At 48.4% G+C, this 60,948-nt stretch overlaps 2 protein-coding genes and 2 long non-coding RNA genes across 9 annotated transcripts; all 4 read left to right on the top strand.

The window, feature by feature from the left end:
• Nucleotides 1-893: 893 nt before the first annotated feature.
• Nucleotides 894-3,928, top strand: EGR1 (early growth response 1). The gene is made up of 2 exons (XM_058034709.1): nt 894-1,237; nt 1,542-3,928. Exons 1-2 carry the CDS (start codon nt 1,003-1,005, stop codon nt 2,834-2,836), a joined length of 1,530 nt encoding a protein of 509 aa, XP_057890692.1. The 5' UTR covers nt 894-1,002; the 3' UTR covers nt 2,837-3,928.
• A 1,189-nt stretch (nt 3,929-5,117) lies between these two features.
• Nucleotides 5,118-7,568, top strand: LOC131089795 (uncharacterized). Its single transcript, XR_009115270.1, has 3 exons — nt 5,118-5,471; nt 5,652-5,812; nt 7,327-7,568. It is a non-coding gene; the product is annotated as an uncharacterized LOC131089795 (long non-coding RNA).
• A 3-nt stretch (nt 7,569-7,571) lies between these two features.
• On the top strand, nt 7,572-15,239 carry LOC131089794 (nascent polypeptide-associated complex subunit alpha, muscle-specific form-like). 4 transcript variants are annotated; one of them, XM_058034759.1, is made up of 6 exons: nt 7,572-9,219; nt 9,326-9,447; nt 11,791-11,851; nt 12,556-12,748; nt 14,233-14,392; nt 14,553-15,239. In XM_058034759.1, the coding sequence occupies exons 1-4, from the start codon at nt 8,327-8,329 to the stop codon at nt 12,563-12,565; spliced, it is 1,086 nt and encodes a 361-aa protein (XP_057890742.1). In that variant the 5' UTR covers nt 7,572-8,326; the 3' UTR covers nt 12,566-12,748; nt 14,233-14,392; nt 14,553-15,239. The 4 variants fall into 4 exon arrangements, 3 of the variants coding, with proteins under 3 accessions (XP_057890742.1, XP_057890740.1, XP_057890741.1); XM_058034757.1 differs by having other exon boundaries at nt 14,230-14,392; XM_058034758.1 differs by having other exon boundaries at nt 14,230-14,431.
• A 13,381-nt stretch (nt 15,240-28,620) lies between these two features.
• Nucleotides 28,621-33,198, top strand: LOC131089831 (uncharacterized). 3 transcript variants are annotated; one of them, XR_009115275.1, is made up of 6 exons: nt 28,621-28,691; nt 29,220-29,284; nt 29,896-29,959; nt 30,757-31,063; nt 31,183-31,966; nt 33,116-33,198. It is a non-coding gene; the product is annotated as an uncharacterized LOC131089831 (long non-coding RNA). The 3 variants fall into 3 exon arrangements; XR_009115274.1 differs by having other exon boundaries at nt 30,988-31,966; XR_009115273.1 differs by having other exon boundaries at nt 30,757-31,966.
• The last annotated feature ends 27,750 nt before the right edge of the window (nt 33,199-60,948 follow it).

Genomic DNA, 60,948 nt, shown 5'->3' with positions numbered 1-60,948 from the left:
GGCGGAGCAGGGCGATCCCGGCAGGCCGCTGGAATCCCGGAGATTCCTCTTTTCCGGGAGCGGGCAGCTCCTGCCTTGGGCGCGCTGCCACCACCCAGAAAACTCCACATCGAGGCTGCCGCGGGAGCCGCCGTGAGCGGCGCTTGGCTCCACTGCGGAGACGGAGGGGAGGCGAGTAGTGCGAGCTGAGCACGCGGGGTGGGGACCAGGGGGAACTCTGCCCGCGAAAACACGGCGGCGACGCCGGGGTCTGTCGGGTGCTCCCCGAAGCTCCTGTGCCACCCGCCCGGGCAGCATGCTCCCTCTTTCGCGGCCCGGGGCTTCCGCGCTCTTCTGTTGCCAGGGGGCGGGCGCGCACCCGTCTGCAGACGGGCTGTGCGCCCCCCCCAACCCGGGGCCGGAATCGCCATATAAGGAACGGGAAGCCTCCGCCGGAATCGAGACTTATAAGGTTGTTTCCTAATATGGAAAGTACGGTGGGGGCTTCCGGCGGGCTGGCCGGGGCCGGCGGGGGCCGGGGAACCCGTCTCCCGGGACCGGCGATGCTGCGGCAGCGCTGCGGCGGCGCTGCCCATGGCGGGGGTCAGACCTGCACCGGGCGCGGGGCCCTCAGCCCGGGGCGGGCGGGGCCCCCCGGCCCGGCTTTCCCCGGTGCCCGGCTCTGACGCCAGGAGGGGTCCTCCGGCCCGCATCCATATAAGGGCTTCCTGCTTTCCATATATGGCCATGTACGTCAGAGCTGGGGCGGGCTGCGGCCGGTGAGACCCGATATATAGAGGCGGTGCCGGGGCGGGCGGGGAGCCGAGCGCTTCCAGCGGGCAGAGCCGGGGGGAGCCCCGGGCGGGCGGGCGGGCAGGCAGCCGAGAGCTTTCAGCGGGCAGCGCCGGGGCAACAGCGGCGCAGAGCGCAGAGCAGGCGACGGCCGCCTCGCCGCAGCCGGCCCGTCCGCCGGCCCCGCGGCGGCAGCGCCATCACCCGTCAGAGTCGGAGCCCGGCGCCCTCATGGCCGCGGCCAAGGCAGAGATGCAGCTCTTACCCCCGCTGCAGATCTCCGACCCCTTTGGCGCCTTCCCGCACTCGCCCCCTGCCATGGACACTCACTATCCCAAGCTGGAGGAGATGATGCTGCTCAGCGGCGGGGGTCCGCAGTTCCTTGCCCAGCCCGGGGCACCCGAGAGTGCGGGCTTCGGCGCCGCCGGGGAGCCCGGAGAGCAGCACTTCGAGCACCTCGCGGCAGGTAAGCGCGCTGACCTCGCCCAGGCGGGCGGGGAGTCCCGGTCTGCAGCGGGGGCAGCGACGCCGGCGGGAATTCCGCGCCGCAGCGTCGCCTCTGTCCCGGCGGCCGCGCGGGGGGATTCTCCTGCGTGCGTCATCGGCTCCGGACTAGCTGCGGCTGGAGACCTGCCAGCGACGCTGCAATATGTTACGCTCAATTAGTAATTAACCAGAATCTGGGGCTGCGCTGTTAGAGGGAGGGCTCGCGAAGCACCGGCAGCAGCTGCAGTAACTGCTGGAATTAATCGCTATTCCTTTCTTTGCAGACACTTTCCCCGAAATCTCCCTGAACAACGAGAAAACCTTGCCAGAAACCAGCTATCCCAACCAAACGACGAGACTGCCACCGATAACCTACACGGGGCGCTTCTCCTTAGAGCCGGCCCCCAATAGCAGCAACCCCCTATGGCCAGAGCCCCTCTTCAGTCTCGTCAGTGGGCTGGTGGGCATGGCTAATGCACCTCCCACATCTACGCCTACTTCATCATCACCATCCTCCTCCTCGCAGAGCTCCCCATTGAGCTGCTCTGTCCAAGCCAGTGAGAACAATCCAATTTATTCGGCTGCACCAACATTCCCCAATTCCAGCTCCGACATTTTTCCTGAATCCCAGACCCAATCTTTCCCCAACCCCTCTGGAGCCCCCATCCAGTATCCACCTCCAGCTTACCCGACTGCTAAAACCAACTTTCAGGTGCCAATGATCCCGGATTACTTGTTCCCTCAGCAACAGGGTGAGCTCAGTCTTGTTCCAGCTGATCAGAAGCCCTTCCCAGCTCTTGAGACCAGAGCACAGCAGCCTTCCCTCACGCCACTGTCCACCATCAAGGCATTTGCTACGCAGACTGGCTCCCAAGAGCTGAAGCTCAATGCTAATTATCAGTCTCAGCTGATCAAGCCCAGCAGGATGAGGAAATACCCCAACCGTCCCAGCAAGACGCCTCCTCATGAGCGTCCCTATGCCTGCCCAGTGGAGTCCTGTGACCGGAGGTTTTCACGATCTGATGAGCTAACACGGCACATACGCATCCACACGGGACAGAAACCTTTCCAGTGCCGCATTTGCATGCGGAACTTCAGCAGGAGTGACCACTTGACTACGCACATCCGCACGCACACAGGAGAGAAGCCATTTGCTTGTGACATTTGTGGCAGAAAGTTTGCCAGAAGTGATGAGAGGAAGAGGCACACTAAAATCCACCTTAGGCAGAAGGACAAGAAAGTGGAAAAGGCAGCTCCAGCCTCAACTGCTTCCCCAGTTCCTGCCTATTCATCCGCTGTGACTACATCCTACCCTTCCTCCATCGCCACCACTTATCCCTCCCCGGTGCGCACAGCGTATTCTTCTCCTGCTCCCTCTTCCTATCCCTCCCCTGCACACACCACATTCCCATCTCCTTCTATAGCAACCACTTACCCCTCTGGCACTGCCACTTTTCAGACCCAAGTGGCCACTTCCTTCTCATCTCCAGGAGTCACCAACAATTTCAGCTCACAGGTAACCTCAGCACTTTCAGACATGAACTCAGCCTTTTCTCCAAGGACAATTGAGATCTGCTGAGGCTACCTTCTGGAACAGGATAATTCACCTTTTCCATTGGTATTATCAGACATGGAGTCTCCGATTACTCCCACAACACCATACGTTGCAAGGCTATTTAGTTTAAACTTCAGCTGCCTGAATCAACTGCTGCTTAAGTTTTTCACCTCTGTTGAATGACTTAATTTGCATGGATTGTGGATATAAGTTCAATATAACTTTCCCCATAAACAATAGCCTTTTATTAGGAAGAAAGGACTTTTGATTAAGTATCTAGCTAATGTAAATTGTACATGTGCCATGGTTTTGCTTTCCTTTAGGTACTATTGATGTGGAAAAAATCTTTGCATATTCATATTGTATAATTTGGAGTTTGCAGGGCCACATTTTGTAGATGTTAATTCTATTTCAGTGACAATGCTATAATGCGTTTCAAACTTCTTTGGGAACAGCACTTACTGTATTTGAGCATGTTGGAGTGATGTTATGTAATTATCATCTGATGAGACACTCACATGTGGCAGAAGTTTTTTTTAAAAGTTACAAGTCTTGGTGCCTTTTTGTGAAGCCTTGCTGACGTCATGCGTTTGTGTGAGTGGATGCTTTGCATCTTGCCTTAAAGTGGAAGGGATGTTACTCAAAGAATGTAAGGAAGAGCAGGGAATGGGTGGGGAGAGGAACAAGAGCAAGGGCCAGGGGATGGAATGTAAGAAAAAAAAAAAGACCCCAAAAAAGAAAACAAAACAACCAAAACCAAACAATCAGAAAAACAACAACAACAGAAAAACAACAAGCAAAAAACCAAACCAACCCCAGACCCTCTCCCCCTCCACCTCTCAAAGTCTATTTTTGTTACAAAAATGTAAATTTATATATATATATATATATATTCAGGAGTTGGAATGTTGTAGTTACCTACTGAGTAGGCAGCAATTTTTGTATGTTATGAACATGCAGTTCATTATTTTGTGGTTTATTTTTACTTTGTAATTGTGTTTGTTAAAATGAAAGTGACTGTTTGGCTTCTAAACACATTGAATGCGCTTTTCTGCCATTGGGATATTTGGTGTACAATACCCTTCAGAAAAAAAATAAATAAAACATCAAATTGTGCAGACTTACACTTTCCTTGAAATTACTGCTTAGGAAGACTGCACCACAGCAATCCCAACTCTTTTAGTTGCTTCAAAGCCAACACATAACCACTTGTCTCCAGGAGAAAAAAAACCAAAACCAAACTGTTTAAAGAGAGGAGATAAAATCAATCTTATGTCCAGTTGCTTTCAAAAAACATGGATGGCGGACTCATGTCCTTGCATTAGGTGCATCACCACCTCTTTTGAAGTAACCACAATTACTGTCTCCTGGTCTAGCCTTCTGGAATGTTGATTGTGCTAAAAACTGACCAAGTAGGCTGTCAAGCAATGCTTGATGAGCCTGAGGGTGCCCCAGGTTCTCCAGAGCATTTTGAAATGAGTAATTTTCATGCCTAAAGAGGAAAAAAGAAGATAGGTTATCTTGGTGCATTGTGTGAAAAGTGGTCCAAGTAAGGGAGTAGTGCTTGGCTGTACAGGGATGAAGGCCGGTGCACCCTTGCTAGCGTAACATAAAGGAAATAAATGCATGGGACTTCTGCATCCACTACTTTCGTGGCCTTTGTCCCATAAAATGAGAACAGATTTCAGGGAAGAAAAATGCCTTATGAGAAAGCATTGCCTATACATTTTCTGCAAGATCTTTCGTTTGCTGTTGGCCTGAACACAGTATTTCTGTTTCTTAAAAAGTTTGCTTCTAGTCCAATTAGTAGGATGAGTCGGTTTCAAGGAGTTTGTTCCCAAGGAAACAGCAGGTGTTGTCACTGGCGGGGAAAACCGTCCCCTTGCAGGAAGTGCAGCGGCGAGGAAGGAAGCGAAAACCTCTCGCTTTTGCGCTTACGCGCAGAAGACACATTTGCTCGGAACTAAACCTCAGCTGTTTGTGATTTAAAAGCCAATTCAGGTCTGATAACTAGCGACAGGAACGGCCGCTCGGCTTGGCTCGAAGGAGACCACCGCCCCCCCCCCGCCTCCAGCGGTCGCGGTGCCGCGCCAGCGCCGGGAGCGCGCTGGGGGCGGCCCCGGCTGAACAGAAGCACCGTCCCCGCTGTCCCCGTCCGGAACAGGACCGACCATATTTGGCATTTCCTCCGTGCCTTTTATGGCACTTCCGCGGCCCAAAAAAGGAGTTTCCTGCTCAGGGGTTCCGGGGCTGCGCCGCGCAGCCGCCGTGATGCCGCAGCGCCCTCCCCCTCCCCTTTCCCCCCAGCTCTCCCCCTCCGCCCCCTCCCCTCGGGAGGCCCTCTCCGGCGGAGGCCGGGCCCGCGCCGGCGGTGGGTCACGCGCCTGCGAGCCGCGGAGCTCTGCTCTGCAGTGGGCCGAGGGGCGGGCTGCGGCTTTCCGTGGGGCTTCCCAAGGCCGCTGGCGCACAGGCCGGCCATCAGCGCTTCCTCGCTGCTGGTTACTGCTCGTTTTCGTTTAGTGGGGACTGAGTCGCTCTTTATACACGCCTCCGAAATAGGTAGGATACCTTTGGCCTGGGGAGTGCTGCAGAGGCCAGAGACCTTGTCCACCCAGGCTTTTGCTCTGCAGACCTTTTCCGTAAGCGACTGTTTACGTGGGTAAGTGTGGATAGTCCTCGACTTGGTGTCTGGTTTGCACTAGAGGAAAAACTATTGTTCGGTTTTCTTTGTTTTTCCCTTAGAAATAAGGAGCTAAAAATTAGTTCGAGCGTACTCGGAGCCCAGGATCTGGTGTGGTACGCTATGTGGCCTGTTGCACTGTGTCCTTTTGTTTTCTAGAAATGCCACTGGAGATTTTCTGTAAAGCTGGTAAAATGAACTGTTACAGATATTTCTGCTGTGATTGCGAACTGCACTTACTGAGTAGGTCATGGGCACTGACTGGAGAGATGAAACAACACGGAGAAAAGAGCTGTAGGCAGAGACTTTGTAGTCAAGAGGTATGTGGTCATGGGCTTTTTTTTCCTTTAGGGTTTTCACTCGTACATGTCTGGACTTTGTGCATCTGAGCAAGACCTCAAGTAGCCCCAAGAAAAATGACTCTAAACTGATAGCTGGCAGACTGAAGGTGATCTGAGCTGTGGCAGGTGCCCTTAGAAGGGCTGTCCCCCAAGTAGGTGCTCACCACTGTCGGGTTGGACTAAAGCTGAGTGTAGCGGCTGAAGGCTGACTCATGAAGAGTGTGTTTGACCCGTTCTGAACCAAACTAGTAACTAGGCTTGACCCCTTCTAAAGGAAATTGCACTGTTAACTAGGGCTAGCATATTTAGTGCCTTTTTGGTATAAGTGACTGTATATTTCAAATGTTTTCTGTTTGTTGCCCACTAGACTTTAGAATCCTGAAGAGTTTTGAGTGTAGATAATAAATTTATGAAGAGGGCTTGGTGGTGTGATTGCTGAGCTAAACACTCATGTTTTTACCTGTGTGCATTATCATAATTTAGCCCTAATAAGTACTAGTTAAACCTAGAAAAGAGATTGCATGTTTTAAAGTGCACAAAGACTTTTGGATGAAATGTGAGATGTAGCTAAAGACCAGGAACTTTAAAAATAGTTAAGCTTCTGTGCTATAATCAAAGATCAACCTTGACTGATAGCCTAATGATGTATGGTCTTGAATGAAACTCTGTCTTCTAAATAGCTGAGGCTGTTGCTTATACATAATCTCTAGCACTTTCCAGGCTTCAATTTGTGATAATTTTTTGTCACTGTCATAACAAAAACAGTGGATATACAGAAGTATTTTCTGTGTGTATTTCACTTCCATAAATACAAAAAACATTATCAAAGTATGCTTTCTGTTCCTTTTTTTTTTTTTTTCTAACAAGCCTAAAGGCTTATTCTTTTCTGTTGTGAGCTTTTCATGCCCCATTTTCACATCTCCAAACACAAATGATGTTTGACAATAATACTACTGGTAAATGTTGATAGTTGAAAGTTCTGCTATTCGTGTCCTCTGTTAGGTTGACCTGGGTAATATGACGTGACTTCTCTTATGCCAGCTACTGTGATAGTGGGCTTCTCCTGTAGCAGTACAACTGTTGATCAGTAAGAGATCTGCGAATGTCAGAGTTGGAGAGATGGGGAGAACGAGTTTCGATTTGATCGTTAAAAGGCCCAGAATGCTTTCATCCTTTTGGTAAAATGCAGTTAAAACTTTAAAACAGACTGAGTGTTGCTTTTTTTGTCTGTGGCTGTTTTTCAAACTGACCAGGGTAGTTGGGGATGGCTTTAGAAGCTCATGGAAACATGTTTTATAATGACTATCTAAAATTTGTTTATCCTAATTACTGCACTTGTTTGACTGCACCAGTATGTATAGCTCTCAGGTTGTCTACCAGAATGTGGTAAGTGGGCAAGGTGATCAGTGACCAGTGGATGGAAGCAGTTGGTATAGCTCAGCTCTCGATTTCTGGTGCGACTCTTAGCCTCCGTTCTTGTTTGTGTGCTTTAGGTGGTCCACTGGTATTACACTGAGACCCCCTCAGCAACTGGCCAACAGACCCGGTTCATCACTCCTGTGAGAATTGCTATTGAGGAGTAAATTTGTGTTTGAGTGATTATGTAATTTTTTAATGTATTATTATGTTGAGTCTTAGTCATGTTAATTGTTTTAAATGATAGTTTTGATACTTTGAGGTAAGCTTTTTGTGGTTTTTTGTTTGAGTTTTTTGGTAACTAAATATTATACAAGATTTTAGTAATTTTAATTTTTGTGGTTTAACTGTAATTTGGGTAAGAGTGTATAAATTGTTTTTTAAGTTTATAGTATGTATTGGATTATTTGATTTACAATTTAAATTTTGTGCAGGGTAAGGTTAGTTGTTAAGAGGTATACTAACAACGTATGTAGAAAATGGATTTTTAGGATTGGTGACTGATAAACACTATTTGGATGTGTGGTTTTAGTTAGTGTTGCTTATTAGTTTTGTTTTGGTTGTAGAACTATTTATGATGGGGTTTTTTTGTGTGTTTTAAATAAGGTTTGACACAGTGAGTAGGAATCTCATATGATTTTTTTTTTATGGAAACAGAAGTATAACTTTTTCTGTAGGTTATGAAATTTACGGGACTACTTTATTGACTATTTACTAAGTCTTGTACTTGAGTAGGGTTTTGAAACTCTGATTTTGACATCAAAGAAGAAAATGAGTAACCGAAGGAGGTAGAGAAGTTTTCTCCTTATGGGATAAAAAGGGTTTAACATAGAAACTGCTTTGTCTAATCTTCCGTGGGGGGGTGTCCGTGGGACGGCCGGGCCGCGCGCGGGACTCGGCAGCGGGAGCGCAGCGAGCTGTGCGCGTTGGGCGGGAGGCGGCGCCGCCCTCAGCGAGCAGAGCTGAGCCGAGCAGAGCGAGCGGCTCCGAGTTCAGCCGAAACGAACCGAGCTGAGCCGAACCCAGCGAGCGGCTCCGAGTTCGGCCGAACCGAGCCGAGCTGAGCCAAAGAGGCGAATGCAGCCGATAATAGCCGAGCTTCGCCGAGCGCAGCATCACGCGCAGGGCAGGGCGGGTTCGGGGTGGAGCCGGGGCTCTGTGAGGCCCGCTTGTCCCTCTCTCTCCCTCTCTTTCCTCCTCCTCGTATTCCTCTTCTTTGTCCCCGAGACCCTACTCTCGTCTCCCTCCCAATCCCGACTCCCTGTCCCCGCCGCTTTTTCTTGGCTGTCCCTACCCCGCTACTCCCTTCTGTTCCCCCTCTCTCCCTCCTCTGTCCACCCTCCCTCTACCCCTCTCCCGGGCTTTCCCTTTCCCTCCCGCATTCCTGCACAGCCCGACCTCCCTCGCCGCCCTTTCTCATGCCCTGCTCTCGCTCCTGTCTTCCCGTGCCCCGTTTTCCTCTTTGCCCCGCAGCCGCGGGGCTCGGGGTGCCGGAGAATAAAGGCCCGAGGTCCGGAGCCCGGCGCCGCTCGGTCCTTGCAGGAGTCCCCGCACGGGGCCGGAGGCTCTCGGCGGATCCCCCCGTGCCGGTCAGACGCCTCGCCCGACAGCGCCGGAGCTGCGGCTTTCCCGGCACGGCGCCGAGAGCGGCCCCCGCTCAGTGCCGCGCCGTGCCCGCCGTCGGTGCCGCTCCCTCTCGCTGCCCCTGGCCCGGGACAGCGAGGCTGGGGAGGAACCTCAACGCTTCTGGGGGCCGCCCCCCCTTTCTTGTTGCAGCAGAATCCCTTTCTGCGGGCATGGACGTGTGGAAAGGGCTTGGAGGAAGCGCTGCGCTGCTGTCCGGGGCAGTCGGACTCGTTCTGTGCCTTCTTTAGGGGTCAGGAAAAGGGGGTGAAGACTCGGGGCTCTGATGCCTTTTGGGGCATCCCAAGGTCCCCAGGAGAGGGAGCCCCACTACGGTGCAGGAGCGGGTGGGTGAAGGGCGGGGGGGGTCACGCTGGGTGCCTCAGCTCCCTTTTGCATGGAGCTGCTGAGTGGAGGGGTTTATGGGGCGCTCCCGGCTCTGTCTCATGGAAGGACTGCGAGAGCTTCTCACAGGGTCGGGGGGAACACCTGGATCCGCGCTTGGGTACGTGGAGCATCGCTTAAAGGAGGTGCCGAGGGGCGAATCTTTGTGCCGGGGAGCAGCAGCCGAACAGGTGAGCCCGTGTGGGTTTGGAGCGGGGACTTTTGTCCTTCCCCTTCTCAATTTCACCTTGTCAATCACTCCCCGGTGCCCCCAGGGTAAAACAAAACATAACAAAACAAAAAAAAAAAAAAAAAAAAAAAAAAGGAGCTTATGAGGACAAAATAAATTAAAATAAATTAAACATAGAGAAGTAACTCCTCTTTCATTATTGTCTGTGTTTGAACTGGGGGTGATCCCCCTTCACTTGCGGTTTCAAGGGTGTTGATTGAAGGTAAACCTGCCTTTTCCAGGCTGTTAGGGGTATCACAGGGGTGACAGGGAATCCCTGCATTCTATTTTAAATGGAAAGGGAAAAATGTTGTATATAAATATATACTATGTATATAAATATATATACATTTATATACGATGTATATAAATATACCAAAACACAATAATAGAAATCAATAAAATACATGATACTAGTTATACTGTATATGTCTTATTATATGTCATATATATTCTGTATCTAAATGTAGAACATATAATAGTAAATATAATATAATGTAGTAATATATAATAGTAAATATAATATAGTATACGACCACTTAGGAATGTAAATATAAAAATATAAATATAAAAATGTTTTCATATAGTTTAAAATAAGGGGGTTTTTTTGGTTTTTATATGGTAATAAGGAGAGGTTTTATTATGAAAATTATAAATATAAATAAAGGTAGATATCTAAGTATAGAAATATATCATAAATACATAAAGATATATATAAAAGTAAAAAATTACATTAATAGAAGTATTAGCAGTATATATGATATATAATAAAAATTATTACATTCTGATGTCTGTTATATACATTTATGAATATAATGCACTGATATAAACTATAAATGCACACGTGAATATAATTATGAAAAATAGAAATATAAATAAATATAGTTGAAAAGAAAGAGCGTTTTATGGTTTGTGTTTGGTTAGAGGAAGGGCTTTTTTTAAAGAATATGAATATACTGAATAATGTTATATAGTTCTAAATATAGAAATATAAAATCAATATATTAAGATATATATTAAATATATAAAATATGAGTAAATAGTAATAGGAAGGGATGTAGTATAGAATATAAATAACACTATACATCAATATTAATTTTAGATGTGAATGTGAATATAAATATGAAAATCTAAAAATTTTAAATTTTTAAAATTTTTAAAATTTATATTTAAAATATTTAAAATAAAGTGGTTTTTTGGTTTTTATTTGGGTAGAAGCAGGAGTTTTATTTTAAATAATATAAGCACTATATAAATATAAATCTCAATATAGAAATATATAATCAATATATAAAGATATGTAAAAAAGAAGAAATGCAAATGAACTAATAGGAATATATGTAATATAGAATCTAAATTGCATTAAACGTCAATATACATTATAAATATAAATGTGGATATAATTTGAGAAACATAGAAAATATATTTAAATATTATTTTTTTAAAAAGGGTTGGTTTTCTTTTGTTTGTTTTTAATGGGTTAGAGGCAGGGTTGTTTTTATTTTTTTCTAGCGGGTTGTTTTTTGGCATTTATTTTAGAGGAATTTTTGGCGGGGATCGTCCCTGTTCTTTTTTGCCGCCTTCCTTGCCCGCAGCCCCGAGGCGCTCTGCGCCCCCGGCTGGGGCGGGCGGCAGTGCTGCCGCCTTGTGGGCAGAGCACGGTACTGCAGTCCTCCACCTACAGGCAGCCGAGAGGCTGCCACCTTGGGAGTGGCGTGTCGCGGGTGTCGCGGACTCGCTTGACCTTCTCAAGGTGGCGGCAAAAATCGCAGACCCCGGTAAACCTGCTGCCTTGTGGACAGAGAGTAGTACTGTAGCCCCCCCGAGCCAACGCCCTGCTTATCGCCGCTAGGTGCCGGGGGAAGAACGCGGCTGCCGATCGAGGGAAGGGCGAGGGGCAGGCGCGGTCTGTAAGTGGCGGGGAGGGATGAAGGAGATTCAGGAGTGCAAAGGGACATGATGGCTGAGAAAAATGGCAGGAGCGGGGGCGGCCCGGCGGGGCCGGTTTCGGCGGGCGGCGGAGGCGCGGTCGCAGCGCTGCGCGGGCCGGGGCAGCGGGCGGGGGCGGGCGAGCGGCGTGGGAACAGGGCTGCAGCCCCCGAGCCCGCGCACTCCCCGCTCCAGGCGCTGCGAGCGACCGCGGGCCGGACAATCCCGGCGGGGCGGCCCCGGGGCGGCGGGCAGGCGGCGGAGCGGGGCCGTGGCGCTCCCCGCCCTCGCTGCCGCCAGCTTTGGAAGGTCGGGCCGGGCGCCCGCCCCGTCCCGCTGCCTCCCGGTCTCTGTAAACTCCTCTCTGACTTCGCAGGTCCGTGCTGGTTGCCGTGTCCTCGGTGGGCAGAGAGCTCTGACCTTGGCCGGATGGGCTGGTGAGTATTGGATCAATGGGATGTGCTTTTATATATTTAGTGACCTTTACAAATTTATTCCCCAGGTTTTTTGAGTTCATAGAATCATGGAATAACTCAGGTGGGAAGAGGCTCTAAAGATCACCTCATTCCAAGCCTGCTGCCGTGGGCAGGGACATTTTTCCCAAGACCAGGTTGCTCAGAGCCTCATCCCAGAGCAGCCACAGCATCTCTGAGCAACCTGTGCCAGCCAGGTGCCAGAGGAGGAAGAAAGCCCTTCCCACATGGAGCAGAGGCTGCTGCAGCTTCGTGTAGCCTTGTGTCACCGAGTGTGTGAGACAGAAAGGGCCTTCCCATGGAGGAATAACAGCACTGAAAGATCTTTTCGGGAAAAGAAGAGCAATGGAACGCCAAAGTACCCTTCAGTTCTTCCAGCAGATTTGGGAACAACTTGAAGCAGCAGCAGAGCTGGCCTGGTGCCTGGCAGCTCTGCAGGCAGTGGGGATGGAGAAGCTGCAGTTATCTGTCTTCTTGGCCGAGTCTTTAAAAATGAGGCACTTTTCTGTAGTTCCTTTTCAAGCATTACGTGAAAGTTCCCCCTAGAAGTCCAAAGGCAGCTGTTTTCTTAGCAAAAGGAAGTCAGGAAGAGGCAAAGCAGGCAAGGACATCAGATAAGTCTGGGTAAAAAACTTGCCTAACCTATTTTCCCCTCCTCCTCCAAACAGCCAATTCTGAAGCACTGAGCAGAGAGCTGCCTGGGAGGCAGAGCAGAGCCGATCTCTGAGAGCTGACACGGGAGCTCTGGTGAGGACAGCTGCTCCCCTGCCTCGGTGTGGGACCTGCTGAGCTCCCGTTCCTGTGGTGGGAGTGTTTCTCCTCTCATCCAGCCAAGCCAGAGACCTCCTAGAGAATGGGCAGGTAAGGTTTAAGTACTGAGATCTCCCAAGTAAGAAGTGACATGGCAACAGGAAATGGCCTCAAGTTGCAGCAGGGAAGGCTTAGATTGGATTTGAGGAAAAATTTCTTCACTGAAAGGGTGGTCAGGCATAGGAGCAGGCTGCCCAGGGCACTCCCCATTGCTGGAGACATTTAAAGCATGGCAAGATGTGGTATTTAGGGACCTGATTTGGGTGGGGGCTTGGCAGTGCTGGGGCAGCAGCTGGGATAGATGACCTTAGAAGGCTTTTCCAGCCTAAAGGGTCCTATGGTTCTGGAAAGCCTTGACCCCTCTGGCTCTGACATAGCACCTGGATGCTGACAGAAGGAGGCTGGTCATAGACCCTGGAGGTCCCTGTCCCACAGGGAGGGAGAGGACGAGGCAGTGTGGCCTGCAGGGAGGGTGTCATCCCCAGAGAGCAGCCAGTGACTCCATCCCTGCTCAGGGCTCTGGGTGCACCCTCGGGGTGGACGCCTGCCCTCAGGTTTCCCTCTGGGCACCCGGGAAGGGAACCAGGTCCATCCGTGTGGCAGCTGCAGGGCCTGCAGGCTCTGGGGCTCTGCAGCCGTGTGCCTTATCACAGGGTGGCAGGGACGTGACACTGCCCAGCCACGCCGCTGGCCTCGGATCCTTGCTGCTTTCCTCCTTATCCCATATGGATGTACCAGCAATCTTCTGTCTTTTCATTAAAACTGTCCTTGGGATAGTTCAAAGAGAGGGTAATTAGTTATTTCAAAGCCTAAATATTTTACCTATTGGCATTCAAGAGAAAAGACAAAAACCTGCTTTGCATCCTTCTGCCTGGAAGTCATTGTCTCACAGATAAGTGAGGAAGGGGCTGGCCGGGGTCAGCCTCTGCAGAGCCTCAGCTCTGGCTGCTCCTGCTTCCAGGGTAAACCCAAAAGCTGTCATGATCAAAAATGCAGGTAGCCCTTCTGTCTGGAGTCACAGGGGCCATTTCTTCTAAATTACTCAAGATGGGAAATCATTCTTCAGAACTTCAGAAGAAAGTTGGGAGCTTGGGAACTTCAGAAGAAAAAAAACCCAAAAACATACATACATTTATAAGAGTGTGTATATACATACATTTCCTTCAATAAGGAAGAAAATCTTAGAAATATCATGTCATGTCTGGCTTCCTAGAGAAGATCCTTGACTCTGGGCTTCTGAAAGCAAATGGCTGTGCATTTATAGGAGCATTATATGCCTCCCACAGTAATCTTCTACCCTTCCCCATGGAAAGGAGAGTTTGGTGATTTTGCTGTTCTGCTCTCCCAAGGGTGTTGCAGGCTGTGTGGCAGGGAGCAAGGCCTTTGATGCTGCTCATCAGACATTTTCCCACAGAATTCTCCCTGCAATGATAAAATTAGACTTGTGTAGTGAGCAGTCAAGTAGAGCAGGTAACATTAGAAAAGAATTGTTTCTGAGCGGCTGTTCACTAGCATGTGCTTCCCCTTTCCAGCAGAGTGCAGCCACCCAAGAAAGGATTTTTTGTGGCTCAGCCAGATGTTCTCCTGCCTCCCGCCAAGACCCTGAGATGGAGCTGAGTTTGCATTCCAATTTATTGGAACAGAGGCTCATCAGAAGTTTCCTCAGCTATCTGAGGCACAGAGCCCTGGAGCCAAGTAAGCCTGAGCTGCTGCATGCTTGCTGTGAGCCTTGGGGTGAGCGTGCATCATTGCAGGTTTGGGATTGACTGATATGTGCTAAGGAAACCAGAGGGAGGGAGGGAGGGAAATCCTCTGTTAACATGTGCCAATTCTTCTGTCAAACTCATGACGGCAGGACAGCGTGAAGACTGAAAGTGTAAGAAGATGTGGAGGGAAACAGAGAATCTGACGGGAGCATCGAACGCACAAGTGCACAAATTTTGCTTGGATTTAAACTCAGAAGTTGTAAGGAATTTGGGAATGAGAAGGGACATTTCAGAAGGAGAAGAAGGAGAAGAAGTTGTTGTTACAGTCCTGGCATAATCTTTTGTTCTAGCTAATAAAGGAAGTTAGTTTAAATTTAAAAAAAAGAAAAAAAATGTGGGGTTTTTTTCTTCACTATTATATTCATTGGTGGTATATGGTGTGTTGTTTTATTTCTTGGTATTATTAACTCTGTGTAAATTGTTTTTTGAGTGAAGCTAACTTTCTGGATGGGTTGGTTTGTATTTGAGGTAGGATTAATTACAATAGGTTTCTTTAATAGAGTTCTGATAGGTATTACTTGGATTTTGGTTTTGTTTGCTGTATGTATAAACATACACATTTGGTAGGGCCAGCTTGGCTGCTGGAGTTTAGCAAATGACCTAAATTGTTTTTTTGTTACATCCTATGATCAGTTTTAGGCAGTGACTTTATACTGCTTTTAGGATTTTCTTATGCAATGGTGAGAAAATAGGCAGGTCTGATACTTGTTTGACTTTTTTTGTACTTAATGTTTCATGAAATTCTGTAAGCCAAGCGATCTACTGGTTAAACTATACCATCAACTCTTCCTCATTCCTTTGGGCCTATATTCCCCATTTCCCATGTCTCTCTGTCTACTTGTTATCATACCCAGCTAGGCCTCCTGTGAACTGGTCTTGCCAGAAGGGCTTGCTGAGTTTTCCACTGTGTGGAAAAGAGATCCCATTTGGAGCCTGAAGCCTCGTGTTTCCTGTAGGATTTCCACTCCTAGAATTGCACACTTTGAAGGATTTCTTATAGCAGAAGTTTTCTGGGAGCTAGGACTCTGGCTGGATTAGGGTCTCTGGACTCTCAGGTGAAGTGACCTTGAGACACTAGGGCATGCAGATTTCCTTGCTGTTGAAAAGAGCTATTGTACGCACCCAGGAGCCATGGTCTGAATGGGGGTGTCACCTCTTAAATTTGCAAATGTAACAGGATTTCTTCTAAATGAATGGTGCTAAGAACATAAGGTCTGGCTGGCTTTCGACTTAGAGGCGCCTCCTCTAAATTGGTCTTCAGATGCTAGGTTGGAAAGTGTTCCTACATATGCCAAATAGCCCTTGCTATGCAATTAATAAGCTTCAAATTACCATGGAGTTGCTGCCCCTGCAAAGATTTTGGCAGAGCCTGGTTGTGGTGCCCCATTCCACTCCACCCCCCTTAGCAGGTCCTTATGGTTGTATGGGGAATCATTGTGGAGCATGCCAAGCCAGCTCCATCCTGGGAACAGCACCTGTATTTTACCCTAAAATTTCTGTCCCATTATAGCTCCTGTTAGGATACAAATGTAACTCGGTTTCCACTGATTTTACCCCCAGTCATCTTTCCATACAAACATTGCTCTGCTCTCCAGAGGATTATTGTGAGCAGATGTGAGCTCTGCTGTCCCTTTGGACTGACAAAGACAGAGGTTTTGTCCCAAGTTCCTTTTGAACCTGTCCTGCACCTGTTACGAGTCCTCAGTCTCCTGCAATTTCGTGGGTCAGTGACATGTAAAACAGCACAGCTGGCTGGCATGCTTTGCTTATGAGGGGAGACAAGAGAAGAATCCCTCTGCTCACACCAGACCTGCAGCTGCCAAACCTCACCAAAGCACCTGAGGAGCCCCCAGGGACTGATGGTACAGAAGGGAGGTGATGGAGGACAGCACAGCAGGCAGCCTGCCCTCCATCTGGGTGTGAAGAAGGCAGGGCTGGGAACTGTAAGCAACATCCCAGCAGGTCTGGCTGATGGTGCCACCCTGAGGGCTTCCCCTGCCTTTGGGCAGTCCCAGCTGCTGCAGCTCACTTGACAGAGACTCATTGTCTATACTGTGCTTGGCTGCACTGGAGATGATGAAGCCGAGGACAGCAATGGTTGCCTTCACATCCCCTGATGCAGATGGGAAGGAGGGCAAGCTCTGTCACCTTGGGAAGGCATCTGCAGATTCATTGCTGCCCGTCTCTGGAGCGTGGCTCCATCGGGGGATCGTGGTAAGGAAAGCAGTGCTCACCTAACTCTGCACCTGAGGACAGCTTCAGGACCTTGTCATACTGTGGGAGAGCAGAGCTTCACAGTAAATACCAGCTAACATACTTAGTACCAGTGTTAACACTAACAATCCTTACCTAAATATTAATACTAGTAACACTATGCGTATTATTAGAGGCTGGTAGAGTTCTTAAGGCTGAGACTTGCATGAAGAACACAAAATTAATTAACGTTGCTGATTATGCTATTGTGTTGAAATACTTGGCCTCCACTGCAGTAGCCCCACACTTACCTCGATGGCCTGCCCCAGCAGGTCCCAAAACACCTGGATGCAGATCAGCTTAAGCTTCACTGATGTGATAAACAGAGTTCATTCTTTAAAATTTTTAAAAGTTTATTAAAGGTTAAAAGGACAAAATAATCCAGCACTGGGATGCTTTTAGCACACAGCCAAAGAGCACAGAGGTAGCTTAAAAACATGTTCACTATATACTGTTACATTGCTGAGGTTACATGCATATTCATTAACTTACACATTATTCAAACATTCCTTTGACTTTTTGATGTTCCAGGAACTCTCTTGTTTGGTTTTAACCTCTGACTTGTCTGCAGAACGTTCTGTAAATGAGGTCTACACATTTTATTTCTTCCTGTAGTTTTATCCTGTTGCTTCACACTCCCTGATAATACCAATAAGAGTCGATAAATGCTTCCTGGATGCTTAAGCTCTTTTTGTCACTATTATCGCTTGGTAGGGGCAGTCTGCAGTTATAAGAAACAGAATAATTGCTTTACACCATTTTCTGAGTTAGTTACATAGAAGTACTTTAGTTTCTATTTCAACATTTTGCTAAAACTGCGATATATTTATCAGGCTACTATTCATATGAAATATACAGTGCATACATAAACTAGCATATTACACTATACAAAGCAGTTAAAAGTAAGTATAAGTTTTACCATATCAAAATACTTGTAATGCAAAAAGCTAATCTATGAATGTGAAAGCCAATATTGTTTTATCATCTATAACATCCGACGACGAGGGTGAGCAGCGGGCCCGCAGCAGGCGGAGGGCGGGCAGGGGGACGCGGGCACTTAACTTTGGCCAGGGTGCTGATCTCGGCCAGTCGGGGCAGGCCAAGTCCCCGCAGAAGCGGAAGCACTGCGGTAGAAGAGGCACCCAGAGCCCGCAGCGGGCGCTGCACGCCCTCCCCGCTCCCGAGCCCTCTCCTCACCAAATCGCCGCCGCTCCCTAGTCCGCCCTGCTGTCGCAAAGACGACACGGAACCCCTCCCGGGCTACACTCCTCTCCGCCTCCTGCCCCGAGTGCCGATGGGGCTCTCCGGTAGGGGCTCTGCGGGGGTCCTTTCGCCGGGACCTGGGCAAGAGAGAGGGCCGGAGAAGGGGACGGGGGTTTCGCGAGCGGGAGCGCCGCCGCCGCCGCCACCGCCGCCTGCGAGCCCTTCGGGCAGCTCGAGCTCCGCCCCACGCTCCCACGGGCCTCAGCCTGACGGCTCCTAAGCCTGCCAATCACGGCCCGCCTTTCTCCGTCCGCCCTGTCCAATCACAGCCGCCCTTTCAAACCGGAAGCGGTCCCGCCAATCTCAGCCCGCTCAGTCGCGGCTCGCCGCCTCAGACTGGCCCCGCTCGCCCGTACGTCTGAGGCGCCGCTCCCGCCACCGCCGCTTTGGGAGCCGGCGGAGCAGCGTCCCCGCTGCCGCTGCCTCGGCAGGCGCTGTTGCGGACGGGAAGGGCGGCCGGGAGCTTCCAGTTCAGGTCCTGGTCGGGATCAGGTTCTGGTCCAGGGAAGCGGGCAGGCGGCGGGGAGCGGGCGGACGCGGCCACAGCAATGGCGGCGGCGGGAGCAGCGCTTGAGGGGACCGCGGGGAGTCGCGGATCCGAGCGCGGCGGGAATTGGCGGGCTGGGATTGGTGGAGCCGGCAGGCGCTGCCTCGGGTTGTGATTGGCTGGCTGTCCGCCCGTGGGGCATAAATAGCGGGCGTTGGAGAGGCAGCGCCGTCAGTTGGGCGGTGAAGCTGGGAGAGGCGGGAGCTGCGGATGCGCGATCCGAGGAGCGGCGCTGCGCCAGGACGGGACCCCCGCGGCAGCTGATCCGGGGAGCGCCGGTGAGCACGGGCGCGACGCCTGCGGCCGTATCTGGGGCCGGCCGTGTCCAGTTCTTTCTGCCGCGCCCTGCGTGGCTCGGGTAGCCGGCGGCTGGTGTGGGGCCTGGAGTGGCGCGGTGGGGGAGGGGCACCGCCTGCTGTCACTGGGGGCTGGGAAGTAGCTGCTTCGCGGTTTCTGGATTTAAAGAAATGTTCAGAATACGAGGAATAAAGCTTGCTTTTTGTATTTTTATTACTTTATTTTCTTTTTACTTGTAATGTTTTTTTTCTTAATTGTGTTATTTTAGTATTGCCAGTTTTAATACATCTTTTTGGTTTGATTTGTTTTCTTTACTAGATATCTCATGTTAATTCGGTAAGGGTTGTGGGACTGGGGCTGAAACACCAGTTGTGAGAGCAGTGGGGACATGAAACCCCAGGGTGTGGAATAATGATTTTGGCATGAGTCAGGCCCAAAACAATGTGGAGGGGTGGAAATGCTGAGGCTAGATAAATGCCATGGGAAGAAGGCATGGAGCTGCAGCACAGGGCCTGCAGGTTATGCCTGGGGGTTCCCAGCCCCTGCCCTATGGTACCAACGAGGGGCTGAGGGTGTGGGGGCTCAGAGGGTTCTAGGGCTCAAGAACCAGCCCAAGAGTGCCTTTTGGGATGGGGGGGCAGGAGTCCAGTGGCTGTTCCCAGCCCCCGGAGCTGCCTGAGGGGAGGTGAGGGGGCCTTTGTGCAGGTGCTGGGCTGAGAGCCAGGGTGAGGGGGAGGGTGGATGTTGAGCTTCAGGCTTCCAGTGTCCCCAGAGTTGGGATGCCACTTAGGGTTGCCACTTAGGGCTGGGTGGGTGGATGGGACAGCTTCTAGAGATACTGAAATTGTAATGATGGCAGTAACTGATTTGTGGCCTTATCAACAGCCCCAAGGTGCAGTGAGAAGCATGAGCAGCTTTTAGCTGCAGCCAGTAGGAAGCTGAGGAGCTGGAGCTGAGGCAGCAGAGCTGGAAGAGACAGAAATATGGTAGGGTTTGATGTAAAACCTCTGTGGGGCTGGGATAGGGATTGTGGAGTGGGGAGGTGAACTGCATGGTTGGAATTGAAATTGCTGTGAGGGCTGTGATCTGAGCTCAAGAACTAGAGCTAAAACAAAGATCCTGTCCTGAGAAGCACAAGTAGTATCGTGTGGCACTACTGTGAAGATGTTGAGCAGGAAGTGCAAGAGAAGAGCTGGCAGTTAAATAAAGCTTGTGGGACTGGAGTTGAAATCACTGGGGACGGGGTGGGGACTGCAGTGCTGCAGAAACAGTCACTGCTACAAGGGATACTCACTGTGGATCTCAGGACTAAACGCAGAATGGGACACAGAGCTGGAAGAAGAGAGCTGGCAGTAAAATAAAGCTTGTGGGTCAAGAGCTGAAATCACTGGGCCTGGTCTCAATCACTGTGGGACTGGCATTGCAGCTTAACACATGACAGCAACCTTAGGGCTGGTAAAGGCAGTGTATTGTTCTTGCGCCGAGATCACTGTAGGCCTGTGACATGGAGGCAGGGGCTGGGTATTGCCGCTAATAGTAGAACAGGATGTGTGGAGTGGGGAAAGGGGGCGGCAAGCTCGCGCCTGAAAACCCCGTCGATGCTAGAATATTGCCTGCGCCTGTGGTGGCACCTCTTGGGGTGCGGCTGAAATCTCCGTGGGGCTGGGAAGTGGACTGCGGGGCTGGCAATTTGAATGAAAATGGCAAAGGCACTAGACCTGGGAACGGGGCCGTGGGCATCCAGGACAACTTATGCAGGGGTGTGCAAAGTGACTGGGGACTGCTCGGTGGGAGCTAAAATCACTGCAGGGCTAGCATATGGATGGTGGGGTGGGCTTCCAGAGGCTCGTGCCAGAGCTGAATTGTTGCCCAGCTGGAGCCAAGAGCCAGATGCTGCCATTTGAAGCTGGAGAAACACAGAGCTGGAGCTGGAAGAAGAGAGCTGGCAGTAAAATAAAGCTTGTGGGTCAAGAGCTGAAATCACTGGGCCTGGTCTCAATCATTGTGGGACTGGCATTGCAGCTTAACACATGACAGCCACCTTAGGGCTGGTAAAGGCAGTGTATTGTTCTTGCGCCGAGATCACTGTAGGCCTGTGACATGGATGCAGGGGCTGGGTATTGCCGCTAATAGTAGAACAGGATGTGTGGAGTGGGGAAAGGGGGCGGCGAGCTCGCGCCTGAAAACCCCGTCGATGCTAGAACATTGCCTGCGCCTGTGATGGCACCTCTTGGGGTGCGGCTGAAATCTCCGTGGGGCTGGGAAGTGGACTGCGGGGCTGGCAATTTGAATGAAAATGGCAAAGGCACTAGACCTGGGAACGGGGCCGTGGGCATCCAGGACAACTTATGCAGGGGTGTGCAAAGTGACTGGGGACTGCTCGGTGGGAGCTAAAATCACTGCAGGGCTAGCATATGGATGGTGGGGTGGGCTTCCAGAGGCTCGTGCCAGAGCTGAATTGTTGCCCAGCTGGAGCCAAGAGCCAGATGCTGCCATTTGAAGCTGGAGAAACACAGAGCTGGAGCTGGAAGAAGAGAGCTGGCAGTAAAATAAAGCTTGTGGGTCAAGAGCTGAAATCACTGGGCCTGGTCTCAATCATTGTGGGACTGGCATTGCAGCTTAACACATGACAGCCACCTTAGGGCTGGTAAAGGCAGTGTATTGTTCTTGCGCCGAGATCACTGTAGGCCTGTGACATGGATGCAGGGGCTGGGTATTGCCGCTAATAGTAGAACAGGATGTGTGGAGTGGGGAAAGGGGGCGGCGAGCTCGCGCCTGAAAACCCCGTCGATGCTAGAACATTGCCTGCGCCTCTGATGGCACCTCTTGGGGTGCGGCTGAAATCTCCGTGGGGCTGGGAAGTGGACTGCGGGGCTGGCAATTTGAATGAAAATGGCAAAGGCACTAGACCTGGGAACGGGGCCGTGGGCATCCAGGACGACTTATGCAGGGGTGTGCAAAGTGACTGGGGACTGCTCGGTGGGAGCTAAAATCACTGCAGGGCTAGCATATGGATGGTGGGGTGGGCTTCCAGAGGCTCGTGCCAGAGCTGAATTGTTGCCCAGCTGGAGCCAAGAGCCAGATGCTGCCATTTGAAGCTGGAGAAACACAGAGCTGGAGCTGGAAGAAGAGAGCTGGCAGTAAAATAAAGCTTGTGGGTCAAGAGCTGAAATCACTGGGCCTGGTCTCAATCATTGTGGGACTGGCATTGCAGCTTAACACATGACAGCCACCTTAGGGCTGCTAAAGGCAGTGTATTGTTCTTGCGCCGAGATCACTGTAGGCCTGTGACATGGATGCAGGGGCTGGGTATTGCCGCTAATAGTAGAACAGGATGTGTGGAGTGGGGAAAGGGGGCGGCGAGCTCGCGCCTGAAAACCCCGTCGATGCTAGAACATTGCCTGCGCCTCTGATGGCACCTCTTGGGGTGCGGCTGAAATCTCCGTGGGGCTGGGAAGTGGACTGCGGGGCTGGCAATTTGAATGAAAATGGCAAAGGCACTAGACCTGGGAACGGGGCCGTGGGCATCCAGGACAACTTATGCAGGGGTGTGCAAAGTGACTGGGGACTGCTCGGTGGGAGCTAAAATCACTGCAGGGCTAGCATATGGATGGTGGGGTGGGCTTCCAGAGGCTCGTGCCAGAGCTGAATTGTTGCCCAGCTGGAGCCAAGAGCCAGATGCTGCCATTTGAAGCTGGAGAAACACAGAGCTGGAGCTGGAAGAAGAGAGCTGGCAGTAAAATAAAGCTTGTGGGTCAAGAGCTGAAATCACTGGGCCTGGTCTCAATCATTGTGGGACTGGCATTGCAGCTTAACACATGACAGCCACCTTAGGGCTGCTAAAGGCAGTGTATTGTTCTTGCGCCGAGATCACTGTAGGCCTGTGACATGGATGCAGGGGCTGGGTATTGCCGCTAATAGTAGAACAGGATGTGTGGAGTGGGGAAAGGGGGCGGCGAGCTCGCGCCTGAAAACCCCGTCGATGCTAGAACATTGCCTGCGCCTCTGATGGCACCTCTTGGGGTGCGGCTGAAATCTCTGTGGGGCTGGGAAGTGGACTGCGGGGCTGGCAATTTGAATGAAAATGGCAAAGGCACTAGACCTGGGAACGGGGCCGTGGGCATCCAGGACAACTTATGCAGGGGTGTGCAAAGTGACTGGGGACTGCTCGGTGGGAGCTAAAATCACTGCAGGGCTAGCATATGGATGGTGGGGTGGGCTTCCAGAGGCTCGTGCCAGAGCTGAATTGTTGCCCAGCTGGAGCCAAGAGCCAGATGCTGCCATTTGAAGCTGGAGAAACACAGAGCTGGAGCTGGAAGAAGAGAGCTGGCAGTAAAATAAAGCTTGTGGGTCAAGAGCTGAAATCACTGGGCCTGGTCTCAATCATTGTGGGACTGGCATTGCAGCTTAACACATGACAGCCACCTTAGGGCTGCTAAAGGCAGTGTATTGTTCTTGCGCCGAGATCACTGTAGGCCTGTGACATGGATGCAGGGGCTGGGTATTGCCGCTAATAGTAGAACAGGATGTGTGGAGTGGGGAAAGGGGGCGGCGAGCTCGCGCCTGAAAACCCCGTCGATGCTAGAACATTGCCTGCGCCTGTGATGGCACCTCTTGGGGTGCGGCTGAAATCTCTGTGGGGCTGGGAAGTGGACTGCGGGGCTGGCAATTTGAATGAAAATGGCAAAGGCACTAGACCTGGGAACGGGGCCGTGGGCATCCAGGACAACTTATGCAGGGGTGTGCAAAGTGACTGGGGACTGCTCGGTGGGAGCTAAAATCACTGCAGGGCTAGCATATGGATGGTGGGGTGGGCTTCCAGAGGCTCGTGCCAGAGCTGAATTGTTGCCCAGCTGGAGCCAAGAGCCAGATGCTGCCATTTGAAGCTGGAGAAACACAGAGCTGGAGCTGGAAGAAGAGAGCTGGCAGTAAAATAAAGCTTGTGGGTCAAGAGCTGAAATCACTGGGCCTGGTCTCAATCATTGTGGGACTGGCATTGCAGCTTAACACATGACAGCCACCTTAGGGCTGCTAAAGGCAGTGTATTGTTCTTGCGCCGAGATCACTGTAGGCCTGTGACATGGATGCAGGGGCTGGGTATTGCCGCTAATAGTAGAACAGGATGTGTGGAGTGGGGAAAGGGGGCGGCGAGCTCGCGCCTGAAAACCCCGTCGATGCTAGAACATTGCCTGCGCCTCTGATGGCACCTCTTGGGGTGCGGCTGAAATCTCTGTGGGGCTGGGAAGTGGACTGCGGGGCTGGCAATTTGAATGAAAATGGCAAAGGCATTTGATGGGGGTGTCAGAGCAGCACCAGGTGTGATTGTGGGGATGATGGTGGCTCGGAGCAGCCCAGGTGTGAGTGTGAGGATGATGAGGGCTCGGAGCAGCCCAGGTGTGAGTGTGTGGATGATGAGGGGCCGTCTCCTCCGGGGCGAGGCTGTTTTAGGGGAAGGCTTTGCCTCAGCTCCCTTTGCATGGAGCTGCTGAGTGGAGGGGTTTATGGGGCGCTCCCGGCGCTGTCTCATGGTAGGACTGCGAGAGCTTCTCACAGGGTCGGGGGGACACCTGGATCCGCGCTTGGGTACGTGGAGCATCGCTTAAAGGAGGTGTCGAGGGACGAATCTTTGTGCCCAGGGAGCAGCAGCCGAACAGGTGAGCCTGTATGGGTTTGGGGTGGGGAATTTTGTCCTTCCCCTTTGCAATTTCATCTTGCCAGTCCCTCCCCGGATCCCCAGGAACAAAAATGGGGCTGATGAGCACAAAAGGAATTACGGAGAAGGAAGCAGCTCCTCTTCTTTTATTGTCTGCTTTTGACCTGAGGGGATCCCTCTTCACTTGTGGTTTTAAGGGTGTTGATTGCAGGAAAAGCTGCCTTTTCAAGGGTGTTAGGGGTATCCTGGAGGTGACAGGGAATCCCTGCGTTCTATTCTAAGGTGAATGGGAAAAGTATTCTTGTGGTGTTATGGGTTTGATTTGAAGGCAGCCCACCCCATTTTCATCATCCTAAGGTTTAAATGGAGGGGAGAGCCCTGGTGTCCTTCCTTTTCAAGGGTTTGAAATGGAGGTCGAAATCGCCCTTTCCCATCAGTCGAAGGCTTTCATTTGAGGACCACCCCTTCTTTTCTGCTGTCGTAGGGGGTGAAATTTTAGGGGAGAAGGCATTTCTTTGCCCTTGTTGAAGTGAGGTGAGCCCAGCCTGCGGCGTAAGTTTCGGGGTTGGGTTGGGGGAAGCCACAGCTCCGGCAGCGTTTGCAGGGCTGCAATGGGGCTGTGCTGCTGCATTGGAGGGCGCTCCCCGTGCCCGCGGCCTGGCCCGGAACGTTCCCGCTCGGGAGCGCTGCTGGCACGGCCCGGGCAGCTGCCGGGGCGCACGGGGGATTCGGCGCGGCCGGGCCGGCCAAGGGCGGCAGTGGCGGAGCCGCGCCGGTGTGAGCCGTGCGGAGCCGAGTGGAGCCGGGCCGGGCCGGCCAAGGGCGGCAGAGGCGGCGCGGGCGCTGCTGCGTCGGCCCGGGCAGTGCTTGCCGCTCCGTCCGCTCCGGGCACGGGGCTCGGGCGCCGCCGGTAGCCCCGGGCCCGGTGCCGGCCCCGCCGGGCAGGGGCAGCGGGCGGGGCTCCCCGGGACGGTGCCGGCCCCGCGTGCCGGAGCAGCCGCCGCAGGAGCCGCTTTCCTGCCGGGAGCCGCGCTCCGTCCGGGGCCGGCAGCGAGCGCGGGGTTCGGCCGCTCCAAGTTCGGCGGTGCCGTGGCTCGGAGGTGCTTTGGAGGCGTTGATGGCATCGCTGGGTTCGGTTTGCAGCGGCTGTCCGCTAAGGGATATGGGGTTCTTCCTGAGTGGGCACGGTTCTCGGTGCCGGTAGGGATGATAATGGTTTGTTTTGGATTGGGTTTTGTAGTCGGATTTATTTTTCCCCGGGGTGTTATGTTTAGAAGGGCGCGCAATGGATTTTACGGGTCGTAGCGTGAAGCAGTGGTTCGCATTTTAATTCTGTTGCGGTGGCTTTTATTAGCGTGAGTGTGTAGTGTTTGTTTTGGGGGGCTTGGGGTAGCGTCCTGTCGTTCATAGCAGCGGGTTTTTAATCTCGATAATTGCATGTGTGTTTATCGTCTTCCAGGGCTTTTATTTGTTTGGTTTGTTTGATTGTAGTGTATGTTTTATGGTTACGGGTAATTTGGGGGACATTGTTTATGGTTACGTTTGTCTTTAGTCTTTGTGTTTGTACCTAGGTGGTATTTTTATTTTGATAGCTTGAGGCACTATGGGTTTATTCAGTTGGGAATTATTTTTTTGTTGCAGATTTAAGTTTATCTGTTTTTTGGTATTATTCTCGTTGTTGGTTTCTGTATTTTCTTTTTTTTTTGTTATTGTTGTTGTCTTTTAATGTATTTGAGTATTGTTTATCAGGGGATTTTTGGGAACATGGGTATTTATATGGTGGGTTTTTTAAGTATTTATTAATTTTGGGTAGTTAATTTCTTAGTTTTTAGTGGTTGAGATGTTTTTCCATTTTGTTAATTAGTTCAGGTTTTAAAGTTATTTTTACAGAGGATTGTTTATTCTTTGAGTTAGTGTAGAGGTAGAATTTTGTTTTTTTATTTTTTTTTTTAGTAACGTCGTTCAGGGTGAGTGGCATTGGCTTGAGTTTAGTAGATTGGTTTGACATTTTTTTAGTACTTTTTGTAATTTGCTGTGTGTGTTTCTAGAGGATTTTCTTTTATTTTGGTTCCATTTTTCTGTCGTGATGAGAATTGTTATTGAGAAGAGTGTTCTTTGTTTTTTCGCTGACACTTGTTTGGCTGTTGGAGGTATCTTGATGTTTTTGGAAGATATTGGTGGGAATTTGATGCTGTTTGTTTTGTCATTTCATTTAGGAATTGGATTTTAAATATGCAATTATGACTCTAACTATATTGAAACGAAAGAAATAGATGTGTAGCAATGGGAATGGGCCAATTTTATTTTTATATATTCGGTCAATTTTTAAAATTTAACATGTAACATAAGTCATTATATGTTACGATAAGTTACTCTAATTTTAAAAGAATATTGTGTATGTTTATAGATATATGAATAGAGAATATAAATGTAAATACAACCCAAAAAAATACAAATATATAAATGTATTGCAACTACATGGAGATCTATAAAAAATTAATAATAAATTGTAAATGTAAAATAACATAAATTGATACAATATATAATACACGTAATACTGCATATATTTTTTGAAAAATATTAGAGGAAATGGATATAAAATAGATATAAATACTGATGTCATATACCTATCTATTTATATCTATCATTTGTTGTATATTATGATAAATATAAATATAAAAAAAAATTAGGTAGTTTAAAATAATGGATGGTTTTGTTTTTTCTTTGCCAAAGCAGGGGTTTTAGTGTAAAAATTACAAATACAAATAATATAAAGGTAGAAATATAAGTATAGAAATATATCATAAACACATTAAAGATTTATATAAAAATTAGAAATATAAGGAAAAATAAGTTGTAGCAGTAGATATGGTAAATAATTTAAAAAATAATTTCCGTATATTTTTGAATAAGGTGCATATTAAGTATAGTTATTAATATAATGAATCAATATAAACTATAAATATATATAAAATATCAACAATCTATAAGAAGGAATAAAAGCTCTGTGTCACGTGCAGCAGTAGAAAATTTCAGGCTCCCAGGGAATAAATAGTTTTCTTTAAATCATTTTCGTTTTGGATTTTTTTTTTTTACTCCCGGGTCGCCTGAAAGTTTCTACTGCTGTACGTGACACAGAACAGCTGCTTTTTTATTCTAAAGGTGGAAATGTAAACCAAGATCAGAAATACAAGAAAGGGAAAAGGGAAGGGGAAGGGGAAGGGGAAGGGGAAGGGGAAGGGGAAAGGGAAAGGGAAAGGGAAAGGAAAGGAAAGGAAAGGAAAGGAAAGGAAAGGAAAGGAAAGGAAAGGAAAGGAAAGGAAAGGAAAGGAAAGGAAAGGAAAGGAAAGGAAAGGAAGCAGGAGAGCAAGAAGGAAGGGAAGTGGTGAAAAAAAAAAACCGAGTGAAAAAAGTAAAAAGAGTTGGAGGGAAAAAGAGAGGACATTCGGGAGGAGCGGTGCTGCCTCAGGTCCTTCCCCGCCGTGGGGCGAAGCACCGGTTTGATGCCCAGGAGGGACTGCAGCTGCCGGTGGCTCCCGGGGGACGGAGCTGTGGCTGTCAGCCCGAGACTACAACTCCCGGCAGGCCCTGCTGCTGGCGCGGCGTGTGACGCAACGGCCGACGCGGCACATGAGTGGCTGGCGTGCCAGGCGGCGGCGCGGGGCTGTGCGCGGGCAGCTGCCGGCGCCTCTCCCGCGCGGGACGGCGACGCTGGAGGGGCGCAGCCTCCGTCTGGCCGCCCGCACGGAGCTGAGCAGCGCGGAAGGAGCGTCCGCCCGGTTCCTCGGCCTCCCTCAGCGGTGCCGGGGGCGGGGGCGCTTCCGCACGCCGATGCCGGAGGGCGAGGCGGTGCTTTGCTGCCGCGGGCCGGGAGCTGCAGGAGCCGCCCCGGGCGAGCGGCGCCGGGCGCTCCCGCGGTCCCGGTGGGGCGGCCGCCCTCGGGCTGGCGGAGGCGCCGGAGGAGCCCCCGAGCTGCAGCCGTCTCCCTCGGGCTGCTGCCGGTGCTGCGGGAGGAGGCGGCTCCGCCGCGTGTTGGGTGCTGCGAGCAGGGAGCGCTGCGGTATCGCCGGCATGACGGGGCTGCTGCCTGCGTTAGTGCTCGTGGCTCTTTGTGCTGTGACAGCGGATGGAGCGGCGCTGGGCGGTAAAGCCAGAGATGGCCGGGAGAATGCCCAGCACAGGGAGCAGGCGGGCTGTATGCTTCGGATGGCACAGGTGCGAGCTGCAAAGTCACCCCCCCTTCCGCCCCTGCCCTCCCGAGCCCCGGGGAAAATGCTTTCCAGCATTGTCGAGCTTCTGAGAGACAAAACTTGTGATTTGACACTAGCATCCAGAAAAGGTTTCTGTCTAGATTAGCAAATGCCTAAATTGTTCTTGGTTACGTCCCATGACCGGTTTTAGGCAGTGACTTCATACTGCTTTTAGGATTTTCTTGTACACTGGTGAGAAAATAGGCAGGTCTGATAGTGGTTTCACTTTTTTTCTACTTCACGTTCCATAAGATTCTTTTATCCAAGCGATTGTTTTAAAATTCTACTGTAAGCGTTTGTGGTTCACTTTTTTTTTCTTTGCAGCACCCGGGCCTTTTTTTTTTCTCTAAATCGGGAGTAAATATAGCTGAGTAAAATTACCTTGGTTATCTTCCTTCTCTTTAAACTTAATTGTTTTTATTAATAATTCTATTTGAATATGCAGAAAAAGTGGGTATGTCCTGTAATCTATGCTAGCTTTTCTCGTTCACAGGGTACTCACAAAATATGTCTCCCTTAGTGTCCCACAGAAACATTCTGGGTGAAATCTGAATTAAGGTATGTGTTTTCAAATAAGTAATCAGTTTAGATATTTGCCTGTGTACCTTTTCCTGTAATTCAGAGCTTGTGTTCTGTGGGTTTTATGATAAACCTGTAAAACATGTAAGAATGGTTTTGCAAGTCTGAATCGTTGAAGGCAGCAATAAGTGGATTTAAAGCCTGTTCTTGAGCAGACAAAGGGGAAAAGTGTGACTCTGATGCTGAACTTGTCATTTTTCATTTGACTTGCCTTTAATTATTGAAGAAGAGAGAGAACTAGGAAAAGAAATAGAATTGATTATTGAGCACTCCTAAAAAGCTCACCATGATTCTGTGTAGAGCCAAAGTGAAGGATGATGGAACAGAGCTCTGTGCATTAGAAGGAAATAAACCTGATGTCCACACAGAGTCTTACTAATTTCTGTTTTTAAAATGCAAAATAAGTTTAGGAAGTGTTGGAAGTTAGTATTTTGGGAAAGAAATGGCAGTTCCACAAAACATTCCATTCCATTTAAGAGAGGCCCTTGGACTGATTCATGTTGTAACTGCTGTCACTGCAATCAGTTGGTGGTTCAGCCTTGAAACGTGCACTTGGCCTTCTATAAAGCACTGTTTTGTTTGCCTTTCAGTGCTATGAGTCTTGATAAATTGGAGAAGTGCCCAAGAGAAATTCATCATCCTGAGATACAAAAGGTAGGAAGTGACTTTTTTTGGTTTGGTTCTTTTTCTTTATTGTTTTCTGGAAATAGAAGTAATTAAGTATAGATACTACTGGTTTATTTCTTCCAGTAGCTGATAATACTAATACCAATAATAATAATAATAAGAGTAAAGTAATACTACTTAAATTGTCTTTATTTATCCATTGAACTGGCCATTTTAAATCTAAACTTCTAAACACAAATCAAACCATCATCCTTGTAGAATCTTTAATAGGAGTGGGCTAAAGATCCTGGTTTTGTTTACAGGATTTATTGGTTCATGAAGAGCAAGAGGTAAGTACAAGCCTAACTACCCTCTAGCTCACAGACCTGCCCGGTGAATAGAGCTTTGTTTTTTTGATGGGCTTGTGATGACTTTGAGATCAATTGCTCATTCATTACAGTAAAAAAAAAAAAATTGTTTTGAACATGACATCAAAATTAACTTTAAGCACAACTTAATAATAATAGATCACCAATTTTAGTTAATAATTTTATGCTATACTCTTGGGTGAGGGAAGACTCGGACACTCAATATGAGATCAGCAAGCTATGTTTATTGCAGAGAGTATCAGACACTTATACAGCACATAATAAGCTTATGAATATTCTGTAAGCCAAGCGATCTATTGGTTAAACTATACCATCAACTCTTCCTCATTCCTTTGGGCCTACATTCCCTATTTCCCACGTCTCTCTGTCTACTTGTTATCCTACCCAGCTAGGCCCAGGCACACGCTATCTTGCAGGTACAAAACTCAAAAATACCTGTGTTCGGTACTTTCCCAGCTCCTGGTCGGCTAACGAGCGAATGTCTGCGTGACCTCTGTCATGGAGCCATTTCTCCACACTATACTATCAAAGTTTAAAGGTAAATTATTATATATTAGGAGATGGTGTAAAGTGTATGTTGTAATGTGTAGGATATATACAAAGATACGTACTTGAAAGTCCGTAGAGGAAACAAATTTTTACACCTTCTGTTTGACTGTTTGTCATATATTTGGTTTTATTTCCCAGGGATCAGTGAATTTTAACTCTGGAGTCCTCTATGCTAAGGATGCTCAGCTTACAGATGATGAAATGTTCAGTAATGGTGAGTTTTTCACCTTCTCCTTCATTGTTTTGCTCATCTGAATAAAAAAAAAAAAAAGGCAAGATTAAAGAAAAAGCAATAGTTTTATTATTTTTACCCTGTTATGTCTGTTTCCTCAGTATTTGCTGGAGCTGTGCTTACCCAAGGTTTGGGTAAAACAAGCTTTGGGTTCCCTCTGTCTCACTGGGAGTTGCCCAATTCAGTTGCATCTGGTGAAATTCACCCTGAGACCTTACAGAACCAGCTCCAACTACGTGAGAGCCATTTGCAGTTCTCTCCAAACGCCTGGAGAATGGGTGACGTTTCTGAGGATCCGGCGAGCGTGCTTCTATCAAAACTCAGTCTGTGAAATTTCTGGGGAAAACCCTTCTGTGTCCTGAAGGGTTCAAACTCTGGTGAGGATCCAGTTATCAGGTGCTCACCTGGATGGTTCCAGCTGCCAAAGGTAACACTTGTACTCTTGCCCTGTAGTTTACATCTATTGTATTTTTGTTATTTTGCAGGATTTTTTGTCTTTGCAAAATATTGTGCATTTCACTCTTTGGAACCTCTCAGATGGTTCTTTGGTGCAGCACCACCCCATGGGACACTTGGCTGCTGTCCTGAAGGGGTTGGTCGCTAGAATTGTAAATCCTGGAGAGTTTATAAGTCTTCTGTCCCCAGGGAGGTATCATGCTTTGTTTACTTTTGTTCTGTTGGTTAGGTGCTGCTTCTCGTTGCAAGTACGAATTTCAAACTGCCCTGTTCTTATTTTAACTGTTTTCCTGGTTCTCTCCGTCCGGCAGGGAAAGACTCTCGTATCCTTGTCGTCGGGCTCGGTGCTGTCCAAGAAGATACAGAGACTAAAAAAATCATAAGAAGCAAAATATGACTGCAGGGAAAAGAAGCTGGAGAGAACAGAAGGTGATATTGTTATCCTTACCCTGTATTAGAGACATCCGCTGTGCTTTGATGCTGGCAGCTGCCGGGGGCTTGTTAGCTCTTTGTAGGCAGGTGTAGGTGTTCACTTGTAGGTTTTTTCTCTGTTCAAGTCAATTCAAACTTTGCTAAGCTTATATTTGCAGATTACTCTGTAGCACAGTCCAGCATGACATTTTTGAATGTTGTAAAAATACCATGTTACTTGGAAATTGCTAATGAAGAGAAGCTTTAGGGGAAAATAAGATGTCAGGGTTGGGAGATGTGAGAAGAATTGTGTGGGGATGTTAGACTGAAGTAAAGCACACTTGAAGCTGGACTGGCACGCTGGCAGGTCCCCTATTAAACAGTAGTGCTGAGATTAGCCTGGGGGTTGCCCATTGTTTCTGTAGAAATCAATGTTTCCTGGTCTTCAGAGGGAAGCTGCTTTGAAAAGCTGGAAGGTGCAGCATGCTGACAATCCCCGTGCTTTGGATTAAAAGTAGATTTCAGAAGGGTCCTAGGCTTTTGTCTTTTCCTGGAAGTCGATGTAATCCTGTCGAGGAGTTTTTAGTTCTGTGTTGCCATGTCATCCATCAGAGCCCTGCTGTACTAATCATCATACAAGTACAAAACAAAAAATCAGACCCTGTCCCAAGCACTTAGAGGCCAGAACACGATTTCCTCGGGCTGCCATTTGCGTGCCATCGGTACTCACCACGAATTGAGCCCTCTGGCTCTGACAGAGCCCCTGGATGCTGACGGAAGGGGGCTGGTCACAGACCCTGGAGGTGCCTGTCCCCCAGGGAGGGAGAGGACGAGGCAGTGTGGCCTGCAGGGAGGGTGTCGTCCCCAGAGAGCAGCCGGCGACTCCATCCCTGCCCGGGGCTCCGGGTGCACCCTCGGGGTGGACGCCTGCCCTCAGGTTTCCCTCTGGGCACCCGGGGAGGGAACCAGGTCCATCCGTGTGGCAGCTGCAGGGCCTGCAGGCTCTGGGCCCTGGAGCCGAGTGAGCCTGAGCTGCTGCATGCTTGCTGTGAGCTTTGGGGTGAGCGTGCATCACTGCAGGCCTGGGATGGATTGAAATGCGCTGAGGAAAGCAGAGGGAGGGAGGGAGGGAAATGCTCTGTTAACATGTGCCAATTCTTCTGTCAGACTCATCACGGCGGGACAGCGTGAGGACTGAAAGTGTAAGAAGATGTGGAGGGAAACAGAGAATCTGACAGGAGCAGCGAACGCACGCGTGCACGAATTTTGCTTTTTGCTTGGATGTAAACTCAGGATTTGAAAGGAATTTGGGAGTGAGAAAGGACATTTCAGAAGGAGAAGAAGAAAAAGAAGTTGTTGTTGTTGCTACAGTCCTGGCAAAAGCTTTTGTTCTAGCCAATAAAAAAGTTAGTTTAAAAAACAAAAAGGAAAAAATGTAGTGTTTTTTTTTTCCTTCACTATGATATGCATTGATGGTATATGGTGTGTTGTTTTATTTCTTGGTATTATTAACTCTGTGTAAATTGTTTTTTGAGTGAAGCTGACTTTCTGGATGGGTTGGTTTGTATTTGAGGCAGGATTAATTTCAGTAGGGTTCTTTCATAGATTTCTGATGGGTATTACTGGGACTTTGGTTTTGTTTACTGTATGTATGAACCTAGAGCTTTGGTAGGGCCAGCTGGGCTGCTGGAGTTTTGGGTGTGAATTTATTAGATGGCTTTTGTTAAATGCAGTTTTTAATTTTTGAAATGTTTTTCAGTGTAGTGGTTTTAAGGTGGTTTTTAAGAATTCATTGTATTGTTTTATCTTGTTTGTAGTTGGTGTATGATAAGGGATGTGGTGTGACCTTTTGGACATTATAGTTTTGGTGTTCCTAAGTTCTGATTTCTTTCTGGTTGGATAGTTTTTTTTATTTTTATTTTTTGGGACAGGAGCATTTATATGGTGGGTTTTTATAGGCAATATGTTTTTTAATTTAGGTAGTGATATTTTTTAGTATTTTAATAGTTTAGGTTTTTTTATTTTCATGGTTTTAATTATTTTTTTAAATTTTTTCAAATAACTTTGGTAGATCATAGGTTATTATTTGTGCATTAGCATAAAGGTAGAGCTTTGGGGACTTTTTTTAGTAATGTTTAGGGTCAGTTGTGCAGTTTTGAGTCTAGTGAGTTGGTTTGATTTAATTTTTATTGGGTGTTAGTTTTTATTAGCAGTTGTGTCATTTTCAAGGTGTGTTTGAGTTTTTTGGGGTTTTTGAGATATCATTTTAGGAGGAAGTTTATGATGAGCATGTGCGGAGGTTTTGGGCCACTTTATAGTGGGATTTAACATTTATTTACAGTTAGGTTTATTTGAGTTTTTATTAGGGTTCAATGACGTTGTGGGATGTTTGTTCCGTTAGTAATAGAAACAGGTTTTGTTTTGCTGTGCTGCGATGGGATGGGATGGGCGTGTGCTGCGTGCCGGTGCTGACAAAGGTACAGTATTGTTGTGGCTCTGGTGTGTCGGGTTAATGAACTGACATGGTTTAATATAGAGATGAAAACAGAAATAAATATACATTTAAAAATAAATCTAAAATTAGAGTGGTAAACATAAATATAGATAACAGATACATACATAAAACTAAAATACATAGTATATAATTGTGACATATTATCATATAGATAAATGATAGTCTATTTTATATATATATATATATACACAAAGATAAATATAGATTGTAGATATAAAAATATTTAAATAGAGTTAAAGTAAATTGGTTTTTTTTTTTAGGTTATAGGCTGGGAATTTTAAATAAATGATAGAAATAAAATATAAATTCAGATATACAAATATATATAGAAATACAAATATCTATACATATTTAATTTAAATAAATATAAGTAAAAATATATATAATACGGAAAATATATATCTATGATTATATTAGAAGGTATTGTCTCTAATATATATAATATCTATGAATAAAATAAATAAAAATATCCATATAAATATCATTATAATTTTGAAAAATAAATTTACTTCCTAAATTTTAAATCTGGTTCAAATAATGGGGTATCCTTGGTTTTTATTTGGTTAGAGGCAGGAGTTTTATTTTAAATAATATAAGTAATATAGAAATGTGGATCTTAAGATAGAAATATATAGTAAATATATAAAGAGAAATTGCTAAACTATGACTATAAATTTAAATATAAATATATGTAAGTAATATGAAGAGTTGTAGTATAGAATATAAATAACATTATATGCCAATATAAATTATAAATGGGAATATAAATATAAAAATATGTAAATATAGTTTAAGAGAAAGGGAATGTTTTGGCTTTTATTTAAGTCGAGGCAGGGTTTTTATTTTGAATAATATAAGTGTTCCAGAAGTAAAAATCTTGACGCAGAAATATTTAATCAATATAAAAAATATGAATAAAAATATATAAAAGATATAAATACCTACTCGCATCGGATGTAATATAGAATATAAATTTATTAATAAATTGACATTGGTAAAGATAAATGTATAAGTAAGCAATAGACATTAATATACATTATAAATACAAATATGAATATAAAAATTGAACATGAGGATAAAATCTATTTAAATATTGTTTAAAACAAAGGGTTGGGGTTTTTTTTATTCTTCTTGTGTTAGAGGCAGGGTTTTTATTTTAAATAATATGAATGTAGATATTATTGTTATATATTTCTAAATATTGAGATATACAATCAAGATATAAATATATATATAAACACAAAATATAAATAAATACAAATAATAGGAAGAGATGTAATGAAGAATACAAATAACAGTATACATAAGTATACATTTTAAATGTAAATGTGAATATGAACCTGAAAAATAGAATTTAAAAAAATATTTAAATACAGTTTTGAAGAAAGGGGTTCTTTTTGGCTTTAATGTGGATGGAGGCAAAGGTTTTATTTTAAATAATCCAAGTGTTACAGAAGTAAAAATCGTAACAGAAATATATACTTACTATGTAAAAATATTTATAAAAATATACAAATAAATTTAAGTTGTAGGGATATATGCAATATCGAATAGAAATGTATTTATAAAAAGAAATGTGTAAATGGACAGTGTACATCAATATACATTGTAAATAGAAATGTGAATATCAATATGAAAAAATATTTTAAAAATATTTAAATATTTTTTTAAAGAAATTGTTGGGGTTTTTTTTTTCTTTGTTTTTTTTTTTTTTTTTTTTTTTTTTTTTTGTGTTGTGTTTTGTTTTGTTTTGTCTTTTATCCTATTAGGCTAGAGGCAGAAGTTTTTTTCCCCTCTTCCCGGTTTTGGGGCATTTATTTCAGAGCAGTTTTCGGCGGGGATCGCCCCTGTTCTTTTTTGCCGCCTTCGCTGCCGCAGCCCCGAGGCGCGCTGCGCCCCCGGCTAGGGCGGGCGGCAGTGCTGCCGCCTTGTGGGCAGTGCGCGGTACTGCAGCCGTGCACCGAGAGGCCGCCACCTTGGGTGTGGCGCGTGGGCGATGTCGCGGAGTTTTGGTTGACCTTCTCAGCAGGGCGGCGAAAAGGGCGGGGAAGCGGAGGACCGGGTGGGTGTAACTGCACTGCCTGCACGGAATACCGACGTCATGGCGGCCCCGACGGATTTTTCTGTGGCGTTTCATGTGTACTCGAGACATGCTGTGGGCTCAGGGGCGCCGCGGGCGGGCGTATTTCGGCGGGTTTGTGAGAGGCATCTGGGCAAACGCCTCGCTGTGCCGGGGTCCTCTCACGGCCGCTTTCCCGCCCTGAGGGAGCCGAGCCGGGCCGAATAGTTCCTCAGAGCCGAAGAGCCGAGTGTGGGCGAAAACAGCCGAGTTTCCCCGAAGAGCCGAGTGTGGCCGAAAACAGCCGAGTTTCCCCGAAGAGCCGAGTGTGGGCGAAAACAGCCGAGTTTCCCCGAAGAGCCGAGTGTGGCCGAAAACAGCCGAGTTTCCCCGAAGAGCCGACTGCGGCCGGGAACAGCCGAGTTTCCCCGAAGAGCCCAGTGCGGCCGAAAACAGCCGACTTGAACCGAAGAGCCCAGTGCGGCCGAAAACAGCCGAGTTTACACCAAGAGCCGATGATAGCCGACTGGAACCGATAGCCGAGTGTAGCCGACTTGAGCCGCATTTAGACAACGTGCCGAATACGACCGAGTTTAGCCGAAGAGCCGAACTGAAACGAGTTTAGACCAAGAGCCGAACCAAGCCGAATTCAGCCGAGTTTCATTAAACAGAACCGAACGACGCCGCAGCGCTCTGCATGCAGTGCGCCTGTGCAGACGGCAGGGGGCGCTGTATAAAGTATAAAATATCGACTATCTATAAGAGGGAATAAAAGCTCTATGTCATGTGCAGCAGTGGAAAATTTCAGGCTCCCAGGGAATAAATCGTTTTCTTTAAATCATTTTCGTTTTGGAGTTTTTTTTACTCCCAGGTAGCCTGAAAGTTACTACTGCTGCTTTTTTATTCTAAAGCTAGAAAGGAAAACCAAGATTAGAAATGCAGGGAAAGAAAGAAAGAAAAAGAAAAAAAGAAAATAAGGAAAGGAAATGAAAGGAAGAAAGAAGGAAGGACAGGAAGGAAGGAAGGAAGACAGACAAAAAACCCAAAAACCAGGAGGGCAAGGAGAAACCTACGGGAAAAAAAAAAAAAACAACCAAAAAAAAAAAAAAAAAAAAAACACCAACAAAAAAACAAACCCACATAAAAAAAAAAAAAACCTCGGGATGGGTGAGAAACCCCCCTCCACGAAAAATCCAAGATGAGCAAGAAAAATCCCAGAAATACCACAGAAATAAAAACAGGAATAAAACAAAATAAAGACAAAAAAAAAAAAAAAAAAGAAAAAAGAAAAAAAAACGAAAAACAAGAACAAGATGGGCAAGAAAAAAACGCAGAAGAAAACCCCAAGATGGGCATGAAAAAGCCCAGAATAAACCCCCAAGATGGGCGAGAAAAATCCCAGAAAAAAAAATAAACCAGAAAAAACCGTAAGAAAGGCAGAGAAAAAAAAAAAAAAAAACCAAAACAAAACAGAAAAGTACCCAAGATGGGCAAGAAAAATCCCTGAAAACAGACCAGAGAAAAACCCCAAAATGGGCAAGAAATAAAATCAGAACTAAAAACCAAGATGGGGAAGAAAAAATCCAGAAAAGAAAAAAAAGAAGGCCAAGAAAATCCAAGGAAAAAAAAAAAAAAACAAAACAAAACACCTGAAAAAAAAACCCCAAGGGGGGCAAGGAAAAACCAAAAAAACCCAACAAGATGGGCAAGAAGAAACGAAGAAAAAACCCCAAGAAGTGCCAGAAAAAAATCAAGGAAAAAGGGAGTAAAAGCCCCAAAAAACAAGGCAAGAAAGAGAGGCAATAAAGGCCACAAAAACTCAAGACAAAAAAAAACAAAAACAAGACATGCCAGAAAAAGGTACGAAAATGGTTCTGCCAGGTGCGATCAAGGTGAGCGGGTTCAGATTCAGGTCCAGGAGATGAACAAGTGTCAGATTAGCTTGGGGCACTGCTGTGCAATGCAGCTGTGACACGATTTATGTTTAAATATAGTTTAAATAAATTGGGGATAGTTTGGCTTTTATTGGGGTATAGGCTGGAGATTTCATAAAAAATATAAAACTAGAAATCCAAATATATCATATATATATGTCAATATCAATAAATATTTAATACATATAAATATAAGTAAAAGAAATCTATTGTGTCAAAAGAATATATCTATTATTATATAAAAAGGTATTCTCTCCAATATATATAATATCTATAAAGATAACAAATGAAAATTACAAATATAGATGTGAATAAAATTATGACAAACAAAATTATTTTTAAAATTTTAAATGTGTTTTAAAGAAAGGGTTGTCTTTGCTTTTTATTTCGTTAGAGGCAGAGGTTTTATTTTAAATAATATAAGTACTATAGAAATGTAAATCGACATACAGAAATATATAATAAATATATAGAGATATAAAGATATAATACCAAACAATGAATAGAAATAGAAACCTATGTAAGTAACATGAAGAGATGCAATATATAATATAATTTTTATTATACAGTAATATAAATTCTAAATATACATGCGACTATAAATATGAAAAATATATGATGGGGGCTCGGAGCACCCCAGGTGTGAGTGTGACGGTGATGGGGGCTCGGAGCAGCCCAGGTGTGAGTGTGAGGATGATGAGGGCTCAGATCAGCACCAGGTGTGAGCTGTGAGGATGATGAGGGCTCGGAGCAGCCCAGGTGTGAGTGTGAGGATGATGAGGGGCCGGCTCCTGCCGGGGCGAGGCTGTTTTAGGGGGAGGCTTTGCCTCAGCTCCCTTTTGCATGGAGCTGCTGAGTGGAGGGGTTTATGGGGCGCTCCCGGCGCTGTCTCATGGAAGGACTGCGGGAGCTTCCCACAGGGTCGGGGGGACACCTGGATCCGCGCTTGGGTACGTGGAGCATCGCTTAAAGGAGGTGTCGAGGGACGAATCTTTGTGCCCGGGAGCAGCAGCCGAACAGGTGAGCCCGTGTGGGTTTGGAGCGGGGAATTTTCTCCTTCCCCTTTGCAATTTCATCTTGCCAGTCCCTCCCCGGGTCCCCAGGAACAAAAATGGAGCTTGTGAGGACAAAAGGGATTAAGGAGAAGGAAGCAGCTCCTCTTCTTTTATTGTCTGCGTTTGACCTGAGGGGATCCCTCTTGACTTGTGGTTTTAAGGGTGTTGATTGCAGGAAAAGCTGCCTTTTCCAGGCTGTTAGGGGTATCCCGGGGGTGACAGGGAATCCCTGCGTTCTATTCTAAGGGGAATGGGAAAAGTATTCTTGTGGTATTATGGGTTTGATTTGAAGGCAGCCACCCCATTTGCACCACCCTCGGGTTTAAATGGAGGGGGCAGCCCTGGTGTCCCTCCTTTTCAAGGGTTTGCATGGAGGTCGAAATCGCCCTTTCCCATCAGTCGAAGGCTTTCATTTGGGGAGCGCCCCTTCTTTTCTGCTCTCCTAGGGGGTGAAATTGGAGGGGAGAAGGCATTTCTTTGCCCTTGTTGAAGTGAGGTGCGCCCCGTCTGCGGTTTCGGGGCTGGCTTGCGGGAAGCCGCAGCTCCGGCAGCGTTTGCAGGGCTGCAATGGGGCTGTGCCGCTGCATTGGAGGGCGCTGCCCGTGCCCGCGGCCCGGCCCGGAACGTTCCCGCTCGGGAGCGCTGCTGGCACGGCCCGGGCAGCTGCCGGGGCGCACGGGGGATTCGGCGCGGCCGGGCCGGCCGAGGGCGGCAGTGGCGGAGCCGCGCCGGTGCGAGCCGTGCCGAGCCGAGCGGAGCCGGGCCGGGCCGGCCAAGGGCGGCAGAGGCGGCGCGGGCGCTGCTGCGCCGGCCCGGGCGGTGCCGGCCGCTCCGTCCGCTCCGGGCGCGGGGCTCGGGCGCCGCCGGTAGCCCCGGGCCCGGTGCCGGCCCCGCCGGGCAGGGGCAGCGGGCGGGGCTCCCCGGGACGGCGCCGGCCCCGCGTGCCGGAGCAGCCGCCGCAGGAGCCGCTTTCCTGCCGGGAGCCGCGCTCCGTCCGGGGCCGGCAGCGAGCGCGGGGTTCGGCCGCTCCAAGTTCGGCGGTGCCGTGGCTCGGAGGCGCTTTGGAGGCGTTGATGGCATCGCTGGGTTCGGTTTGCAGCGGCTGTCCGCTAAGGGATATGGGGTTCTTCCTGAGTGGGCACGGTTCTCGGTGCCGGTAGGGATGATAATGGTTTGTTTTGGATTGGGTTTTGTAGTCGGATTTTTTTGTTCCCCGGGGTGTTATGTTTAGAAGGGTGCGCAATGGATTTTACGGGTCGTAGCGTGAAGCAGCGGTTCGGATTTTAATTCTGTTGCGGTGGCTTTTATTAGCGTGAGTGTGTAGTGTTTGTTTTGGGCGGCTTGGGGTAGCGTTGTGTCGTTCATAGCAGCGGGTTTTTAATCTCGATAATTGCATGTGTGTTTATCGTCTTCCAGGGCTTTTATTTGTTTGGTTTGTTTGATTGTAGTGTATGTTTTATGGTTACGGGTAATTTGGGGGACATTGTTTATGGTTACGTTTGTCTTTAGTCTTTGTGTTTGTTTCTAGGTGGTGTTTTTATTTTGATAGCTTGAGGCACTATGGGTTTATTCAGTTGGGAATTATTTTTTTGTTGCAGATTTAAGTTTATCTGTTTTTTGGTATTATTCTCGTTGTTGGTTTCTTTATTTTCTTTTTTTTTTTTTTGTTATTGTTGTTGTTGTCTTTTAATGTATTTGAGTATTGTTTATCAGGGTTTTTTTTGGGAACATGGGTATTTATATGGTGGGTTTTTAAAGTATTTATTAATTTTGGGTAGTTAATTTCTTAGTTTTTAGTGGTTGAGATGTTTTTCCATTTTGTTAATTAGTTCAGGTTTTAAAGTTATTTTTACAGAGGATTGTTTATTCTTTGAGTTAGTGTAGAGGTAGAATTTTGGTTTTTTTTTTTTGTTTGTTTTTAGTAACGTCGTTCAGGGTGAGTGGCACTGGCTTGAGTTTAGTAGATTGGTTTGACATTTTTTTAGTACTTTTTGTAATTTGCTGTGTGTGTTTCTAGAGGATTTTCTTTTATTTTGGTTCCATTTTTCTGTCGTGATGAGAATTGTTATTGAAAAGAGTGTTCTTTGTTTTTTCGCTGACACTTGTTTGGGTGTTGGAGGTATCTTGATGTTTTTGGAAGATATTGGGGGGAATTTGATGCTGTTTGTTCTGTCATTTCATTTAGGAATTGGATTTTAAATATGCAATTATGACTCTAACTATATTGTAACGAAAGAAATAGATGTGTAGCAATGGGAATGAGCCAATTTTATTTTTATATATTCGGTCAATTTTTAAAATTTAACATGTAACATAAGTCATTATATGTTACAATAAGTTACTCTAATTTTAATAGAGTATTGTGTATGTTTATAGATATATGAATAGAGAATATAAATGTAAATACAACCCAAAAAAATACAAATATATAAATGTATTGCAACTATATGGAGATCTATAAAAAATTAATAATAAATTGTAAATGTAAAATAACATAAATTGATACAATATATAATACACGTAATACTGCATATATTTTATGAAAAATATTAGAGGAAATGGATATAAAATAGATATAAATACGGATGTGATATACCTATCTATTTATATCTATCATTTGTTGTATATTATGATAAATATAAATATAAAAAAAATTAGGTAGTTTAAAATAATGGATGGTTTTGCGTTTTTTTTTGCCAAAGCAGGGGTTTTAGTGTAAAAATTACAAATACAAATAATATAAAGGTAGAAATATAAGTATAGAAATATATCATAAACACATTAAAGATTTATATAAAATTTAGAAATATAAGGAAAAATAAGTTGTAGCAGTAGATATGGTAAATAATTTAAAAAATAATTCCCGTATATTTTTGAATAAGGTGCATATTAAATATAGTTATTAATATAATGCATCAATATAAACTATAAATATATATAAAATATCAACAATCTATAAGAAGGAATAAAAGCTCTTTGTCACGTGCAGCAGTAGAAAATTTCAGGCTCCCAGGGAATAAATCGTTTTCTTTAAATCATTTTCGTTTTGGATTTTTTTTTTTTTACTCCCGGGTAGCCTGAAAGTTTCTACTGCTGCTTTTTTATTCTAAAGGTGGAAAGGTAAACCAAGATTAGAAATACAAGAAAGGCGAAGGGAAGGAAAGGGAAAGGAAAGGAATGGAAGCAGGAGAGGAAGAGGGAAGGGAAGTGGTGAAAAACAGAGTGAAAAAAGTAAAAAGAGTTGGAGGGAAAAAGAGAGGGCATCCGGGAGGAGCGGTGCTGCCTCAGGTGCTTCCCCGCCCTGGGGCGAAGGACCCGTTTGATGCCCAGGAGGGACTGCAGCTGCCGGTGGCGGGGGACGGAGCCGTGGCTGCCAGCCCGAGACTACAACTCCCGGCAGGCCCTGCTGCTGGCGCGGCGTGTGACGCAACGGCCGACGCGGCACATGAGTGGCTGGCGTGCCAGGCGGCGGCGCGGGGCTGTGCGCGGGCAGCTGCCGGCGCCTCTCCCGCGCGGGACGGCGACGCTGGAGGGGCGCAGCCTCCGTCTGGCCGCCCGCCCGGTGCTGAGCAGCGCGGAATGAGCGTCCGCCCGGTTCCTCGGCCTCCCTCAGCGGTGCCGGGGGCGGGGGCGCTGCCGCCCGCCGATGGCGGAGGGCGAGGCGGTGCTTTGCTGCCGCGGGCCGGGAGCTGCGGGAGCCGCCCCGGGCGAGCGGCGCCGGGCGCTCCCGCGGTCCCGGTGGGGCGGCCGCCCTCGGGCTGGCGGAGGCGCCGGAGGAGCCCCCGAGCTGCAGCCGTCTCCCTCGGGCTGCTGCCGGTGCTGCGGGCGGAGGCGGCTCCGCCCGTGTTGGGCGCTGCGAGCAGGGAGCGCTGCGGTATCGCCGGCATGACGGGGCTGCTGCCTGCGTTAGTGCTCGTGGCTCTTTGTGCCGTGACAGCGGATGGAGCGGCGCTGGGCGGTAAAGCCAGAGATGGCCGGGAGAATGCCCAGCGCAGGGAGCAGGCGGGCTGTATGCTTCGGATGGCACAGGTGCGAGCTGCAAAGTCACCCCCCCTTCCGCCCCTGCCCTCCCGAGCCCCAGGGAAAATGCTTTCCAGCATTGTCGAGCTTCTGAGAGACAAAACTTGTGATTTGACACTAGCATCCAGAAAAGGTTTCTGTCTAGATTAGCAAATGCCTAAATTGTTCTTGGTTACATCCCATGACCGGTTTTAGGCAGTGACTTCATACTGCTTTTAGGATTTTCTTGTACACTGGTGAGAAAATAGGCAGGTCTGATAGTGGTTTCACTTTTTTTCTACTTCACGTTCCATAAGATTCTTTTATCCAAGCGATTGTTTTAAAATTCTACTGTAAGCGTTTGTGGTTCACTTTTTTTTTCTTTGCAGCACCCGGGCCTTTTTTTTTTTTCTCTAAATCGGGAGTAAATATAGCTGAGTAAAATTTCCTTGGTTATCTTCCTTCTTTTTAAACTTAATTGTTTTTATTAATAATTCTATTTGAATATGCAGAAAAAGTGGGTATGTCCTGTAATCTATGCTAGCTTTTTCTCGTTTACAGGGTACTCACAAAATATGTCTCCCTTAGTGTCCCACAGAAACATTCTGGGTGAAATCTGAATTAAGGTATGTGTTTTCAAATAAGTAATCAGTTTAGATATTTGCCTGTGTACCTTTTCCTGTAATTCAGAGCTTGTGTTCTGTGGGTTTTATGATAAACCTGTAAAACATGTAAGAATGGTTTTGCAAGTCTGAATCGTTGAAGGCAGCAATAAGTGGATTTAAAGCCTGTTCTTGAGCAGACAAAGGGGAAAAGTGTGACTCTGATGCTGAACTTGTCATTTTTCATTTGACTTGCCTTTAATTATTGAAGAAGAGAGAGAACTAGGAAAAGAAATAGAATTGATTATTGAGCACTCCTAAAAAGCTCACCATGATTCTGTGTAGAGCCAAAGTGAAGGATGATGGAACAGAGCTCTGTGCATTAGAAGGAAATAAACCTGATGTCCACACAGAGTCTTACTAATTTCTGTTTTTAAAATGCAAAATAAGTTTAGGAAGTGTTGGAAGTTAGTATTTTGGGAAAGAAATGGCAGTTCCACAAAACATTCCATTCCATTTAAGAGAGGCCCTTGGACTGATTCATGTTGTAACTGCTGTCACTGCAATCAGTTGGTGGTTCAGCCTTGAAACGTGCACTTGGCCTTCTATAAAGCACTGTTTTGTTTGCCTTTCAGTGCTATGAGTCTTGATAAATTGGAGAAGTGCCCAAGAGAAATTCATCATCCTGAGATACAAAAGGTAGGAAGTGACTTTTTTTGGTTTGGTTCTTTTTCTTTATTGTTTTCCGGAAATAGAAGTAATTAAGTATAGATACTACTGGTTTGTTTCTTCCAGTAGCTGATAATACTAATACCAACAATAATAATAATAAGAGTAAAGTAATACTACTTCAACTGTCTTTATTTATCCATTGGACTGGCCATTTTAAATCTAAACTTCTAAACACAAATCAAACCATCATCCTTGTAGAATCTTTAATAGGAGTGGGCTAAAGATCCTGGTTTTGCTTACAGGATTTATTGGTTCATGAAGAGCAAGAGGTAAGTACAAGCCTAACTACCCTCTAGCTCACAGACCTGCCCGGTGAATAGAGCTTTGTTTTTTTGATGGGCTTGTGATGACTTTGAAATCAATTGCTCATTCATTACAGTAAAAAAAAAAAAATTGTTTTGAACATGACAGCAAAAATAACTTTAAGCACAACTTAATAATAATAGATCACCAATTTTAGTTAATAATTTTATGCTGTACTCTTGGGTGAGGGAAGACTCGGACACTCAATATGAGATCAGCAAGCTATGTTTATTGCAGAGAGTATCAGACACTTATATAGCACATAATAAGCTTATGAATATTCTGTAAGCCAAGCGATCTATTGGTTAAACTATACCATCAACTCTTCCTCATTCCTTTGGGCCTACATTCCCTATTTCCCACGTCTCTCTGTCTACTTGTTATCCTACCCAGCTAGGCCCAGGCACACGCTATCTTGCAGGTGCAAAACTCAAAAATACCTGTGTTCGGTACTTTCCCAGCTCCTGGTCGACTAACGAGCGAATGTCTGCGTGACCTCTGTCATGGAGCCATTTCTCCACACTATACTATCAAAGTTTAAAGGTAAATTATTATATATTAGGAGATGGTATAAAGTGTATGTTGTAATGTGTAGGATATATACAAAGATACATACTTGAAAGTCCGTAGAGGAAACAAATTTTTATGCCTTCTGTTTGACTGTTTGTCATATATTTGGTTTTATTTCCCAGGGATCAGTGAATTTTAACTCTGGAGTCCTCTATGCTAAGGATGCTCAGCTTACAGATGATGAAATGTTCAGTAATGGTGAGTTTTTCACCTTCTCCTTCATTGTTTTGCTCATCTGAATAAAAAAAAAAAAGGCAAGATTAAAGAAAAAGCAATAGTTTTATTATTTTTACCCTGTTATGTCTGTTTCCTCAGTATTTGCTGGAGCTGTGCTTACCCAAGGTTTGGGTAAAACAAGCTTTGGGTTCCTTCTGTCTCACTGGGAGTTGCCCAATTCAGTTGCATCTGGTGAAATTCACCCTGAGACCTTATAGAACCAGCTCCAACTACGTGAGAGCCATTTGCAGTTCTCTCCAGACACCTGGAGAATGGGGGACGTTTCTGAGGATCCGGCGAGCGTGCTTCTGTCAAAACTCAGTTTGTGAAATTTCTGGGGAAAACCCTTCTGTGTCCTGAAGGGTTCAAACTCTGGTGAGGATCCAGTTATCAGGTGCTCACCTGGATGGTTCCAGCTGCCAAAGGTAACACTTGTACTCTTGCCCTGTAGTTTACATCTATTGTATTTTTGTTATTTTGCAGGATTTTTTGTCTTTGCAAAATATTGTGCATTTCACTCTTTGGAACCTCTCAGATGGTTCTTTGGTGCAGCACCACCCCATGGGACACTTGGCTGCTGTCCTGAAGGGGTTGGTCGCTAGAATTGTAAATCCTGGAGAGTTTGTAAGTCTTCTGTCCCCAGGGAGGTATCATGCTTCGTTTACTTTTGTTCTGTTGGTTAGGTGCTGCCTCTCGTTGCAAGTATGAATTTCAAACTGCCCTGTTCTTATTTTAACTTTTTTCCTGGTTCTCTCCGTCCGGCAGGGAAAGACTCTCGTATCCTTGTCCTCGGGCTCGGTGCTGTCCAAGAAGATACAGAGACTAAAAAAATCATAAGAAGCAAAATATGACTGCAGGGAAAAGAAGCTGGAGAGAACAGAAGGTGATATTGTTATCCTTACCCTGTATTAGAGACATCCGCTGTGCTTTGATGCTGGCAGCTGCCAGGGGCTTGTTAGCTCTTTGTAGGCAGGTGTAGGTGTTCACTTGTAGTTTTTATCTCTGTTCAAGTCAATTCAAACTTTGCTAAGCTTACATTTGAAAATTACTCTCTAGAACAGTCCAGCATGACATGCTGGATGTCGTCTCCCAGAGGGACCCAAAACTGCCATAAATTTCACAGGGAGGGATGGGTGTAGAATACTAAAATCGTTCAAGGTTTTCATTTTTATAGGTATTGGCAAAGAAAATGAATTTATCTCTAAATTCATTTGGAAAGAAACCCTCTCTCTCTCCACTTATTTGTATACAGGAATGTAGGAAACTCTGACTAGAGATGGGTAATAGCTTTGGAAATAAAGACATAAGTTTTATCTAGGAATGAACCAATCAAGTGCCCTGAAAGCATGAGAACAGCTGCAGGGGCTGAAGGGAACAGAAAGGGTTCTATCTCATGAACAGAGGTACCTTTTCCTTACAGGTGCTTGTGCTGTAGTTTGGGTTCTGCTTCCTAACATTTCTAGTGTGACAGGGTTTACCATAGAGACAATCTGCCAGGAGGTAGCGCTTTGGGGGGTATGGCAGTCCTGGGTGTGTATTCTGAACTCCTTCAGAATGTTAGGTTTGGAGTATTTCTTATCTCAGGAAAACAGCAGTCTTTTGCATCTGCATATCAGCTGTTGAAATTTTGGGTTCAATTTCTTGAATCACAAATGTCATAGGATTCCTCCCAGATGGCAGCTGTCATGAAGTATGGCTCTTCTTGGTCTTGGGTTTCAGGGGCTGTTTCCAAAGTGACCTACAGACATTGGAATGAAATCATTATTTACTGTGTAAAAGAATCACTCTCCAAAGCATCAGCCAAGGTCTAAATGTGCCATTCTGCCTTTTAAAAGTACCAACATCACAGGATTTTTCTCAGATTAAAGCTTCCATGGAGTCGGACACCACAACATCGGATCTCTCAAGCCTGGCCCTTGAGAATTGTGTGCCTCCTGTGAACTGGTCTTGCCAGAAGGGCTTGCTGAGTTTTCCATTGTGTGGAAAAGAGATCCCATTTGCAGCCTGAAGCCTCATGTTTCCTGTAGGATTTCTACTCCTAGAATTGCACACTTTGAAGGATTTCTTATAGCAGAAGTTTTTTGGGAACTAGGACTCTGGTTGGATTTGGGTCTCTGGACTCTCAGGTGAAGTGACCTTGAGACACTAGGGCATGCAGATTTCCTTGCTGTTGAAAAGAGCTATTGTTCGCACCCAGGAGCCATGGTCTGAATGGGGGTGTCACCTCTTAAATTTGCAAATGTCACAGGATTTCTTCTAAATGAATGGTGCTAAGAACATAAGGTCTGGCTGGCTTTCGACTTAGAGGTGCCTCCTCTAAATTGGTCTTCAGACGCTAGGTTGGAAAGTGTTCCTACATATGCCAAATAGCCCTTGCTATGCAATTAATAAGCTTCAAATTACCATGGAGTTGCTGCCCCTGCAAAGATTTTGGCAGAGCCTGGTTGTGGTGCCCCACTCCACTCCACCACCCTTAGCAGGTCCTTATGGTTGCATGGGGAATCATCGTGGAGCATGCCAACCCAGCTCCATCCTGGGAACAGCACCTGTATTTTACCCTAAAATTTCTGTCCCATTATAGCTCCTGTTAGGATACAAATGTAACTTCTCGGTTTCCACTGATTTTACCCCCAGTCATCTTTCCATACAGACATTGCTCCACTCCCCAGAGGATTATTGTGAGCAGATGTGAGTTCTGCTGTCCCTTTGGACTGACAAAGACAGAGGTTTTGTCCCAAGTTGCTTTTGAACCTGTCCTGCACCTGTTACGAGTCCTCAGTCTCCTGCAATTTTGTGGGTCAGTCACATGTAAAACAGCACAGCTGGCTGGCATGCTTTGCTCATGAGGGGAGACAAGAGAAGAATCCCTCTGCTCACACCAGACCTGCAGCTGCCAAACCTCACCAAAGCACCTGAGGAGCCCCCAGGGACTGATGGTACAGAAGGGAGGTGATGGAGGACAGCACAGCAGGCAGCCTGCCCTCCATCTGGGTGTGAAGAAGGCAGGGCTGGGAACTGTAAGCAACATCCCAGCAGGTCTGGCTGATGGTGCCACCCTGAGGGCTTCCCCTGCCTTTGGGCAGTCCCAGCTGCTGCAGCTCACTTGACAGATTCATTGTCTATACTGTGCTTGGCTGCACTGGAGATGATGAAGCCGAGGACAGCAATGGTTGCCTTCACATCCCCTGACTGCAGATGGGAAGGAGGGCGAGCTCTGTCACCTTGGGAAGGCGTCTGCAGAGTCACTGCTGCCCGTCTCTGGAGCGTGGCTCCATTGGGGGACCGTGGTAAGGACAGCAGTGCTCACTTAACTGTGCACCTGAGGACAGCTTCAGGATCTTGTCATACTGTGGGAGAGCAGAGCTTCACAGTAAACACCAGCTAACACACTGACTGCCAGTGTTAACACTAACAGTTCTTACCTAAATATTAATACTAGTAACACTTACTATGCGTATTATTAATCCTAGTAGAGGCTGGTAGCGTTCTTTAGGCTGAGGCTTGCATGAAGAATACAAAATTAATTAACGTTGCTGATTATGCTATTGTGTTGAAATACTTGGCCTCCACTGCGGTAGCCCCACGCTTACCTCGATGGCCTGCCCCAGCAGGTCCCAAAACACTTGGATGCAGATCAGCTTAAGCTTCACTGATGTGATAAACAGAGTTCACTCTTTATAATTTTTAAAATTTTAATAAAGGATAAAAGGACAAAATAATCCAGCACTGGGATGCTTTTAGCACACAGCCAAAGAGCACAGAGGTAGCTTAAAAACATGTTCACTATATACTGTTACATTGCTGAGGTTACAGGCATATTCATTAACTTACACATTATTCAAACATTCCTTTGACTTTTTGATGTTCCAGGAACTCTCTTGTTTGGTTTTAACCTCTGACTTGTCTGCAGAACGTTCTGTAAATGAGGTCTACATATTTTATTTCTTCCTGTAGTTTTATCCTGTTGCTTCACACTCCCTGATAACACTGGTAAGAGTCGATAAATCCTTCCTGGATGCTTAAGCTCTTTTTGTGTCACTATTATCTTATCACTTGGTAGGGGCAGTCTGCAGTTATAAGAAGCAGAATAATTGCTTTACACCATTTTCTGAGTTAGTTACATAGAAGTATTTTAGTTTCTATTTTAACATTTTGCTAAAGCCTACCATATATTTATCATGCTACTATTCATATGAAATATACAGTGCATACATAAACTGGCATATTACACTATACAAAGCAGTTCAAAGTAAGAATAAGTTTTACCACATCAAAATACTTGTAATGCAAAAAGCTAATCTATGAATGTGAAAGCCAGTATTGTTTTATCATCTATAACATCCGACGACGAGGGTGAGCAGCGGGCCCGCAGCATGCGGAGGGCGGGCAGGGGGACGCGGGCACTTAACTTTGGCCAGGGTGCTGATCTCGGCCAGTCGGGGCAGGCCAAGTCCCCGCAGAAGCGCTGCACGCCCTCCCCGCTCCCGAGCCCTCTCCTCACCAAATCGCCGCCGCTCCCTAGTCCGCCCTGCTGTCGCAAAGACGACCCGGAACCCCTCCCGGGCTACACTCCTCTCCGCCTCCTGCCCCGAGTGCCGTTGGGGCGCTCCGGTAGGGGCTCTGCGGGGGTCCTTTCGCCGGGACCTGGGCACGAGAGAAGGCCGGAGAAGGGGACGGGGGTTGCCGCCGCCGCCGCCGCCGCCGCCGCCGCCGCCTGCGAGCCCTTCGGGCAGCCCGAGCTCCGCCCCACGCTCCCACGGGCCGCAGCCTGACGGCTCCTAAGCGTGCCAATCACGGCCCGCCTTTCTCCGTCCGCCCTGTCCAATCACAGCCGCCCTTTCAAACCGGAGGCGGTCCCGCCAATCTCAGCCCGCTCAGTCGCGGCTCGCCGCCTCAGACTGGCCCCGCTCGCCCGTACGCCTGAGGCGCCGCTCCCGCCACCGCCGCTTTGGGAGCCGGCGGAGCAGCGTCCCCGCTGCCGCTGCCTCGGCAGGCGCTGTTGCGGACGGGAAGGGCGGCCGGGAGCTTCCAGTTCAGGTCCTGGTCGGGATCAGGTTCTGGTCCAGGGAAGCGGGCAGGCGGCGGGGAGCGGGCGGACGCGGCCACAGCAATGGCGGCGGCGGGAGCAGCGCTTGAGGGGACCGCGGGGAGTCGCGGATCCGAGCGCGGCGGGAATGGGCGGGCTGGGATTGGTGGAGCCGGCAGGCGCTGCTTCGGGTTGTGATTGGCTGGCTGTCCGCCCGTGGGGCATAAATAGCGGGCGTTGGGGCAGCAGCGGCGTCAGTTGGGCGGTGAAGCTGGGAGCGACGGGAGCTGCGGATGCGCGGTCCGAGGAGCGGCGCTGCGCCAGGATGGGACCCCCGCGGCAGCTGATCCAGGGAGCGCCGGTGAGCACGGGCGCGACGCCTGCGGCAGTATCTGGGGCCGGCCGTGTCCAGTTCTTTCTGCCGCGCCCTGCGTGGCTCGGGTAGCCGGCGGCTGGTGTGGGGCCTGGAGTGGCGCGGTGGGGGGGGGGCGCCGCCTGCTGTCACTGGGGGCTGGGAAGTAGCTGCTTTGCGGTTTCTGGATTTAAAGAAATGTTCAGAATACGAGGAATAAAGCTTGCTTTTTGTATTTTTATTACTTTATTTTATTTTTACTTGTAATGTTTTTTTTCTTAATTGTGTTATTTTAGTATTGCCCGTTTTAATACATCTTTTTGGTTTGATTTGTTTTCTTTACTAGCTATCTCATGTTAATTCGGTAAGGGTTGTGGGACTGGGGCTGAAACACCAGTTGTGAGAGCAGTGGGGACATGAAACCCCAGGGTGTGGAATAATGATTTTGGCATGAGTCAGGCCCAAAACAATGTGGAGGGGTGGAAATGCTGAGGCTAGATAAATGCCATGGGAGGAAGGCATGGAGCTGCAGCACAGGGCCTGCAGGTTATGCCTGGGGGTTCCCAGCCCCTGCCCTATGGTACCAACGAGGGGCTGAGGGTGTGGGGACTCAGAGGGTTCTAGGGCTCAAGAACCAGCCCAAGAGTGCCTTTTGGGATGGGGGGGCAGGAGTCCAGTGGCTGTTCCCAGCCCCCGGAGCTGCCTGAGGGGAGGTGAGGGGGCCTTTGTGCAGGTGCTGGGCTGAGAGCCAGGGTGAGGGGGAGGGTGGATGTTGAGCTTCAGGCTTCCAGTGTCCCCAGAGTTGGGATGCCACTTAGGGTTGCCACTTAGGGCTGGGTGGGTGGATGGGACAGCTTCTAGAGATACTGAAATTGTAATGATGGCAGTAACTGATTTGTGGCCTTATCAACAGCCCCAAGGTGCAGTGAGAAGCATGAGCAGCTTTTAGCTGCAGCCAGTAGGAAGCTGAGGAGCTGGAGCTGAGGCAGCAGAGCTGGAGGAGACAGAAATATGGTAGGGTTTGATGTAAAACCTCTGTGGGGCTGGGATAGGGATTGTGGAGTGGGGAGGTGAACTGCATGGTTGGAATTGAAATTGCTGTGAGGGCTGTGATCTGAGCTCAAGAACTAGAGCTAAAACAAAGATCCTGTCCTGAGAAGCACAAGTAGTATCGTGTGGCACTACTGTGAAGATGTTGAGCAGGAAGTGCAAGAGAAGAGCTGGCAGTTAAATAAAGCTTGTGGGACTGGAGTTGAAATCACTGGGGCCGGGGTGGGGACTGCAGTGCTGCAGAAACAGTCATTGCTACAAGGGATACACACTGTGGATCTCAGGACTAAACGTGGAATGGGATACAGAGCTGGAAGAAGAGAGCTGGCAGTAAAATAAAGCTTGTGGGTCAAGAACTGAAAGGGCTGGAATCACTGGGTCTGGTCTTATCATTGTGGGACTGGGATCGGGTCTGCACACAACACGGGAACTATAGGGCTGGCACAAAGAAGATAAAATAAAGCTTGTGGGTCAAGAGCTGAAATCACTGGGCCTGGTCTTAATCACTGTGGGACTGGCATTGCAGCTTAACACATGACAGCAACCTTAGGACTGGCAAAGGCAGTGTATTGTTCTTGCGCCGAGGTCACTGTAGGCCTGTGACATGGAGGCAGGGGCTGGGTATTGCCGCTAATAGTAGAACAGGATGTGTGGAGTGGGGAAAGGGGGCGGCAAGCTCGCGCCTGAAAACCCCGTCGATGCTAGAATATTGCCTGCGCCTGTGATGGCACCTCTTGGGGTGCGGCTGAAATCTCCGTGGGGCTGGGAAGTGGACCGCGGGGCTGGCAATTTGAATGAAAATGGCAAAGGCACTAGACCTGTGAACGGGGCCGTGGGCATCCAGGACGACTTATGCAGGGGTGTGCAAAGTGGCTGGGGACTGCTCGGTGGGAGCTAAAATCACTGCAGGGCTAGCATATGGATGGTGGGGTGGGCTTCCAGAGGCTCGTGCCAGAGCTGAATTGTTGCCCAGCTGGAGCCAAGAGCCAGATGCTGCCATTTGAAGCTGGAGAAACACAGAGCTGGAGCTGGAAGAAGAGAGCTGGCAGTAAAATAAAGCTTGTGGGTCAAGAGCTGAAATCACTGGGCCTGGTCTTAATCACTGTGGGACTGGCATTGCAGCTTAACACATGACAGCCACCTTAGGGCTGGTAAAGGCAGTGTATTGTTCTTGCGCCGAGGTCACTGTAGGCCTGTGACATGGAGGCAGGGGCTGGGTATTGCCGCTAATAGTAGAACAGGATGTGTGGAGTGGGGAAAGGGGGCGGCAAGCTCGCGCCTGAAAACCCCGTCGATGCTAGAATATTGCCTGCGCCTGTGATGGCACCTCTTGGGGTGCGGCTGAAATCTCCGTGGGGCTGGGAAGTGGACCGCGGGGCTGGCAATTTGAATGAAAATGGCAAAGGCACTAGACCTGTGAACGGGGCCGTGGGCATCCAGGACGACTTATGCAGGGGTGTGCAAAGTGACTGGGGACTGCTCGGTGGGAGCTAAAATCACTGCAGGGCTAGCATATGGATGGTGGGGTGGGCTTCCAGAGGCTCTTGCCAGAGCTGAATTGTTGCCCAGCTGGAGCCAAGAGCCAGATGCTGCCATTTGAAGCTGGAGAAACACAGAGCTGGAGCTGGAAGAAGAGAGCTGGCAGTAAAATAAAGCTTGTGGGTCAAGAGCTGAAATCACTGGGCCTGGTCTTAATCACTGTGGGACTGGCATTGCAGCTTAACACATGACAGCAACCTTAGGGCTGGTAAAGGCAGTGTATTGTTCTTGCGCCGAGGTCACTGTAGGCCTGTGACATGGATGCAGGGGCTGGGTATTGCCGCTAATAGTAGAACAGGATGTGTGGAGTGGGGAAAGGGGGCGGCAAGCTCGCGCCTGAAAACCCCGTCGATGCTAGAATATTGCCTGCGCCTGTGATGGCACCTCTTGGGGTGCGGCTGAAATCTCCGTGGGGCTGGGAAGTGGACCGCGGGGCTGGCAATTTGAATGAAAATGGCAAAGGCACTAGACCTGTGAACGGGGCCGTGGGCATCCAGGACGACTTATGCAGGGGTGTGCAAAGTGACTGGGGACTGCTCGGTGGGAGCTAAAATCACTGCAGGGCTAGCATATGGATGGTGGGGTGGGCTTCCAGAGGCTCTTGCCAGAGCTGAATTGTTGCCCAGCTGGAGCCAAGAGCCAGATGCTGCCATTTGAAGCTGGAGAAACACAGAGCTGGAGCTGGAAGAAGAGAGCTGGCAGTAAAATAAAGCTTGTGGGTCAAGAGCTGAAATCACTGGGCCTGGTCTTAATCACTGTGGGACTGGCATTGCAGCTTAACACATGACAGCAACCTTAGGGCTGGTAAAGGCAGTGTATTGTTCTTGCGCCGAGGTCACTGTAGGCCTGTGACATGGATGCAGGGGCTGGGTATTGCCGCTAATAGTAGAACAGGATGTGTGGAGTGGGGAAAGGGGACGGCAAGCTCGCGCCTGAAAACCCCGTCGATGCTAGAATATTGCCTGCGCCTGTGATGGCACCTCTTGGGGTGCGGCTGAAATCTCCGTGGGGCTGGGAAGTGGACCGCGGGGCTGGCAATTTGAATGAAAATGGCAAAGGCACTAGACCTGTGAACGGGGCCGTGGGCATCCAGGACGACTTATGCAGGGGTGTGCAAAGTGGCTGGGGACTGCTCGGTGGGAGCTAAAATCACTGCAGGGCTAGCATATGGATGGTGGGGTGGGCTTCCAGAGGCTCGTGCCAGAGCTGAATTGTTGCCCAGCTGGAGCCAAGAGCCAGATGCTGCCATTTGAAGCTGGAGAAACACAGAGCTGGAGCTGGAAGAAGAGAGCTGGCAGTAAAATAAAGCTTGTGGGTCAAGAGCTGAAATCACTGGGCCTGGTCTTAATCACTGTGGGACTGGCATTGCAGCTTAACACATGACAGCAACCTTAGGGCTGGTAAAGGCAGTGTATTGTTCTTGCGCCGAGGTCACTGTAGGCCTGTGACATGGATGCAGGGGCTGGGTATTGCCGCTAATAGTAGAACAGGATGTGTGGAGTGGGGAAAGGGGGCGGCAAGCTCGCGCCTGAAAACCCCGTCGATGCTAGAATATTGCCTGCGCCTGTGATGGCACCTCTTGGGGTGCGGCTGAAATCTCCGTGGGGCTGGGAAGTGGACCGCGGGGCTGGCAATTTGAATGAAAATGGCAAAGGCACTAGACCTGTGAACGGGGCCGTGGGCATCCAGGACGACTTATGCAGGGGTGTGCAAAGTGACTGGGGACTGCTCGGTGGGAGCTAAAATCACTGCAGGGCTAGCATATGGATGGTGGGGTGGGCTTCCAGAGGCTCTTGCCAGAGCTGAATTGTTGCCCAGCTGGAGCCAAGAGCCAGATGCTGCCATTTGAAGCTGGAGAAACACAGAGCTGGAGCTGGAAGAAGAGAGCTGGCAGTAAAATAAAGCTTGTGGGTCAAGAGCTGAAATCACTGGGCCTGGTCTTAATCACTGTGGGACTGGCATTGCAGCTTAACACATGACAGCAACCTTAGGGCTGGTAAAGGCAGTGTATTGTTCTTGCGCCGAGGTCACTGTAGGCCTGTGACATGGATGCAGGGGCTGGGTATTGCCGCTAATAGTAGAACAGGATGTGTGGAGTGGGGAAAGGGGGCGGCAAGCTCGCGCCTGAAAACCCCGTCGATGCTAGAATATTGCCTGCGCCTGTGATGGCACCTCTTGGGGTGCGGCTGAAATCTCCGTGGGGCTGGGAAGTGGACCGCGGGGCTGGCAATTTGAATGAAAATGGCAAAGGCACTAGACCTGTGAACGGGGCCGTGGGCATCCAGGACGACTTATGCAGGGGTGTGCAAAGTGGCTGGGGACTGCTCGGTGGGAGCTAAAATCACTGCAGGGCTAGCATATGGATGGTGGGGTGGGCTTCCAGAGGCTCGTGCCAGAGCTGAATTGTTGCCCAGCTGGAGCCAAGAGCCAGATGCTGCCATTTGAAGCTGGAGAAACACAGAGCTGGAGCTGGAAGAAGAGAGCTGGCAGTAAAATAAAGCTTGTGGGTCAAGAGCTGAAATCACTGGGCCTGGTCTTAATCACTGTGGGACTGGCATTGCAGCTTAACACATGACAGCAACCTTAGGGCTGGTAAAGGCAGTGTATTGTTCTTGCGCCGAGGTCACTGTAGGCCTGTGACATGGAGGCAGGGGCTGGGTATTGCCGCTAATAGTAGAACAGGATGTGTGGAGTGGGGAAAGGGGGCGGCAAGCTCGCGCCTGAAAACCCCGTCGATGCTAGAATATTGCCTGCGCCTGTGATGGCACCTCTTGGGGTGCGGCTGAAATCTCCGTGGGGCTGGGAAGTGGACCGCGGGGCTGGCAATTTGAATGAAAATGGCAAAGGCACTAGACCTGTGAACGGGGCCGTGGGCATCCAGGACGACTTATGCAGGGGTGTGCAAAGTGACTGGGGACTGCTCGGTGGGAGCTAAAATCACTGCAGGGCTAGCATATGGATGGTGGGGTGGGCTTCCAGAGGCTCGTGCCAGAGCTGAATTGTTGCCCAGCTGGAGCCAAGAGCCAGATGCTGCCATTTGAAGCTGGAGAAACACAGAGCTGGAGCTGGAAGAAGAGAGCTGGCAGTAAAATAAAGCTTGTGGGTCAAGAGCTGAAATCACTGGGCCTGGTCTTAATCACTGTGGGACTGGCATTGCAGCTTAACACATGACAGCAACCTTAGGGCTGGTAAAGGCAGTGTATTGTTCTTGCGCCGAGGTCACTGTAGGCCTGTGACATGGAGGCAGGGGCTGGGTATTGCCGCTAATAGTAGAACAGGATGTGTGGAGTGGGGAAAGGGGGCGGCAAGCTCGCGCCTGAAAACCCCGTCGATGCTAGAATATTGCCTGCGCCTGTGATGGCACCTCTTGGGGTGCGGCTGAAATCTCCGTGGGGCTGGGAAGTGGACCGCGGGGCTGGCAATTTGAATGAAAATGGCAAAGGCACTAGACCTGTGAACGGGGCCGTGGGCATCCAGGACGACTTATGCAGGGGTGTGCAAAGTGGCTGGGGACTGCTCGGTGGGAGCTAAAATCACTGCAGGGCTAGCATATGGATGGTGGGGTGGGCTTCCAGAGGCTCGTGCCAGAGCTGAATTGTTGCCCAGCTGGAGCCAAGAGCCAGATGCTGCCATTTGAAGCTGGAGAAACACAGAGCTGGAGCTGGAAGAAGAGAGCTGGCAGTAAAATAAAGCTTGTGGGTCAAGAGCTGAAATCACTGGGCCTGGTCTTAATCACTGTGGGACTGGCATTGCAGCTTAACACATGACAGCAACCTTAGGGCTGGTAAAGGCAGTGTATTGTTCTTGCGCCGAGGTCACTGTAGGCCTGTGACATGGAGGCAGGGGCTGGGTATTGCCGCTAATAGTAGAACAGGATGTGTGGAGTGGGGAAAGGGGGCGGCAAGCTCGCGCCTGAAAACCCCGTCGATGCTAGAATATTGCCTGCGCCTGTGATGGCACCTCTTGGGGTGCGGCTGAAATCTCCGTGGGGCTGGGAAGTGGACCGCGGGGCTGGCAATTTGAATGAAAATGGCAAAGGCACTAGACCTGTGAACGGGGCCGTGGGCATCCAGGACGACTTATGCAGGGGTGTGCAAAGTGACTGGGGACTGCTCGGTGGGAGCTAAAATCACTGCAGGGCTAGCATATGGATGGTGGGGTGGGCTTCCAGAGGCTCTTGCCAGAGCTGAATTGTTGCCCAGCTGGAGCCAAGAGCCAGATGCTGCCATTTGAAGCTGGAGAAACACAGAGCTGGAGCTGGAAGAAGAGAGCTGGCAGTAAAATAAAGCTTGTGGGTCAAGAGCTGAAATCACTGGGCCTGGTCTTAATCACTGTGGGACTGGCATTGCAGCTTAACACATGACAGCAACCTTAGGGCTGGTAAAGGCAGTGTATTGTTCTTGCGCCGAGGTCACTGTAGGCCTGTGACATGGAGGCAGGGGCTGGGTATTGCCGCTAATAGTAGAACAGGATGTGTGGAGTGGGGAAAGGGGGCGGCAAGCTCGCGCCTGAAAACCCCGTCGATGCTAGAATATTGCCTGCGCCTGTGATGGCACCTCTTGGGGTGCGGCTGAAATCTCCGTGGGGCTGGGAAGTGGACCGCGGGGCTGGCAATTTGAATGAAAATGGCAAAGGCACTAGACCTGTGAACGGGGCCGTGGGCATCCAGGACGACTTATGCAGGGGTGTGCAAAGTGGCTGGGGACTGCTCGGTGGGAGCTAAAATCACTGCAGGGCTAGCATATGGATGGTGGGGTGGGCTTCCAGAGGCTCGTGCCAGAGCTGAATTGTTGCCCAGCTGGAGCCAAGAGCCAGATGCTGCCATTTGAAGCTGGAGAAACACAGAGCTGGAGCTGGAAGAAGAGAGCTGGCAGTAAAATAAAGCTTGTGGGTCAAGAGCTGAAATCACTGGGCCTGGTCTTAATCACTGTGGGACTGGCATTGCAGCTTAACACATGACAGCAACCTTAGGGCTGGTAAAGGCAGTGTATTGTTCTTGCGCCGAGGTCACTGTAGGCCTGTGACATGGAGGCAGGGGCTGGGTATTGCCGCTAATAGTAGAACAGGATGTGTGGAGTGGGGAAAGGGGGCGGCAAGCTCGCGCCTGAAAACCCCGTCGATGCTAGAATATTGCCTGCGCCTGTGATGGCACCTCTTGGGGTGCGGCTGAAATCTCCGTGGGGCTGGGAAGTGGACCGCGGGGCTGGCAATTTGAATGAAAATGGCAAAGGCACTAGACCTGTGAACGGGGCCGTGGGCATCCAGGACGACTTATGCAGGGGTGTGCAAAGTGACTGGGGACTGCTCGGTGGGAGCTAAAATCACTGCAGGGCTAGCATATGGATGGTGGGGTGGGCTTCCAGAGGCTCTTGCCAGAGCTGAATTGTTGCCCAGCTGGAGCCAAGAGCCAGATGCTGCCATTTGAAGCTGGAGAAACACAGAGCTGGAGCTGGAAGAAGAGAGCTGGCAGTAAAATAAAGCTTGTGGGTCAAGAGCTGAAATCACTGGGCCTGGTCTTAATCACTGTGGGACTGGCATTGCAGCTTAACACATGACAGCAACCTTAGGGCTGGTAAAGGCAGTGTATTGTTCTTGCGCCGAGGTCACTGTAGGCCTGTGACATGGAGGCAGGGGCTGGGTATTGCCGCTAATAGTAGAACAGGATGTGTGGAGTGGGGAAAGGGGGCGGCAAGCTCGCGCCTGAAAACCCCGTCGATGCTAGAATATTGCCTGCGCCTGTGATGGCACCTCTTGGGGTGCGGCTGAAATCTCCGTGGGGCTGGGAAGTGGACCGCGGGGCTGGCAATTTGAATGAAAATGGCAAAGGCACTAGACCTGTGAACGGGGCCGTGGGCATCCAGGACGACTTATGCAGGGGTGTGCAAAGTGGCTGGGGACTGCTCGGTGGGAGCTAAAATCACTGCAGGGCTAGCATATGGATGGTGGGGTGGGCTTCCAGAGGCTCGTGCCAGAGCTGAATTGTTGCCCAGCTGGAGCCAAGAGCCAGATGCTGCCATTTGAAGCTGGAGAAACACAGAGCTGGAGCTGGAAGAAGAGAGCTGGCAGTAAAATAAAGCTTGTGGGTCAAGAGCTGAAATCACTGGGCCTGGTCTTAATCACTGTGGGACTGGCATTGCAGCTTAACACATGACAGCAACCTTAGGGCTGGTAAAGGCAGTGTATTGTTCTTGCGCCGAGGTCACTGTAGGCCTGTGACGTGGAGGCAGGGGCTGGGTATTGCCGCTAATAGTAGAACAGGATGTGTGGAGTGGGGAAAGGGGGCGGCAAGCTCGCGCCTGAAAACCCCGTCGATGCTAGAATATTGCCTGCGCCTGTGATGGCACCTCTTGGGGTGCGGCTGAAATCTCCGTGGGGCTGGGAAGTGGACCGCGGGGCTGGCAATTTGAATGAAAATGGCAAAGGCACTAGACCTGTGAACGGGGCCGTGGGCATCCAGGACGACTTATGCAGGGGTGTGCAAAGTGGCTGGGGACTGCTCGGTGGGAGCTAAAATCACTGCAGGGCTAGCATATGGATGGTGGGGTGGGCTTCCAGAGGCTCGTGCCAGAGCTGAATTGTTGCCCAGCTGGAGCCAAGAGCCAGATGCTGCCATTTGAAGCTGGAGAAACACAGAGCTGGAGCTGGAAGAAGAGAGCTGGCAGTAAAATAAAGCTTGTGGGTCAAGAGCTGAAATCACTGGGCCTGCTCTTAATCACTGTGGGACTGGCATTGCAGCTTAACACATGACAGCAACCTTAGGGCTGGTAAAGGCAGTGTATTGTTCTTGCGCCGAGGTCACTGTAGGCCTGTGACATGGAGGCAGGGGCTGGGTATTGCCGCTAATAGTAGAACAGGATGTGTGGAGTGGGGAAAGGGGGCGGCAAGCTCGCGCCTGAAAACCCCGTCGATGCTAGAATATTGCCTGCGCCTGTGATGGCACCTCTTGGGGTGCGGCTGAAATCTCCGTGGGGCTGGGAAGTGGACCGCGGGGCTGGCAATTTGAATGAAAATGGCAAAGGCACTAGACCTGTGAACGGGGCCGTGGGCA

The sequence above is a fragment of the Melospiza georgiana genome, chromosome 15 (assembly GCF_028018845.1).
Source record: "Melospiza georgiana isolate bMelGeo1 chromosome 15, bMelGeo1.pri, whole genome shotgun sequence".
Taxonomy (NCBI): domain Eukaryota; kingdom Metazoa; phylum Chordata; class Aves; order Passeriformes; family Passerellidae; genus Melospiza; species Melospiza georgiana.
Note: the sequence above shows the minus strand (reverse complement) of the source record. Positions and strands in the feature narration are given on the sequence as shown.

What these genes read in the sequence shown, in the direction of transcription:
- EGR1 (XM_058034709.1), top strand. Translation starts at nt 1,003, where the DNA reads ATGGCCGCGGCCAAGGCAGAGATGCAGCTCTTACCCCCGCTGCAGATC. An exon ending in CTTCGAGCACCTCGCGGCAG is followed by an intron (nt 1,238 to 1,541) that starts GTAAGCGCGCTG and finishes CTTTCTTTGCAG; the next exon opens with ACACTTTCCCCGAAATCTCC.
- LOC131089794 (XM_058034759.1), top strand. Translation starts at nt 8,327, where the DNA reads ATGCAGCCGATAATAGCCGAGCTTCGCCGAGCGCAGCATCACGCGCAG. An exon ending in CCACTACGGTGCAGGAGCGG is followed by an intron (nt 9,220 to 9,325) that starts GTGGGTGAAGGG and finishes GTCTCATGGAAG; the next exon opens with GACTGCGAGAGCTTCTCACA. An exon ending in GGGGAGCAGCAGCCGAACAG is followed by an intron (nt 9,448 to 11,790) that starts GTGAGCCCGTGT and finishes CTGACTTCGCAG; the next exon opens with GTCCGTGCTGGTTGCCGTGT.